This window comes from Mercenaria mercenaria, chromosome 12 (assembly GCF_021730395.1).
Source record: "Mercenaria mercenaria strain notata chromosome 12, MADL_Memer_1, whole genome shotgun sequence".
Taxonomy (NCBI): domain Eukaryota; kingdom Metazoa; phylum Mollusca; class Bivalvia; order Venerida; family Veneridae; genus Mercenaria; species Mercenaria mercenaria.
The window spans coordinates 21,317,332-21,389,420 of NC_069372.1; the positions used below are offsets into that span (position 1 = coordinate 21,317,332).

A 72,089-nucleotide genomic window follows, 5' to 3' on the forward strand; every position below is an offset into this window, starting at 1 on the left:
GGCTCCGTCCATGCTTAAAATAGTGCATGGATAGGCACTTTAAACTCTTTTTTTGAAACCCAACAAAAGCCAGTGACATCATTTTATTAAGCATTAAACTGACCGTGTGGTAACCTCCAGCTGTATAAACCACAGACAGATTTAATACCTTAGTATAAAAAGTAACAAAGGTGCAGTTACTGCGTTTAGGGAAGACGGTGTGATTTTTTTCATGTTTTCCTTTATTTGTTTTTCTACTACATTGTACTCTATAATATTCTCTTCTTATTTAATTCGTGTTTCATTACTGTCATGTTATTATTATTTATTATTGTTATTATTATTATTGTTGTTGTTGTTGTTGTTGTTGTTATTATTATTGTTTTGTTATATTTTATTTTTAATGCCAGTAGTTCGCTACACTAATACGTGGTTGTTGTTTTTTTAATTCATAAAAGCCATTCGTCTCTGGCTACCGACAAGATAATCTTTTTTTTTAGAAAAAAAAATTCTGTTATATATTCTGACTTCATCACAAATGCATCAGTCTTTTCTCTGAAAATTTGAATAGCCTCAGGAGTTGTCTCCTGTGGACAAAACACAGGGCCGTGGCTGGCAAACTGAATTAAACTACTATTCAAACGATGGCGCGGTGTGTTGTCTGTATTTAAAATATGTGTGTGAATTAAGCGTCGCATTGTCCTGTTATATCATTTCAATTCTGAAACTATTTTTATTTAAAATAAGAAGTAACATTTAATATCATCCTTGATTGGTGCCTATTTGGTGCCAAAGATTATGTCGATGTGACGTCAATATTGCCATATGTTAAGGCCTGAAAAAAATCTTTGTTTCCGGTAATATGCTTAAAAAATTAGGGTAGGTAGGTCGGATTTTTTTTGTGAATGTTTTTTTTTATTAACAGTAACAGTTAAGATTATCCAATATTGAAAGCCTTCGAGTGGTTTGTCGCCTGATACATACGCTAGGCAAAGCAATGTTATTCTTGACAGTTCCTGTTTTCCTGGTTCTTTGCTTCTAGTCTAGGAGTCAACGGTCCCGGGTAAATTTGAAACCGGCTTCGAGGTTTCGAAACCTATCAATAGAACTTTGTGTTTTGAATTTCCCTAACCGACGCCTTGTCTAGCTATTTCATATGTAGAATGGAAAAAGTAACGAGCTAGTCGAAACCATCGTGTCTGTACCGCGTATTCTAAGAAACTGTGCGGACATGCCGTAGTAAGCTTGTCATGCGGGCAGTCCACTGTGGGCTTGCGTTACGGACACGCCATAGTGATCTTGCCTTGCGGGCAGCCCATTGCGGACACGCCATAGTGAGCTTGCCTTGCGGGCAGTCCACTATGGGCTTGCCTTGTGGACACGCCATAGTAAGCTTGCCTTGCGGACAGTCCACTGTGGGTTTGCCTTGCGGACACGCCATAGTGAGCTTGCCTTGTTGGCAGTCCACTGTGGGTTTAGCTTACGGACACGCCATATATAGTGAGTTTGCCTTGCGAGCAGTCCACTATGGGCTTGGCTTACGGACACGCCAAAGTGAGCTTGCCTTGCGGGCAGTCCACTGTTGGCTTGCCTTTAGGACACGCCAAAGTGAGCTTGCCTTGCGGACACAATACTGTGAACTCGTCTCGCGGACTCGCCATTGTGAGTTTGCCGTGCAGACTCGATTTTGTGAGCTTGCCCATAAGGATTCACAATGTGAATGTCACATTTGATTTTACACATAAATACATAAATCTTACTTTCATATGCCAGGTTGTTTATATATAGTGTATTTTGGGTTTTTTATTGCTGAATATATCTCACAGAGAAGTGGGACAATTTCTGTATTTTCACAAGCACGTCGCGGGAGTGATCACTTCGAAAAATGCCGTTTTCAAGGGCAGATAACTTTTTTCAGTACTGGTAACCTAAGACTTTTATTGCATATCTTTGTTTCTTAGATGATTGTCCTTCAATATCCAAAGTTTGAAGAAATTCTATTTTTGGGAAAATTTCCCCCATCTCATATACAGAGACTCTAGCGTACGCCTTTTAAATTAATTTAGTGGGTACATTCTATTTATAAAATACCTTTCTCAAATGAACTTTGGATCTGCTTCCAAAAAGGTGTGGTAAGTTAATAACTATAATCGGCAAGAACAGTAAACTTTTCAACTGTACCATGTGTTAAAGACAAAAGAGGGTAAGATAGTCACCGCTGGATGTTGCCTTTTACCTCACTTCATGTAATCTTACTTAAAACTGATTAGTGAAATATGAAATAACCAGGCTTCGGACAATGACCGTTCAGTATCACACTGGGTTAAACTTCCGACCTTTAGGATCCCAAAATAGAGAGAAACGAAGTAAACCTATTCTGCAGGCTGACGATAGATTTTCAGTTTAAATGGGAATCACCGGTAGCTGCTATACACACAATTTGTAGGTCCGGGTTATCTATAGCGAACGATAAAATTCCAACAGGTATCTGATTATGTTTGTCTCAAGTTATGACTTATGTTCACAGCAAGTCTTTCATATATTTCACAAATAATGTGTATTACTTATTAAGTTAAAATGTAAAGATTATATAAATCATTTTCAATCAACAATTATAGCAAAGAACAGTGCTGTTATTCATAAACTTAAATCATAGCACATAATTGTAAAATCTGTATAAAAAATTGCATTATTACTTTTTAAACAGTAATCGTGAATAAAATTAGAGGACTTGATTATAAACAATAATAATGAGTCATATTTATCAAATATTTGTATACTCGTCGCTTGACGGTTTCTTGTTTTAAAGTGCCACACAGTGTTATAAATATTAATTGGCTATATAAATGTTATCTGTGATTCGCACCAAGTCGAAACTGTTGTTTCATGCAGTATTTCAAGTATTGTAATAATTATATCGTACCGCTAGCTAGCACACAATGTACGCATGCAGTAGTGATCAAGGTTGACTTGTGGAATACTAATTTTACTCTGAATGTTATGCAAAATGTTTTGAAGAAAGTAGAAACTCGGACACGGAAGTACCTTCAATTTCAATAGCATATCTAAATCATAAAAGTACTAAGATAGTGAAGTCAAAAGCAGGATTATCTCCCTTTTTAAGAGGGCTTTAGGTGACAGCCTCGCTGAAATGCTAGTAGTTTTTAGATGCTCTACTTTAAAGAAATGTACTATGTTTAACGTGATTAATCCGACTTTGGTCAGCAAAAAGATTTGTTAGAAACTTTAACAACTGAACATTTACACTTATTTGTGTTCACTGTGTTCTTATTTTCAGTGGAATTATTTTTAAAATTCGATTTCCCTATCCTGGTTGCGCAGCAAGATAGCGTTATTTTAGCATAGCATAAATTTAATAAACATTTTTTTGCATTTATATAAGGAATGATATGAAAATAAGAACTGATGTATTAAATTTTGTCAAACATAAATATTTGCGAAATTCATTAGAAATGCAAGTAGGTAAAATTATTATTACCATCGCTTGCTTATCTTAATTGCGCAACCAAGATAGAATGAAAATAGTTTTCTGGAGCTACACGCTGTTTTAAAACTTGCCTTTTCTTTCAGATATTTGAAGTATCGCAATATCTATCAAGTGCAAATGTAAAACTAGAAGTAATAGTAAAATATATATATATATATATATATATATATATATATATATATATATATATATATATATATATATATATATATATATAGTCCACTTTTCTATTAAACGGAGGTAATTACAAGTTTTCATGAAAACAACGAATTATTAATTTTTAATAATGATCTAACTCAGTTTATTTTATGGGTCTTTTTTTAATCCATCTCAAAAGGAATATATGAACATCAAATGCTGCTTAAATTTGACAGACCGCCTTTAATGAAATCAATTGACTGCAACATATGAGCGCTCTATGGTATATTTTATAGTCAGAAGTTTTAGCGAGTATATGAATCGATAAGGTTTTGTGATAGTGTCCGTTGTTGAACTTGGGTTGATCCTATACAGCGCTATCGATTTGTTCACAGAAAGTTCACTAGTCTTCTTGTATATATGAACTGACCGCTCGCTAGTGTTTTATTTATAAAGAGGTGAACATACATATTGGAGGTTGTTATGTAGATTTTAATGAAAACTATTTTTATTGCCGAATGTTATTTGACGGATATTTTTGCATCACAACACATCTGTGATAGCTTCAAACACTTAAGGTATGACTTTATTAAAATGTTTGTGATTTTAGCGCATTTGTCGTTATGAGAAAAATGTTTGGTTCACGTCACAGACTTGTATTACGAAGCGGATTTTTAAATAGTATTTATACTACATAATCATATTGTTTTAAATTACGCCAAAATAATTTTTTCGTATGAAGTCCTCAAATATTTTTGATCATTTAACATAACTTTTTTCTGGAATATAACTTATTAACCTTTTAGATAAATCTTATTAGTCAGGAAATCAAATGAAAGATCTTACAGTTTTAAGAAATGTCGCACTAGTCTGCTAGGTGTGTCCAAAACAAGTTATTGTTGTCTAATTTGGGGCTGCCACAGTACTAAAAGTTTCACGCAAAGAGATAGGTGGTATAGGGGGCGCAGTTACACAAGTAACACTGTATTCTATGTATCGAGAAATAACAAAATTTATTACACATTTTTCAGTTAGTGATCGAAATATTAGAATGAAATATTATCTGGTATTTTCACAGTGAAAAATCAAATGTATTTTTCACTGGTAAGAAATTATAAAATGGGTATAATAGTCAAAACAGGAAATAAAAAGACAATTTTTGTTTTATATTTAAGATCAAAATATCTTTCACTCATGAACACCATATCTTACATTTTCACTCGTGGCTATTCCACTCATGAAAGTATTGCATCTGGTGTTCACTCGTGAAAGATATTTCAATCCTACACTGAAACAAACAAAATTTCCTCTCTATCAACAACAACATAGCAATTATTTTTCACGTAGTGTGTGTGTGTGTGTGCGTGCGTGCGTGCGTGTGTGTGTTTAACGTCTTTTTCAACAATTTTTCAGTCATATAAAGGACGGTGTCTACTTGTATTTTCTGGTGTTGGGTTATCGCACAAACTGTTTAAAAAGTAAAGGTTTAACAAAAAAATTTATTTAACAAACATGACAAAGAAAATGTTATATGAAGCGCTAAGGTCAAATTTTGGCCACTTTTTTGTGCTCATGTTCCCATTTGTTTACGAACATTTAAAAAAAAGAAATAGTATTAACGATGAGTATATATACAGTGTGTTAACATAAAGTCAAACGTAATTGTTTAGAATAAACGGTATTGTGTGTTAGATTAAATCCTGAAAGTAAAGTCATCAGTGAACACTGTATAAATATGTAATGTCGCTAAAAATCTGGAATCTTTTTAACAAAAATAAGATGTAATAATTACAGCTCCATGAGAAGTGAAACCTGAGCATAATCCATCTTTAAAGTTCATTGTTCATTATCGGTTTTTCTTCATGTTTTTCAGGAGAGTGAAATCAAAAATACACGCATTGAAATTCTAGAGAGAGGAAGCTTCACGCTGGAGGTAAATTAATACTTTTTTAACAGCAAATAAAAATAGCGCTTCCATTATCTTCCGTAACAGCAAGTTTCTCACATCGATGCGAAGTGCATGGAGCAAATGTATAATGTTTATTAGATTTAACGATGTTCTTCACCGGAGAGTGCAATGACTATAGGTAATATGCCGTGTTTCGGGATCGAACACTTTGTAAGATACTCGGCGTAGCTGAAAAATTTAGTTTATTCTTACATTTTGTTCATTGTAATTAATGTTTTTGGTTGCGTTGCTTTCAGTGATTCTTGGCTTACTTCTTATCTTATTCATTTTTTTTTTACTTTTTTAGTTCACTTGAAGTGCCTAAGCTGATTTGTGCTCAAAATGAGCTTTTGTGATCACCCAGTGCCCGTTGTCCGGGTGGCGTGCGGCGTCCGTCGTCAACAATTTGACAGGTCACAATTGTAGCCCAATCTTGATAAAACTTGGTCAGAATATTTTTACCTCAATAAAATCTCGGACGAGTTCGTTACTGTGTCACCTGGGATCAAAAATTAGACCACTAGGTCAATTAATAGAAAAACATTGTTAACACGTTGGAGACCATATTTCTGACTCATGTTTATGAAACTTTGTCAGAATGTTTGTCTCTATGAAATCTAGGTCAAGTTTGAAACTTGATTACTTAACAGTTCAAGTTTCAAACTGGATTACCTAAGGTCTAAAACTAGGTCACTATGTCAAGTTATAGAAAAAAACTTGTTAAAACTCTACAGGCCACATTTTATGCTTGATTTTCTTAAAACTTCCTGATACTGTTTGTGTTTTTAAAATCGAGGTCAAATTTAAAATTTGGTTACCCAAGGCTTTAAATTAGGTAAAAAAAACATGTCACAGGTCAAATCATTGAAAAACTCTTCATTTGTAAAAAAATGGTTAAATAGTTTGTCTATGAAATCTGGTCCAAATTAGATACTAGGTCATCTTGGGGTGAGAACTAGGTCAGTTGAGCGATATAGGGCCTTCAGGGCTATCTTGTTATGCATGAAGAAAAGGGAATTGTGTTTTTTGTGAATCGGCGCCTCTTTTACAAGAATAAAAATACATTTGTTTACACATATCTTGCAGAGGTTAGTCTAAACATGAAACGGCATTAAAGTATTCGAGTGCTATGAAGTGAAATATCTCCAGATAGATCTACGATACATATATCTTAATATTTTGTTGAACACATTTTCCGTTTGTATTTGCAGGAAGTAGTCTATTCAAAGGAAGTCAATCGTGAGAAATGTCCAGTAATCGTCTTCTTCATATGTTTACGAATTCGTCTGCAGAATCTCCTCTCGATTTGACAGTAAAACGCGCAGATATGGATCCCAGTGGCCCAACAGATTACCTCCAGAAGTCATTTACTACAACCATAGCCACGCTGAACAACCCAATGACGGATTATTCATCATACCAACAAAGTAGTTCCGGTGGTTATTATGAAACTGATGAACAATATTCACCAATGTATAGCGACAGTGTTACCTCACCCATGTACACCACACCAGAAGATTCTCCTTCTTCATCCCAGAATCTCAATATTCCGACGCCGCCGTCACTTTCAGCGCCATCGTCACCAGTATACGACGGCAATCAAAAACAGTATGATCAGAGTTCTACAACAAGTTCTATATTACCAAAAAAGCGAAAGAATCTGTGGCGTCCATACGACAGGGCAGCCCTAGGTGTCCCTGTTTCCGGTGAAAGAGAAGGGGACAGCGGGTCTGATTCTGGGTCAAACTCGTCTTCAGACCAAGAATTTAAAACCCCACACACTCCTATGGACCCCATGAAAAGGCGTAAACGCAACATGTTACAGTATGCCGAGGAACATTTGAATGATCATCAAAATAAATTCAGCGTTACACAATCAAATACCTCATCTAGTCAGATAAAATCAACATCCGCGGCGGAATATAATGACGTCATTGTGCCATTACCAAATAATAGTATTGACACGTTTGTGTCCTCCCGTAACGTCAATGAAAATCCTGATGTTCGGGAACAAGTGATCTCAGGGATGAAAAAACGCGACATTTTTGGATGGTCCCTTAAACTGTCGAAACCACCAGAAGATGTTAATACTGCCGTTCCCGGCAAACCCACTGTTTGTCAGGATGGTGATAAAACGTATTTTGAGTTGCAAACAGTCAAGAAAAATAGTCCTGAAGGATGTGTACAAAACACAAACAGTGATATCCCGGTGAAACATGGAATCTCAAAAGTATCCCCTTCAAAGCACCAGCAATCAAAAAACGCGGGTAACGGCGGCAGAAGGAATAGCGCGATTAAGAAGCAAACGAAAGAAGTGGGAAAAGAAAATAATAAAAATGCTTCATGCAATCGCGTATATATACAAACGAAAGACAACGTTATTGAAAGCTTTGATGAAACACAAAATATACCTCCCAAAGAGGAAACTAAAGAGAAACTGTCTCTCATTGATCTCATTGAGGAAATCGAAGCCGACGCTTTAAAACAAGATAAAGACGAAGTTGAGAAAACCCATAGAAGGAACATGGGTATAGTGAAACTGCTTGAACAGTGCAATCATGTCAAATTACAGGCGCTGGACTACCTCATGTCCAATGTAATTATACAAGAAAAGGGGCCATCGTTCAAGAACCAGAATGAGACGGTTCAGAAAATGTTGAAGGGAGATAAGATAGGTTCAGTGAATATGCTTGATGTAGTCGAGCTACAAGTTGAAATGGGGCTAAACTGACCTGTTTATAAGCCTGATATTGTAGGATTTTAAATGGAGATTGACTTATGTATGATCTCCAATGGAAAAGAAGTTGTTTTAAAAAAAAAGTAATAATTAAGTATGTGTTGTGACATGCTATTCTGACAGAAGAGGAGCTTTTTTAGAATTTGCGAAGGTGGGATGAATTTACAGTGAATACTTTATGTTTGCATCTGGGGAAACTTGAAAGAATAAATATTTGATGTCGTGGCTGTGTCAAAGATGGAAGTGTTAAGGCGTGAATCAATCTTACTGACGAAGGTTTTATAATTAGATATGTTTTTATTTGTGAAATAGCTTCTTATCATGACCTTTATACTACTTTGGTAGATGAAGTCGAGCTATCGTTATAATCAAAGTGACAAGATGTCACTGTGGTATCACATGGCATTACTTTGAAAAGTGAAAGTGAGTATCTTGACTTCGGACGATTATCCCATTTAGGGAGGGAGATATTTATGAACTGCGCAGTGGGTATCGGGACAGTATCAAGATTTCTAAGTCAAGAGGTTTTGGTGACATTGTTTGTCAAGTGGAAATAATTTATTTTATTTATGTAATATTTTCGTTACTAATGTACTTAAGGTTACTAGATTAAATCGTGCTTTTAAAACACTTTGACATGTAATATTTGGGCTTGGTCCAAAGTTGTTAAATAAAACGGTTTTAGATTTTAATTAGAAAATTTCATTTACTCTTAAATTCGCCAGAAACCGGTTCCTGTCGAGTTATTGGGAGTTTCAAAATTTTCCACTGGAATTTATTAACGATTTTAATAACTAAGTGCAAGACTAGACATGCTAGATGCACAATTTCTCCAATCTTTGCTTTTCCCATTGGCTTTTCTGGTAAGATTTCGTTGGGTACGAAGAAACCCGTGTGAAAGAAATTGTTTGGTCCGCCTAATCACAGGTAAAAACAAATATTCATTGGTAATCATTTCCCCCTCTAACTGAACTTCCGTGTTTTATGACAAATAGTTAACTGGAATATGAGAGAGGGGTGGATGGGCGGAAATGAAGGGTCAGCCAAAAAGTAAAAGAGACAGTAGTTTTGATGTATTCGACTGAGTGGATTTTCAGCTGTTCACGGCGTAACAATTTACATTTTAATAGAGATTGCAATAATTGTTATGTTTGAGAATTTTATTAAATTTGATGTAAATATGTTGTTATGATATAAATTGTGATGTAATGTAGTTCGATTATGGGGTTGAAAGATTAGTGATTCGTGTTGTAGATGTGTATGAATGTAATTCTGATAGGTATCCGACCAGAACCGGTTAATTGAGGAACTATTTTTTTTACCCAGTAACAATTAGGTTATTGAACAGTAATCTGGTAAGATGCTCTGACTCAGACCATAGTTTACTCCTTAATAACAGTTACCAAAGTTATAAATTATATGTTGGCATTACAAAATCTTATTACTCTGCTACTGTTTGATAACACCAACATCCTGCCCCCAGCTCAGTTAGAAGAGCAAAGATGTACGGGTCGCGGAGTCGTGAGTTCGATTCCTGGCCGAGGTGTTATGTTCCCTGTGACAATTTGATAAAAGAAGTCTGAAATCATTTGTCCTCCACCGCTGATCCATGTGGAGAAATTGGCAGTTACTTGTGGAGAACAGGTGAATACTGGTACAGAATCTAGGAACACTGGTTAGGTGAACTGTCCACATTTACATAACTGAAATACTGTTTAAAAACGGCGGTAAACCCAAAACAAACAAACAAACACTAGATTACTTATCCTTACAAGTCATATAAGATGTTACAAAGAGTCATTCCAGGGAGCTCTTTGATACTAATATTAATTGTTTATACGAAGGGGAAAATGTAAGGTTTGAATGGAAACATATTGTTGTGTATAACATTTTATTAAGCATTATACTCCCACAGTCTGCTGTGAAAGAAAGAGAGCGGAGAGTTACACTCATTATACGATCATACACTGATTACCGGTGCGATGGCAGTCTTTCAACTTAAATATGAAGAGAAGTGGAACTGATGGCCACTCTCCACCGGCCTGTATTCACCAGCGTTTTAAATCTGAAATTGAGACTTGGACAATATCTCCAAATGAGATTGCCATGAATTTTGATTATGATTTGAAATGCAACAACGTGTTTGGTATTTGTAAATGTATCAGAGTGTACATTTGTAACCAAACTGAAGTAGATTTGAAATGAAAGTCTCACAACTAGACTCGGAACGCGAATGAATACGGGCCCAGTTCAAACATGTCGAAACGTCCTTAAGAGTGCAGGTATTTAGGTGATCTCAAAGTTAGAAAAGGTTACTGACCATTGTTTAAAACTAAGTCCGCGCGACAATGCAATGTCATGACCATTGAGAATAAAGGTCCAAATGTTGTTTTGTAAGTATTGCAAATTCTTGTGGAAAATTGCGTATATTACCTGCTAAACACATATCTTCAGACAGGCGCAATTTTTTTTCAGGTTAGTGCAATACTTTCGCTTGTAACCTTGCTATCTCTTCTTGTACATAATTATAAAATGGTCTTTTCGCGTATTTTTTTCTAGTCTGTTAAAGAAAAATCATCAGCGGTGCTATGTAATTGCTTACAGCATATAAGATAATTAATATCTGATTCGTCTATAGTTTTCTTAAATAACAAAGCCTGTTTTAACATACTGCGTAACGTTGCTTAAGTGGTTAACTTTAAATGAATTGTTACTAGCGCAGTCGTACGCTGTCTGTTTAGCTCACGATAATAAGCAGTAATGACATTCGGTAATTTTCGTTCGTTTCCATAGTCTCCTAATGCTGTTTCGGCATTCTCCGCTTATAATGTAATTCATACGTGCAACCAGCCGGAGAATGCCGAACTCGCAATACGGAGAAAAACGAAATAGTACGGAGATTGTCGATGTTATTACGGGCCCACTACCTTAAATATATACATATATCATGAATTATGGAAATACAGCTGAAACTCTGTATCTCGAATTCCAATGGATTGAGCGTTAATTAAAACTTTTACTTCCATATAACCGAATTCGACTTAAAACGATATTTTGTGAACGTGTTTTCCGGACGGTTCGTGATAGCCGGAATTATGTCGATTTTAACTGTATACTAATGGATATAAAGACGCGCGATGGTCCATTCGTGGTTTTAAGTAGGTAGCTCAATTACTCGACGTCTATATAATTAGATCTAGTTTTAGACTCAAATTACACATGCTGGATAGACAAAAAGTTAAAGTTCGAATATAGTAGAGGTTTGACAGTAATAATGCGAGTTCTCGAGATTCCCATATATTATTCCTGTTAACTTCTTTAGTTTCTATTTGTTTTCAAGCAGAAAATATTAAGTATTACATTATGTGTGTATTATTTGTTTCTATATGTATTAAATTAAAGAGAGGATACTTTTAGACTTAATATATGGAATTAAGATTTCATTGTTTGAATAAAGTATTGATACATTAATGATTGTTTTCTTTCTTTTCAAGGTTTGGTTAAATACCCTTAACTTGCATTCCCATGAACGAAGTTGTCTCCATACCGCACCGATTGTATTTTAGCTCACCTGAGCCAAAGGCTCATGGTGAGCTTTTGTGACCGCTCTATGTCCGTCGTGCGACGTGCGTCGTGCGTCATGTGTCCGTTAACATTTTCTAAAAAAATCTCCTTGAAAACCACTGGGCAGAATTACACCAAACTTCACAAGGATGGTCCTTGGGTGGCCCCCTTTCAAAATTGTTCAAAGAATTGAATTCCCTGCAGAACTCTGGTTGCCATGGCAACCAAAAGGAAAATCTTCTTGTCCAAAACTGCAAGACGTAGAGCCTTGATATTTGGTATGTGACATTATCAAATGGTCCTCTATGAAAATTGTTCAAATTGTGCCCCTGGGGTGAATAGAGGCCCCGCCACGTGGGTCCCAAGTTTTACATAGACTTGTATAGGAAAAAACTGTTAAAATCTTCTTGTCTGAAACCGCAAGACCTAGGCCTTTGATATTTTGTATGAAGCATTGCCTTGTGGTCCTCTACCAAGATTGTTAAAATTATGCCCCTGGGGTGAAAAGAGGCCCTGCCCCGGGGGTCCCAAGTTTTACATAGACATATAGGAAAAAATTTAAAAATCTTCTTGTCTGAAAGTTCAAGTCCTAGGCCTTTGATGTTTGGTATGTAGCATTGCCTAGTGGATCTCTTACAAGATTGTTCAAATTATGACCCTGGGGTGAAAAGAGGCCCGCCCTGCGGTTCATTTGTTATATGAGTTATATAGGAATAAATACTTAAAAAATTATCAGATCATATTTCCTAGACTGTTTGATTACAATTACCTGTTGACCCCAAGCAATTAGGAGTCACATGACTGTGACCTTGACCTACTGACCTACTTTCTTGTATTTTAAGATACAGCCATGAAATTTGGATGACATGTACAGTTTTGCACACCAGTCTTAAAACTGACTTTCAGTGACCATGAATGTGACCTACTGACCTACTTTATATTTTAGCGTCAGTTTACCATTTGAAACGTGTGGCTCATATTACTCAGGTGAGCGATTCAGTGTCATCACGACCCTCTTGTTTTCTAAATCAGCTGTAATATAGTTCATGTAGGTTGTACAGTCATCTCGCCCCTAACCAGCTAATACTAACATACCCAATACCTATTGTTGGTAGCTTTTATTAGCTCACCTGTGCTAAAGGCTCAGGGTGAGCTATTGTGATCGCTCACCGTCCGGCGTCCGTCTGTCCACACTTTCCTTTAAAGAACCTCTCCTCCTAAACCACCAGGCCAATTTTGATAAAACTTCACAGGGCTGTTGCTTGGATGGTCTTCTTAAAAATTGCTCAAAGAATTGAATTCCATACAGAACTCTGGTTGCCATGGCAACCGAAAGGAAAAACTTTACCAAGAGGGTCATGATGACCCTGGATCGCTCACCAGAGTAATATGAGCTACATGTTTCAAATGTCAATTTGATGATTTTTAGAAATTTTTTGGAAAATTTTCCGATGTACAATCAAGTAACCCCTGGGGCGGGGCCAATTTTACCCCGGGGGTCATGATTTGAACAAAGTTTGTAGAAGTCTAATAGGCAATGTTACATATCGAATATCTAAGATCTATGCCTTCTGGTTTATTTTAAGCAAATTTATGAAGATTTCCCTATGTACAATCAAGTAACCCCTGGGGCTGGGTCAATTTGACCGTGGGTGGGGGGTCAAGATTTGAACAAATTTTGTAGAGGTCCACTAGGCAATGCTACATGTCAAATATCTAAGCTCTAGGCCTTCTGGTTTATTTTTAGAAAATTTTGAAGATTTTTCTATGCACAATCAAGTAACCCCATGGGGCGGGGTCAATTTGACCCCGGGGTCATGATTTGAAGAAATTTTGTAGAAGTCTACTAGGCAATGCTACATGTCAAATATCTAAGATCTAGGCCTTTTGGTTTATTTTTAGAAAAGTTTTGAAGATTTTCCTATGTAAAATCAAGTGACCCCTGGGGCGGGGTCAATTTTGACCCTGGGGGTCATGATTTGAACAAATGTTGTAGAGGTCCACTAGGCAATGCTACAAGTGAAATATCTAAGCTCTATGCCTTCTGGTTTATTTTAAGAAAATTTTTGAAGATTTTCATATGTAAAATCAAGTGACCCCCAGGGCGGGGTCAATTTTGACCCCGGGGTCATGATTTGAATAATTTTAGTAGAAATCCACTAGGCAATGCTACATTTCAAATATCTAAGCTCTAGGGCTTCAGCTTTTTGAGAAGAAGATTTTATAAGATTTTCCTATGTAAAATCAAGTGACCTCTGGGGCGAGGTCAATTTTGATCCCGGGGGTCATGATTTGAATAAATTTTGTAGAGGTCCACTAGGCAATGCTACATGTGAAATATCTAAGCTCTAGACCTTCTGGTTTATTTTTAGAAATTTTTTGAAGATTTTCATATGTAAAATCAAGTTACCCCTGGGGCGGGGTCAATTTTGACCCCGGGGTCATGATTTTAACAATTTTAGTAGAGGTCCGCTAGGCAATGCTACATGTCAAATATCTAAGGTCTAGGGTTTCTGGTTTTCGAGAAGAAGATTTTTTAAGATTTTTCTATGTAAAATTAATTGACCCCTGAGGCGGGGTCAATTTTGACCCCGGGGTCATGATTTGAACAAAATTGGTAGAGGTCCACTAGGCAATGCTTCACACCAAATATCTAAGCTCTAGGGCTCCTGGTTTTTGAGAAGAAGATTTTTAAAAATTTTCCTTTCGGTTGCCATGGCAACCAGAGTTCTGCATAGAATTCAATTCTTTGAACAGTTTTTAAAGAAGACCATCCAAGGAACATTCCTGTGAAGTTTCATCAAAATTGGCCTGTTGATTTAGGAGGAGATGTTGTTTAAAGGAAAGTGTGGACGGACGGGCGATGGACGGACGGACGGACGAACGGACGACGGACGGACGGACGCCAGACGGTGAGCGATCACAATACCTCACCCTGAGCACTTTGTGCTCAGGTGAGCTAAAAATCTTCTTGTCCAAAACCACAGGTCATAGGGCTTTAATATTTGGCATGTAGCATCATCTAGTGGTTCTCTACCAAGATTGTTCAAATTATTACCCTGGGGTGAAAAGAGGCCCTGCCCCGGGGGTCCCAAGTTTTACATAGACTTGAATAGGAAAAAACTTTAAAATCTTCTTGTCTGAAACTGCAAGGCCTAGGCTTTTGATATTTGGTATGTTGCATTGCCTAGTGGTCCTCTACCAAGATTATTCAAATTATGACCCAGGGGGTCCCAAGTTTTACATAGACGTATATAGAAAAAAACTTAAAAAATCTTCTCGTCTGAAACCACAAGACATAGGCCTTTGATATTTGGTATGTAGCATTGCCTTGTGGTCCTCTACCAAGATTGTTCAAATTATTACCCTAGGATAAAAAGAGGCCCTGCCCTGGGGGTCCCAAGTTTTACATAGACTTATATAGGGGAAAAAATCTTCTTGTCTGAAAGTTCAAGGCTTAAGCCTTGGATATTTGGTATGTAGCATTACCTAGTGGTTCTCTATCAAGATTGTTCAAATTATGCCCCTGGGGTGAAAAGAGGCCCCGCCCCGTGGGTCACTTGTATGAGTTATATATGAAAAAATACTTTAAAAATTATCTGATCTACTGTTTTTAGCTCACCTGAGCCAAAGGCTCATGGTAGGCTTTTGTGACCGCTCAATATCCGTCGTGTGTCGTGCGTCGTCCGTCCGTCAACATTTTCTAAAAAAATCTTCTTCTTGAAAACCACAAGACAGAATTACATCAAACTTCACAGGAATGATCCTTGCGTGGTCCCCTTTCGAAATTATTCAAAGAATTGAATTCCATGCAGAACTTTGGTTGCAATGGCAACCGAAAGGAAAAACTTTAAAAATCTTCTTGTCCAAAACCGCAAGGTGTAGAGCCTTGATATTTGGCATGTGACATCATCTAATGGTCCTCTATGAAGATTATTCAAATTATGCCCCTGGGGTGAAAAGAGGCCCGCCCCGTGGGTCCAAAGTTTTACATAGACTTATATAGGAAAAAAAATTAAAAATCTTCTTGTCTAAAACCAAAAGACCTAGGCCTTTGATATTTGGTATGTAGCATTGCCTTGAGGTCCTCTACCAAAATTGTTCAAATTATAACCCTGAGGTGAAAAGAGGCCCTGCCCTGGGGGGTCTCAAATTTTACATAGACTGATATAGGAAAAAACTTTAAAAATCTTCTTGCCTGAAACTGAAAGGCCTATGCTTTTGATATTTGGTATGTTGCATTGCCTTGTGGTCCTCTACCAAAATTGTTCAAATTATGCCCCTGGGGTGAAAAGAGGCCCTGCCCTGGGGGTCCCAAATTTAACATAGACTTATATAGGGAAAAATCTTCTTGTTTGAAAGTTCAAGGCCTAGGCCATTGATATTTGGTATGATGCATTGCCTAGTGGATGTCTAACAAGATTGTTCAAATTATTCCCCTGGGGTGAAAAGAGGCCCCGCCCTGGGGTCACTTGTATGAGTCATATAGGAATAAATACTTAAAAAAATATCAGATCATATTTCCTAGACTGTTTGATTATAATTACCTGATAACCCCAAGTGATTAGGGGTCACCTGACTGTAACCTTGACCTACTGACCTACTTTCTTGTACAGCCTAGAAATATGGATGACATGTACAGTTTTGCACACCGATCTTAAAACTGACTTTCAGTGACCATGAATATGACCTACTGACCTACTTTCTAATATTTTAGCATCAGTTTGCCATTGTACATATTACTCAGGTGAGCGATTCAGGGCCATCATGACCCTCTTGTTTATACATGTAGCTAAGTCCGTCATCATGTATCAACATCATCGCCTGTGAAACTACTAGTCCGGCACTGGAGACAGCAACATTAACCACGATGTTTCTTCAGTCCCGTTCTTAGCCTATCATATATGATATGTCTCCGATCTGTTAGATCCATATACTGTAAAATCATTTAATTTTGTGGGCATGAAATTTCGTGGTTTTGGTCAAAACGACAATTTTGTGGGGATATGAATTCGTGGATTTCAACTTTTGAACATAAAATAAATGGGAATTTTACTTGATCGTTGGGATTATATTTCGTGGATTGACTCAACCACAAAATCCACGAAATTTAGTCCCCCACGAATATTAATGATTTCACAGTATAAGAGTGTCCAAAAGTATCACATTCTCGCATACCAGAGGTTTACTATGGTTCGTCTCGGATTTTTGACGAACCTCTGATGGATGAGAATGCATGTATTAATGAAAACTATTTTTGCACTTTAACGCAGCTTTACATTTAAAGAAAAAATATTACTAAAAAGCTGATGCGCATTGCCGAAAAACACTACGTTGGGTGGACACATTGTTTCTGTGGTTGATCACCTGATAGTTGTCGTTTATTTAGCATATTCAGAATTACTTGTGTGGGAATTCGGTTAAATACAACTAAAAGTTTGCAATACAGTATGACGTAAGTTATAAAAAATGGAAAGAAGGGCGCCGAACTGTCACCATGTACGCCCGTCACTGCAAATTACCAGTGACTTTTAAAATGCATTACTTATTTAGCAGACCAGTTGTTTGTTTTATTCAACGGTCATAACTCAGAAAAAAAAACACAAAGAATTTAGCCAAGAAAATATGCTAATAAACAAGTGGACACTATTAATTTTCGCAATTTAAGCAAATTCAGGGCCATAACTCAAGAGTGACTGGAATAATCTGGCATGTTATAGAAATATTCGAGATATCATGCCCATACACATTATGGCCATGTTTGGTGAAAATTGGATAACAACTGCTGAAGTCAGAGAGAGGACACTGTCAACTTCCGCATATCAATTTGAATAATTCAAGGCACATAACTCCAGAAGTACAGCTGGTTATCAAACATGCTTGAGATAATATGCCTAAAATATTGTGACCAAGTTTGGTGAGTATTAGATCTATATCAGAACTACTCAAGTAAGAGAGCTGAAAACTTTACTTTAATAAACGCCGCCCGCACGCTAGCGCAGATGATCACATAATACGAGACTGGTCCCCTGCGAACTTCGAACCATTATAGGACAGGGAACCAGATTACCCAGAAAAAAATGTCCACACATCATGACTTTATGGATATCAATGTGTATGAAGTTCCATTCAAGTTTTTTTTTTAAATTGCGGATGCCGATCGTTGCACAAGCACTCATGTACTCAGTACTACCGGTGTACACGTTTAGTCTAAGAGAGCATGAACTATGCTGATACCTTTTTTAAAATCGCTCTACAATGTCCGTTATTTGGATTACAATTAGAATAACAACATTTCTCTTAATGTTTATCGATTCTGCGTGACGGAAACGCTGTACGCAGAGCGTTTTCCTTTAATATCAGATAAATATATGAGAAGGTCCTTTCAATGTATTGATCAAAGTACTAGCAGGCGGTTTTGGCTGAGTCGGTTCGTGAGAGGTAATGAAATTTGTAACAGTTCATTACTACTCGGATAAATGAATTTCAAATTTCTATCTTATTTAAATGAGAATTAAAAAGGCCTGCGTGTAACAGAACTGTGTTTTACCTGAGTCAAAAAGCTCAAACTTTGGCAGTTGTACGTCTTAAGTTTTTAGATTTTGCATTTTTCACACTGCTGTCAATAACGGTCGTGGTGTCAATTAAGCACCTCCAAACAGGTTTGTTACTATTTTCCGCTTCTACTTCGAACAACTGAAAAAAGTCTGCTGCAGAAGTGCATGGCGTGTACATAATAATATATTTAAAGTATAGGGTCTAGCGCAAAGAAATATATATATACCACTTACGGGTTTTCAACTCTATAGTGAGCGCATTAAGTCCAATTTGGACCTCTTGTTTCATATCATAACGAACTTTTAGTAACATCATCCTAACGGAAATTCGATAATATGTCTATATAAACAAAACTTAAATAGAAAAGGGCCTATTTAGATATTTACAAAACCGGTACCCCACAAATTGAAATTTATTTTTTTTCCGGATCTTATAAATATTTTTAGAAAAATTATTTTAATGTTTGGTTACCAGGTCCTTTTTGTCTTTACATAGACCGACCTCAGTTCATATAGTCTGTAGGAAGCTGGACAAAAATGACTTCTTCCAATATAACAGATAAAATGAGATATTTTGTGCAAATAATAAAAAAAAACGGTACCCCTAAAGATGTAGATAAAGTCTTCAATTTTTGTTATGGTTATGTGTTATTTGTTTTAAAGTTTATAATGGTTTTCTATGTTATTATTGCCAGGCACGTGCTCCTGTTTCAGACAATCGATCAGAGAAGAAGCTTCAAGCTTATAATTATATCTATTAGAAAAATAGAAAAGTCTCCAAGTTCCATTACCTTCCATATAACAACAGGTTCTTTTATAGAATTTCTCGCATAGATGCAAAGTGCATGGAGCGAATGTATGATGAAAATATAATGCGTATTGAATTTAACGACGCTTTTCAACGCACTGGCTAATTGCCGCTCGCCTTGGAGAACAATTGCCGTGCTCCGGAATAAGCATCCTCAGTTATCATAAAAATAAAATAAACGGATAAATATCCAATGGAAAAGATCCCTCTCAGTCCGTGACCCGATTATGGATACACACAAAAATACAGAGACAAAGAAAAAGTAGACAAAAAATACAGGAATACAGTGGGGCACCTCCTTTGAATGGTCGGTGGCAAAAACAGCACTGGGAATTTCAAACCAGTTAGGTGTGCACAAATTCTTACTTTATCCTCACAATGTTCACAGTATAACCTAACCAGACTTCCTGGATTCTGTACCAGTACAAACCTGTTCTCTGCAAGTAACTGCCAACTTCCCCACATGAATTAGAGGTGAAGGACGAATGATTTTGCGATCCGTAGATCGGCGCTCTTCCTGCTGAGATAAGCGGGCGGGTTGATTATGTGAAAGAGAAACATGTTCGTGTAAATAAAAAACCTAATAAATCATATACGCACGTATTTGTTGACTTTGCAAGAATCAGAACTGCATGAAAAAGAATATTAAGTGTTCGAAAACATGTATCCCAAGCGGGCTTTAAACTACAAAAAATGGAGTCCCCCAACCTCTAGTTCCGTCAGACACAATCAAAGAGGAAAGTCTGGAGTTCAGCTACGGTTTAAAAATTTAGGTTTTTTTATGTATATTTTGCCCGAGCATTTCTGTTGTTTGAATTATTTTCAAGGGTGTCTTTCGTTTCCATTGCATATCCTCATAGCTATTTTTGAGAGCGGCTCTGCAAATATGACTCGGCGATCCATGTTATTTCTAGGTTTATACTTAAACTTTATGTTTATTTACAAGCTTATCATAGTCAACGGTATCAAAAGCTTTAGAGAAATCGATAACTACCACGTTACTCTGTTGTACTTGTTCTAGCTTATCGAATACCTTATGTGAGAAGTTTACTGGCCTGGAGTTGCAGCTGTGTTTTGACGTAAACTCATATTGGAAACGATAATTAACTAATTCTTATCAAATCTTGTCAAAATCTTTGAGAATATTGCATGAACCATTTGGTTTGATGAAGTGCAAGGGAGAGACATTGATCGTCAATTGTTATGTTTAGCTTTAGAACATTTCTTATATACACGCCATTTTCCAATCAATAAGGACAGCACCTATGTGAAGTGTTATTTAGTGACGATTCAACACAAGATTAGATCACATCAGCTTATTCCTTGAGGACTCGATCCCAGTTTAAATGCTATATCAAAAGCGCATAGATCCATGACCTACGAGGCCCTTATCAGACCACAGCTCCGGGGATATTGCTCTTAAGTCTGGTCCCCATTCACACAAAATCAAAAAGACGTTCATCGCGTTGGCGTAGGGTTATCTCCGAATTTGACCGCACATTTAGTCACGGTGACCGAAATGCTACAAAGCCTAAATGGCCTGGGTTTGATTTATAGCGCATAGAAGACTCTCTACTATCTCTTATGTATAAAGTTACAAATCATCTGGTAACAATACCTATTGAATGTTACATCTCATCCCACTAACTAGGAAATACCGCAACGATCATCTACTGTCCTTAATCTCTGCAACCACTCGTTCTTCCCAAGGTCTAGTCTTACCGTCCTCCGAACCGTTGAGTTAAGTTCATTGTTGCTGTTACATCCACGATTTTAATTTTAAACTCCTTGTTATTTTGGCCTAAATTCTTTCTCATTATGATTTATACTAACAGTATTTGTGGCTTAGCGTGCACAAAAATGTCCAGGTCCCTGAAAAAGGTTTCTCAATATAGACATATAGTTAGATAAAACTGATCATGGGGCTAGGAAATCAGAAAAAGAGTAGCCTTCAATTGGAGGGTTAGATTGTTACAAGAAAGCTAATAACTTCATTCTATAGTACATATACTATTGTTTATGGGAATATAAAAACTGAAAATCTGTTGTTATTTCAGTCTGATTTAGTTGTTTTCAACCTATATGTTCACTACATTTTTATTAAAAAGTAAGTTTTACTGAATCACCGACAAATTTGCGCAAGCGCAATATCTACTTCCTGTTTACATTCGTTACAAAAAACTTTTGATTCTTTTTCTTTTTTTACCGCAATCATCGGTTCATTGATATTCCCGTTAAAGTGAGTTGTTTTTTTATAACATCTTTTCAGTATCATTTCATTCACTTACTTCTGTTTTTGTTTCTTTTCGACAACGGCAAAATTAATTGTAATTTTGGACATGTGGATGCTTGTTTCAAGTAGATCTTCGGATATGGGTTGAAAATATTGTGATCAGGTTGATAAAAACACATGTTTTCATCCAAGGTCAAGCCAAAATGAAAGATAAATAGTGAAGCATGTGCCCCTTTCAAATGATATACCATTAACCGCCTCATTTAGCTCAAATTATACAGCTCAGTCGGTATGACTGAATAGCGAAATCTAGTAGATTTCGCGAAATCTAATCAAATTAGCGAAATCTAGACATAAAATTTAAACTAATGAATATTTTTAAAAATCGTTTAAAGCTTTTATTAAAGATATAAATTTACGTGTGTATGCCAATTTTCAAGAAAAAATATTTATATTTAAGGTGTTTTTGAAGCGAAAAACTTATACGGGTCTAGATTTCGTCCGATTCAATTCTACATGCGCGGAAATCTCAAGTGTCAGGCAAAATCAAGATATAAAATCTAAAGTGATGAATTTTCTTTCTAAATCTTTTTAGGTTTTTATTAAGAATATATTTATAAGTTTGCATGTCAATTTTCAAGAAAAAATATTTATATTTAAGGTGGTTTTGAAACGAAAAACGTATACGGGTGATGATTTCGCCAGAGTTTATATGGGCAGAAATTTCAAGTGACAAGTAAAATCAAGACATAAAATTTAAAGTGATGATTTTTAAAAAAATCCTTTAAAGGTTTTATTCAGAATATATTTCTACGTGTGCATGTTAATTTTCAAGAAAAAATATTTATATAAAGTTTGGTTTTAAAACGAAAACGTATACGGATGTTGATTTCGCCAGATTTTATATGCGAAGAAATCTCAAGTGACAGGCAAAATCAAGACATAAAATCTAAAGTGATAAATACTTTTTAAAATCCTTTTAAGCTTTTATTAAGAATACATTTCTACGTGTGCATGTCAGTTTTCAAGAAAAAATATTTATATTTAGCAAGGTTCTGAAAAGAATATCCTATGCGAGTGTTGATTTCGTCCTATTCTGCGCGAAAAAAAAATCAACTCGAAAAATTAAAAGTTTGTATTATTTATTAAAATCGTGTTGAGCCGTTATTGAGAATATAATTATGTTTGCACGTGTCATATTTATCAATCATCATCTAAACTTTTTAATACCTGAAAGAGATTGTATTCAACAATGACTGGAGAAAGAATGCATATATGAATGACATTAAGAAAATGGGCCATATCCTAAACATTTAACTCCAATTTAATTCTTAGAAAGACGTTTACATATGGAAAATGTGTTAATGAAAAATAAATTGCAAATCTAAATAATTACTGTTTGTCACATAATAAACTAATAATTGTCGGATGATATAAATCGGCACAATTTTGACCGAATGATTACCTGCTGCATTTCGCACCTCTTTACACGTGTGAGAAAACCACCTTTAATTAAATTATCGTTTACCCCCGCTTAACTAATTGGATTAAATTTAATTTGATTAACTAATCAACTGTATGTGCCGACCAGTGTGACGACCGTTGTATCTTCTGTGAGGTAAGATTAGAAATATTTAACTTACAGAAATCAAATTTTTGTAGAAAATTATAATCTCTGTATATCAACGGATTGCAGTTCCGTGAAAATTGTTGGAACGAGCGTAAAACACAATCGCATTATTTAGATACATCTGGGATTATTTTCGTCATGTTGAAATCTTAATTTCAAATCCAAGTGATATTTAAATATTAGTGTACTGATTATACACTCATAGACTTTTAAAATCGGTCACGACTATAACTGCGATATTTTTAATAATATTTAAATTACACGACTGAAATTTCATTCCTTAAAACTTAAAAGAGTTGATTTTGCCTCTCAGTTGAGATTTTAGCGCATATAAATTCTGGCGAAATCAACATCCGTATAAGTTTTTCGTTTATTAATCATACTAAATATAAATATTTTTTCCTGAAAATGGACATGCACACGTAGAAATTTATTCTGAATAAAACCTTTAAAGGATTTTCAAGAAATATCCATCATTTTCAATTTTATGTCTTGATTTTGCCTGCCAATTGAAATTTCTGCGCATATAAACTCTGGCGAAATCATCACCCGTATACGTTTTTCGTTTCAAAACCACCTTATATATAAATATTTTTTCTTGAAAATTGACATGCAAACTTATAAATATATTCTTAATAAAAACCTAAAAAGATTTAGAAAGAAAATTCATCACTTTAGATTTTATATCTTGATTTTGCCCGACACTTGAGATTTCCGCACATGTAGAATCGGGCGAAATCTAGACCAGTATACGTTTTCGCTTCAAAAAATGCTAAATATAAATATTTTTTCTTGAAAATTGACATGCACACGTAAATTTATATTTTTAATAAAAGCTTAAAATGATTTTTAAAAATATTCATTAGTTTAAATTTTATGTCAAGATTTTGCCTGCCAATTGAAATTTCTGTCCATATAAACTCTGGCGAAATCGACATCACCCGTATACGTTTTTCGTTTCAAAACCACCTTAAATATAAATATTTTTTCTTGAAAATTGACATGCAAACTTATAAATATATTCTTAATAAAAACCTAAAAAGATTTAGAAAGAAAATTCATCATTTTAGATTTTATATCTTGATTTTGCCTGACGCTTGAGATTTCCGCGCATGTAGAATCGGGCGAAATCTGGACCCGTATACGTTTTTCGCTTCAAAACCACCCTAAATATAAATATTTTTTCTTGAAAATTGGCATGCAAACGTAGATTTACACTTTTAACAAAAGCTTAAAAGGATTTTTAAAAATATTCATTAGTTTACATTTTATGGTTAGATTTCGCTAATTTGATTAGATTTCGCGAAATCTACTAGATTTCGCTATTCAGTCATACCCCAGCTCAGTGGTCAAGTGTTCACTTTAAGTGCGGGAGGTCTGGGGTTAGATTCCCGGCCGTGTCATACCAAAGACGTGAAAAATGGTACTGGTAGCTCCCTTGCTTGGCATTCGGCATTTATAGGGTAGTACTAGGAGGTAAAATAAGCACAGGTAAGTATCTGTTACTGGATACCTAGTTTGTCGCTCAAGTCTTCAAGAGCTTTGTAGCTTGTGTTATAGGTTGATTGTATGCGATGTTGATTTACCATATCAAATTGAGAAGGATGGTTGATTAGTATCCTTTATCCTTATCTGCATAACATGTGTGTTGATTGCATTTCTGTGTGTGTGTGTGTGTTTTTGGAATAAGGTAAATTGCAGTTTAAAGACAATTTGAATTATGATATGAAATTAGCCACTGCCTATTTGATGGGTAAACCTGATTTAATATCTATCTATCTTCCGTAACTGTTGAACCCCTTGCGGGGACGTAGATGTTTTGCTCGTCAAAATCATAAGAGAAAGAATATAGTGATAAAAATTTAGAGTGGAAGAAACTAAAAAATAACTTTGATGAAATAAAAAGGTTAAAACTTGAGTTAGCAGGATAACTAGGGCGAGACATGTTCAAGGCTGCAAACTGCGGCACTGACCTGCTCTATGGTGGGGAAGTGGGCGACACTGGGGGGTAGTTGGTTCCAATGGTACACAGTTCTCGGAAAATAACTTTGGTGAAATAAAAAGGTTAAAACTTGAGTTAGCAGGATAACTAGGGCGAGACATGTTCAAGGCTGCAAACTGCGGCACTGACCTGCTCTATGGTGGGGAAGTGGGCGACACTGAGAGGTAGTTGGTTCCAATGGTACACAGTTCTCGGAAAATAAGAGAACTTGTAATAGTAACACTAATAGTCAGTGGTTGCAGTAATTAACCTATAATTTAGGGAATGGCCATAGCGAACACATCGGGTCATTGGGGTAAGGAAATCTACGATTGGGATAGCAACCAGATCATGATGGATTTTATAGAAGAGTGATAACCTAGAATCTATACGCCTTAAATCCAGTCGACAAAGGTTTAGGGAGTGTAGCATATCTGTTACACTGGAAGTACGGCTGTAGTCAGTCTTGATCCAATGGGCGGCTCTCCTTTGGACGCTTTCAGTTTGGTCTATCTGGGTTTGGGTGTAGGGCGACCATACCTCGGAGGCATATTCAAGCTGGGGTCGGACTATAGTATGGTAAGCAATGGTCTTAATGGGTTGGGATTTGACCTTAATATTTCTTCTTAAGAACCCTAGGGTTTGGTAAGCCTTTTTGGTTGACCTATTTATGTGATTGTCCCATGATAGGTCATTTGAGATATCCACGCCTAGGTATTGAGCTGAGCTGACCGATTCAAGTTGGACTCCATGTAGGTAATACTGGGTAGGGATAGGATGTTTCCTTCTAGTGGCGTGGATCACTTGACACTTGGAGGGGTTGAACTCCATATCCCACTCCAACTCCCACTTTTCTAGAAGTTTTAGGTCATTTTGGAGAGTGACAGATTGGTCTGCAGATGACAATGTTAGATATATTGCCGTGTCATCTGCAAACAGACAGACTTTGGAACTAATGTTTTGTGGGAGGTCATTTATGTAAGCTAGGAAGAGCAGGGGACCAAGTACAGACCCCTGCTGGACACCTGATGATACTGGGATGGCATCAGAGGTAGTGCCATTTAGTACTACTCATTGGATCCTACTATCTAAAAAGCCTTTGACCCATCTTAGTGTGTTACCTCTGACTCCATATTCATGCATTTTTAGTAGGACTTTCTCATGGCTAACCTTGTCGAACGCCTTACTAAAATCTAGAAGTATAAGATCTACTTGTTTCTTATTGTAGACTGAGGTGACCAGATCATTTACTAACATAACTAACTGAGTAACGCATGACCTTTTTTCCCTAAAACCATGCTGTAGGTCATACAGAATACCATGGTTGGTGAAGTGCTTAACAATTGATGATGAAACAATGTGTTCAAGAACTTTGCATAGGACACATGTTAATGAAATTGGCCTATGATTTACTGGATTTGACCTATCACCTTTTTTAAAAATGGGGGCAACATATGCAGATTTCCACTGGGATGGAAGTGAACCTTCCTCCAGGGATTTCTGGAATATGAACTCAAGGATGGGAGATAGTTCTACAGAGAGTGTTTTAAGTATTATAGGCTTGATTTTGTCAGGACCACTGGCCTTATGGGGGTTCAGGTTGCTGAGAAGTTTCTCAATACCATTTGTACCTATCCTAATATCTGGCATAGTAGGGACTGAATTTCCATCTGGGGTTAGTTTCATTTTACTGAGCGAGTAAAATATGTAAACTCTCAAAGCTCAGCTTTAACTCTGTACAGCACTTGCCCATAAGGCAACTTCAGCAATATTTATACTTGCCCAAACCCAAGTTTTGGTTGCCGAAATGTAACATGCTGATGTGATGAGATATTGCAATGCAGTATAGCAAAGAAGTATAAAATACACAGAATTGCAACAGGAGATAATCTCGCGTAGTTTCGTATAATCGCGTTAACCGGCGTTATCTTATTAAAGCGTTTGCTGACTTGGATCACTCGTGATCAAATCAACAGACGCTTATTAAAGTATTACACTGGCGGCATGTAAAAATAAACAGAATCGGTCCAATTTTCAAATGATCACTGTTGATTTCTCAGACTTCCAATCATAAATTTATTCCTTCCCTATGTAGAAGATACTAACAACATTAAAAAAACACCATTAACATTATAAACAAATGATCTCATAGAAAGTTTTTCACAACACAAATTTTTATCATTCTGCTTTCTGTTTCATACACTGGTAAAACAACATCTCATTCAGTTCCCACGTGATGTTGGCGAATTCGCTTTATATGCCTTCAACTTGCGGGAAGTGGGGAGGGGCTTTTCAACTGATTGGAAATACAGAATTTTTTTTTAGGACCTGTGTAACATAATAATGTCATGATATCATTCGATACGCTCAATTTGATTCCAGCCTCGAGGCATAGGGGCAGTTTTGTTCCATTTCCTTTAAAAAAAAATGTATATATAAAATACATCTATCATTTTATCAATTAAATGGAAGCCAGCCTCAAAGGGTTTATGTCTAATAGATATAATAAAGATTATTGATCCATCGAATGATGCTTGCTCTTCATTGCAAAGCAGTATCTGTGACAGTAGTGACATCACGAACAACAACAACAAAATCGTAACATCAACAACAGAATTTCGTTTTAAGTAGAAAATGTTTTCATTTCCAACAGTGTATAGGCTTTACTTTGATATATTCACATATATTATTCATAGACCAAATTCCTAGAGTCTGCAATTTGAAGAAAAAAGGAAATCGTACAAATAAAGGAGTTGCTGGGTATTGGGCAAATGTCATATATTTGTTTGTGAAGTACAAACGTATTATATGCATATAATGAATTGCCTGATTAATGGTTGGTATATATACAGTACATTTATTGACCTTTTGCAGTCAAGCTTACCTTTGTGGAAAACATGGCACTTCCTACCATGCCCCACTACTGGACTACCAGAAAAAATTTGTATGAACAGAATATTGTACGCCGTAGGAACCAGGACACAGACTTCAGAGAGAAATGGTCAAATACAGCAAATTATTTCCTGAAAAATGATGTAGAAATGACCAAACAGAGGGCGTGGGAGTCAGAAGATAGTATGCAAGACAGGTATGGTTACAGATATTCTCTTATTGGTTAACGCTTACACTGCTAAATTTCTATAATGAACTTGTCCATCTTTCAATATGAACAGTACCATTAACTGTTAGAAGGGATGCCTACCAAAAAGATACTGACTGAATGGCGAACAATGCAGATCATGATCAGACTGCATGGATGTGCAGGCTGGTCATGATCTACACTGGTCACAAAGGCAGAAGCAATTGTGTCCAGTATGATAAGGGTAAAACAAACAAATTCAAGAATTTTATACATCTTACATTATACAGATAAGCTTTTAGTGTCAGTTAGGTATCACTCCCATCATTTTGATTCTAATTGAATGTTAGCTATAAACCAAATCGTAATACTCCATGTCTTTTGCTTCAGTCGTCAAATTGCATTTATAAACAAATTCAATGTCTTAATTTGTATTCTTGTATACAATGTTGTCTGCCGAACATGTTTTATTATTCCGTCTGCTTAAAATATTTGTTTTAGTGTTGTATTTTTGAAGCAGCATAACATCTTAATAAGTGTGCTAGAGAAAGACAGCGATAGTCGGACGTAGATATAGTTTATGTCTAAAATGTTTAGAGGATACAAGAGTCACATGCATTAGCCACAGATGTCCATGTTTTAAAAAAACATTGTTTGGCTTACACTATATTGTTAGATCACTGAAGTCTGGTGTCAATTTGGTTAATCAGTCAGTCATCATAATCTTTCAGTTTTATATTTCACACCATTTGAAGAATATCAAACATGTGTCCTATTCCTAAATTACATCAAAATTTACTCTTAATGTAAATGTATACATGTATTTTCACTCAGAGAATTGTTTATGCCTGATCAAAATTTCCTCTTAATGTATATATTTGAATTTAAACCCTATTTAAGTCAGCTTGGACATGCTATGACTTCTGTTGTGTGGAAGTGAATTTGAAGTCCCATCTGTCAAATTTCAATGAATTTACATCTTGAGGTGTTGAATTAAAAAAATGTTAACCTACACAGGGCCTCCACTGGGCCTCAGAAAGTTGTAGCCACTTTTTGAGAGAAATTGCCAAAGTGAAGCTGACATGCTGAAATTTGGTCAGATTTTAATAAAATTCTTGCAGCCACTTTCAAAAATCTGTAGCCAATTCTTTGAACTTGTAGCATTAGGCTACATTGGTGAATGGCAGAGGAGGCCCTGCCTACATAAAATCATGATCATGAGCTGCAATTTAAGATGAATAAAATATTTTAGAAAATGCTTTTCAAGTCACTTAGTTCTCTTGGAATATTAAATGTATATGTCGTTGAAATATTTGCTTGTATATGAGCTACAGTAACACATTTAGTGAAAAAACATATACATCTAGTACCATTATTAAGTTGATTTTCAGTTGTGCTATGGAATTCCAGTTACTGAGTTTCAGCTGTATTGTTAATAAAGAATTATTATAATAGATAAATTGTGTTACTGTAAAAAATGTTTTATTAGTAAAGCAACAACACATACATCTAAATAAAATGGTGTTAAGTTGGTCTATGCTAGAGATCAGCTGATTAGTGAATACTGAGTAAAGACGATAAACGAATAGCGTACTGTAACTAAATGTGACTTATTGCATATCAAATCTGTTGTTTTAGTATACATGCATACAGAAAAGGAAAGAAAGAAGAAGAAAAGAAAAAGAATCTTCAAAGACGAAGAATGAAACTGGCACAAATGCTCAAAGAGGAAAGGGATCAGTATGAGGTATAACAAAGATTTTATTTGAAGTCTGTCTGTACTTAAACTTGGATATTGTTGCTGTCCAAGTCTGTAGTGTTCTAATATCAAGAATGCCTTATTTGATTTTACAGTCGACATTTTATTAAGAGACCGCCCAAGGGACTGCTAAAAAGTGGTCTTTTAAGGGAATGGTCTCTTAATGAATTTCAGTCAGGTGACGAGAAAAGCTATTTTTAACTATTATTGTACTTTGCGTTTAGCCTGTGTGGATGTCATGATGGCAAAAAACTTCATGTATGATTTCAAAATCTGTTTTAAAATCGTGAACAAAGTTAATTGCATTCGGTCAGGTGCAAAAGGTACTCGCCAAGTATACTACACAGGTGAAGAAATGCCCGGCGGGAATTTGGTACCTGGTTGCTTAATAGATACTTTTGTCGAATATTTTACCTGTCAGGACTACATTAATGTGGTCGCTAGTCGTTTAATAAAAAAGTCGTTTAATGGAATGAACTTTTGTACTGAAAACATTTGGGAGGGATTTTGACCAGTCGTTTAATGAAAAAATGCTTAATAGAGGTGGTCGCAAGTACGATGTCGACTGTATATCCATATCGTAAAACATTGATATATAAGTTATCAAGAGAGAGAGAGAAATATCCACAGACTTGTAGAATGTACACACTTGTATAGGACTCCTAGGCTTGTTTAGATTACACTTAGTAAATTGGTTTTTGTGTGGAAAAGAATGATTTTTATTAATGGATGCAAGTAGAAATTGCAGTGATTTTTTTTGCTATTTTTCACAGCCGAATACAGGCTGTTTCCCCTAGCCAAAAATTGCTATTTTTCCCCTGAAAACTGTTATATTTTCCCTTAAAGAAGGTCAGTCTTTCTTCTTGGAAATTAAAGAAATGTTCCATAATATCCATAGTAAATAATTTTTCAGAAGTTGGCGCTTGTATATTTTTCAACCCCTGTTACCCCTGTCTTGCTCCAAATTTTTATTTGCACAGCTGTTATGGACTGATAAAATGTCTTGCATCATGTTCCTAAGGCATTAGGTCTTGCAAATCATGAAAATCAAATGATTTGGATTTTCCCCTTTTTGGGGTTTATTGCGCTGGATTTTCCCCTTCAGAAAGCCACAGGTTGTTTTAAAAAGCAAGAAAAAAAACTGGGTAGCCAGACAGTAGGGTTGCTGAATGTCAGTAACTTGGCGTTCTCCTGAAATAATGCTACAAAGAGTTCCTGGTGTTTGTAGAAAGATACTGAAACCTGATAATTAAATGCTAGACTGGACTTTTTATTTGCTAGTTAGTTTTGTTTGTTTGTTTGTTTTGGGTTTAATGCCATTTTTCAACAGTATTTCAGTTATGTAACGGTGGGCAGTTAGCCTAACCAGTGTTCCTGGATACTGTACCAGTACAAACCTGTTCTCTACAAGTAACTGCCAACTTTCCCACACGAATTAGAGGTGGAGGATGAATTATTTCAGACACAATATCTTTTATCAAATTGTCACGGAGAACATACGGCCCGTCTGAGGATCGAACTCACGACCCTGCGATCCGTAGATTGGCTCTGTCACTATTCAGCTATGCTGATGGGTTTGGCTAGTCAGTTATAATACCTGTGTGAATAAAAGACTGTGGACAGGGTTGATAAATAATTTTTACATGATTGATGAGTCTAGCACTTTAATTATCACTAGCAGTCTTGAGTATGATAAATACAATCTCTATTTGAAATGCATAAATTCTTTTTAAATCTTTTTCAGCATTAAATAGGAAAAAATACCAGCTGTTCATTCATTAAATTAAAAAAAAGCTTATGAAAATGAAAACTTCAGATTTCTAGTAGACTTGAATGAAAATTGCCAGTCTTTGGGTTCAAAACCTCCCCTTGGGTTTAGAGTTCTTTCTTGTGAGGAAATTAGGTGGGCTCAATTGAGTATTCCGATTTTGCCTGGTACACTGATATCTCCTGATTTCCACTTGGTTGTACATGCATCAATTTGGTATACATACGGGACATGCCAAATAGCCCAGTCGAAACATCCTGGCACATTTATGTGTACCTATCATGTGATCCGGTTAACCTGGTGTTGAATGAATCAAGTCCACCTACTGTCCAGCTGGCTTTTGGAAGGCCATTTATTCTATCCAGGTACCTGGCTTTGGATAAAAATCTAGAAAGTAGGCATGTAACCTGAAAGTGTGTTAGTGTAAAAAAAGTCATTTTAGAAACAAGAATCTTACCAAAATTTCAGCCAGTAATATTTAAGCACAACAAATGTAATGATAGAAAAACACAATCTATATAATATAACATATTTCATATGCAAGAAAACAAAGTAATGTATCATCATCTAATATTGTTACAATGAAAGTAGTTGTATCAAAGTTCTCTGGTCAAATATCAAAATATTTCACAAACTTGACCCGTGCTATCTACTGCTCAGGAAGTTACTGCATGTGGCTAATATTTCCTTCTTCATGGCAGTAAATGAGACCCAGATTTTTATATTTTCCATGTGTAATGTCGTGTATTTTATATTCAGGCTGAACTGAAAGGATATTCCAGGGACAACTATTCAAGACTTGGCGAGATGAAGGAGCGGGCAGAAACACTCAGAAGTGCACGAGAGGAGAAACGGAAAAATGTAAGATATATCTGTAGGGACAAAACAAAATTGAGCTGAGCCATGAGAAAACCAACATAGTGGCTTTGTGACCAGCATGGATCCAGACCAGCCTGCGCATCCGCCAGTCTGGTCAGGATCCATACTGTTTGCTAACAGTTTCTCTAATTTAAATAGGCTTTGAAAGTGAACGGCATGGATCCTGACCAGACTGCGCAGATGCACAGGCTGGTCTGGATCTATGCTGGTCTCAAAGCCACTATGTTGGTTTTCTCACGGCATGGCTCAATTGTTGAGTAATTAGAAGACTCAGAATGCTCAAAATTCAGAAAAAAATGGAAAGGGAATGGTGGGCACTTTCTTTTCGCTTTTGAGGCCCCATAAGGGTGCTGTCTTTAAATGCTTATGAATGAGGCTATTTTAAATTTTGATAAACTCACTTTTCAAAGGTGGCAGGTTCAGGCATTTACATGTAATTTATTTTAAACTTCAGACTGAGGTATAAAAATGTTTGGAGTTGATTGGGGGAAAAATAAAGAGTTTAATCTGAAATAGATAATAGTTAAATTGGTTGAAACATTCAGATACAGTTAACCTTTAGCCTGCTTTAGCCTTTGCGACCAGTGCAGACCAAGATTAGCATGCACATCCCTGTGGGCTGATCATGGTCTGCACTGTTTGCTATTCAGTCAGTTAATTTTCAGTGAACACCCCTTCAAATAATAAATGGTACTGCCTAGATTGAATCAAAAGACCAGTCCATTTTAGAAATTTGGCAAGGTAAAGGTTAAACTATGATGAAGGAGTACAGTTTGCAGTTTTATATATGTCTACATTCTCTTGTATTTGCAGATTGCACAGGAAAAACTGTATGAACACTGGAGACAGAATAATCCAGACATAAGGAAGGTGAGTTTGATATTGCTTAGTCAACATTTATTACCTTCAGTAGTGAAAGGACTTTGTATCATGGAGAGTTGGGTGAACTGAGTGCAGAACTGTTTAGTCGTTGTATGAGCCGTGCCATGAGAAAACCAACATAATGGCTTTGCGACCAGCATGGATTCAGACCAGCCTGCGCATCTGCGCAGGCTGGTCAGGATCCATGCTGTTTGCTTACGGTTTCTCTAGTTGCAATGGGCTTTGAAAGCAAACAGCATGAATCCTGGCCAGACAGCGTGGATGGGCAGGCTGGTCTGGATCCATGCTGGTCGCAAAGCCACTATGTTGTTTTTCTCATGGCGCGGCTCATATATTTCCTGGGGATTGTCTCATTTCCTTGATTTGAAAGAGTTGCTGAACAATTTTGTCTATTCAGCAGTTTCTCTCATTGAGTAAACAATTAGTGCATTAATTTGCACCTCTATGTGCTAGACTGGGTTTAGAGGAGTCAGCACTATCTTCCATTTTCATTTGAAAGGATTGTTCTTGCGGGCATTTTCACAGGAGACAACATGTCTTATGATTTCCATATCTTTTTGTTTTACAGAAAATACTCTAAGAATATCCTGCTGTCCCTATGTGTGGGGTAGAGGAAATATACCCCACCACCCTGTAAACTTGCCTGACTTATTTTTTCATCCATTTAGAAATCATATACCAGTACATGTGAGAGTGTAAGAGGCATCATTCTTTAATTAGTCAAAGTTGCTAGAAGTATCAGTGTCTACCCAGCTGCTTGAACATTTCTTGTCCAATGTTTGCCAAACTTGGTTGGAATGTTTAAGGGTATAATATCTCGCCGAAGGATGAAAACTAGGGGAATCATTCCAGAGGCCATGGAGTAATGACCTTTTATATACATGTACTCGAAATTACGAAAATGGTCACAAAATTAGGTCAGGGTATTTTATGGGCATAATATCTCTGTCAGGTTTGATAACCAGCTGGTTCATCCCAGTATCTCTGGAGTTAGGGTTGTTATTCTGGTGGTATTGATATTTGTGTAAAAATGCTATAAATGGAATATAATGTTTATGAGTCATCCTTAAAACTGGTTCTGTACTGGACCTTTGGAACATAATGTTGCTTCAGTTACTGTATGATGCTATCAGTGTGTTATTTAAGTGGCTTATTACTGATTTTATAAAATGAATGAATAAATAAATGAATGAATGAGTGAGTGAGTGAGTGAGTGAGTGAGTGAGTGAGTGAGTGAGAGTGAATGAGTAAGTGAGTGAGAATATTTCATCTTGCGTTTGAACAGAATCTAGGCCCCCCAAGTCTGTTATTTAGACTTTAAAATGCTAAGTACTTGTATTCTTTCTCCTCTGTTGTCATTGGTAAATTAGCATAGCTCATGATGGTAACTTCAGGAACTGTCCCTCCACAGCTACAGACAGCTTAAGTAGCAAAGTTTCAGCATTCTATATAGAAAAGTTCTGGCAAACTAAAAGATTTGTTCCTAATTTTAAGTTTAAATTTCTAATTTTAAACATGGATGAATACAGATTCTGGCAGAAATACATGGACAGCTGAAATATTGTTGAAAAGTTACTGATGTGGTATATATTGCTTGAAAGATATATTTTCATTTTGTATTTTAAGGGCTTCTTATGTAAAAGGCATTCCAGATAAATAGAACTTGTTTAGCTGGGAAGTCAAAACATTCAGCAGTACCATTAGTGCTTATTCTCTCTTTTAATTTTATAGATAGAGTCAGAGCAGCTGAAAGATTATGTAGTGGGAAACTGGCCAGCTCAAAAACAAGAAAAGGAAGAAGTAAGTAATCTACAAAAATCAGATTGTCTCTTGCACTATTGAAGTGTATACATTTAGTTCTGTTTATTGTGGCAGGACTCCTTAATTGAGACACAGATTGACATCATGTCGGAAGTACAACTTTCTTGCTGTTTATACAGTCTCGTATATTTACAGAAACAAATTTAGTTGGAAAACTGTAGAACCTAAAAACTGTAGAACCTACAGAGTTAACAGAAAATATATACGATCAAACTTCGCTTGCTCAAACTCAGATAATTCAAACACCACTCGTACCTCATTGTCAAGTCCTGGAAAAATCGCTTTATGTATATTGTTCGATGGCTTGAACTGCTGATAACTCGGACAAAAGTTGCAAGTCCCGTCAAGTTCAAGCATGAGAAGTTGAACTGTTACTGCTATTTCTGCTTTTCACACAGTGTAAAGGATAACATGTTTCTACGAAAGAAGTTCTTGTGGCATAAGACTGATATACACAATAATGTAAATTGGCCAAGGGAATGACTTAAGATCGTTTTTTCTTTCTAAGTACTAAAGTAATCAATCTTGATTGCATTACTGTTTATGAAAGAGTTTTGAAATATCTGTCAAAAGCTGTTGCTAGAACTACTTTACACATTTTTCATGTAAGGCCTTCTTTTAGCTGTTGATTTTATATACCGGTACCTGGCTTTATTTTGCAGAGATTAGAATCGGCGAGGAAAGAAAAGGAAGAATATGAACAACAGATGGAAGAAGAAAGGTTGGCAGGTATTGCAAGAGACAGGCAAAAGATGGAAGAAAAAATAGAGGAAGAAAGAAAACTGAAAGAAAAGTTAAAAGAACAGATGTTAGAAATCAGAGCTAGAGATACTGAGGTATATAGACTTATTTGTAGATTTATGTTTTTTAGAAATGTAATGAACATTAAACAACAGTGTAAGAATAAGACATAATGTCTTAACAATATAAAACGTTACATATAAATATTGAGCCAGGTCATGAAATTTGATGTGTGACATCACAGTCTGTTTTTGGAAGTGCTTAGTTTATCAGTGGCAATAAGCATATACTGTGCTATATCAAACCTGCTGCATAATACTATTAATACACATAAACTTGTTTGTTAACTTCATGTTTACGTAAAATATAAAGCACATTGTTCAAATTTTCAGATATGAAATTTAGGTCGAAAAATGTAGTTGTGGTAGCAGATACAGGGTTTGATTCAGATAACCAGAAAGTGCTCAGCTAAAATAACGTTAACATGGTTCTCTGCTAAAAAATTAAAGGTAGTTGAGCATTACATTCAAATATGATACTGACAAAAGTCAAGAAGAAAAGTTGTATGGTTTGTGAATAAAATTCAGTGTTTGAGAAATATTTTGTTATATTTCAGGCCGAGATGTTAAAAAAAGAAGAAGAAGAGTTAGAGAAACAACAGTGGGAGCTAGAAAACTTGGAGGAGGAGAGAAAACAAATGGAAGAAAGAAGAAAAAAACAAGATTTTGGGTAAATTTGTCTCTGAAATTACATTTTACCTGGAAAAGGATAGTTAATCTTGTCTTTTCAATTAAAAATGCCTGTGTTGCTATGATATGATAAATAATGTTGGTGTCACGCATTTATACTTTCTTTTATCTGTTCTACTATCTTCTGCAATGTCTTTGCTTTTACCATGTTTTGCTATGTCTTTGCTTTTACCATGTTCTACTATGTTTTGCTATGTCTTTGCTTTTACCATGTTCTGTTATGTCTTTGCTTTTTCCATGTTCTACTGTGTTCTACTATGTCCTTGCTTTTACCATGTTCTACTATGTTTTGCTATGTCTTTGCTTTTACCATGTTCTACTATGTTTTGCTATGTCTTTGCTTTTACCATGCTCTGCTGTGTTCTGCTATGTCTTTGCTTTTACCATGTTCTACTATGTCCTTGCTTTTACCATGTTCTACTATGTTTTGCTATGTCTTTGCTTTTACCATGTTCTACTGTGTTCTGCTATGTCTTCGCTTTTGCCATGTTCAGCTATTTCTATGCCTTTAGCAGCATGTGAACTACACATGCAATATTTTAAATCAAATAGTAAATATATCAGCTGTTCTTTTTTTTTTTCAGGAGGGTATTGTTACGCCAACATATTGCACAAATGAGACGTCATTCAAAACAAGTACAAGAAGAACTGGTCAGTTTAATTTTCTACAACAATTAATAATTTTTTGAAAAACTGAGTTTTGGCAGCCATCTTTGTTATCAAAATAAGATTTGAGTGAATAAAAGTTGTTTTACAAAAAGCCAAGGATTGTTATAATGGTTAATATAAAAATGCTGTCACTAAATTGACACTTACCATGATTGTTCTTTCAGTGTGTGATGTTCCCGAGTTAATGTACCACATAAACTCTGCTCTGGTGCTTAATGTTCAAAAATGTCTCAAACAGGGGATTTATTTCTCAGGGATCCACTACTAATGTTAATATATACTACTGTATTTAGAATAAAAATCAGTTTCTAGATATTTGCTTTACAGGTCTTCATGATAGGTCTTTGCAAATTATGTACAAGAATTAAAATTTGTTAATGAATGTTTTGCTACTCAGGAGTTAGACAGAAAGATTTTAGAAGCCCTGGCTGAGAAAGAAGCAGAATTACAAGAAGTGCAGACAGCAAGGAAAGAAAAGGCAAAGGCTGATGCTTCTTGGATGAAAAAGGTGAGTTCTCAACAGAAATTTATGTATATTTTTTTTTCTTTTGTTTTCTCTTTAAGTATCACCATGCATTATCTGAAGTATCTCAAGTCAGTTTTTAGCTTGACTATCTATTCTACTCACCCTGGCGTTGGCGTCACACCTTGGTTAAAGTTTTGCATGCAAGTTCGTATAGCTATCATTTATAGCTTTGAAAGTTAAATTTTCTTTTTCTAGGTCAATTATCAACCTCACTGGGTCAAGTCCCATAACTCTGACATGTATTTTGGCCAAACTATGCCCCCTCCTCGGACTTAAAAATTCCTGGTTAAAGTTTTGCCTGCAAGATACTATCTCCAAACCTAATGCAGATATTGAATTGAAACTTCACATGTGTCTTAAGGGTTATAAAACTAGGTGATAGCATCGAGTCCCATAACATTTTGGCCAAATTATGGCCCCCACTTTTGAACTTAGAAAATCCTGGTTAAAATTTTGCATGCAAATACATACAGCTATTACTTACAAGCATATTGCTTTGAAACTTTTTTTTCAACGTTTTATCTTGGATTTTCACCCATACCTCCCTCAAAAAGACGTTCTTTTTACTCTTTCGATCTCTTTTATTTTTTTGTTTCTTGATAATGTTTTGTAGTATTCATAGTATCACTTCTTCCCTGTTGACAGCTTGCACCTCGCCTTACATTGGCAACAAGTAACAAATGGCCTTAAAGTGAGACAAGTCCCATCCATACTCTTCTTTACTGTGTTATTGTGTGTACTGGTAGATACCGGTACACCGGCATGTCTATCTCAAAATACTGAAAATACTTATTGTCCTGGAAATTCCAAGAATAATTTTAAAAAATTAGGAGTGATATTGTAAATTGAAAACAACAATGAGTTGATACACATGCTTTTGATAGCTCAGTGTAAAATGTCTGCAGACTTTCTTGTATGAGTGAAATATGATGTAAACAGCACTAAAACAGTGTTTGCTTGGCTCATAAACCAGTCAGTGAACAGTATTGTACCTTTTTAGCTCACCTGAGCACAAAGTGCTCAAAGGTGAGCTTTTGTGATTGCCCTGTGTCCGTCGTCATCCATCAGTCCGTCGTCAACAATTTGACTGTTAACACTCTAGAGGTCACATTTTTGGCCCAATCTTAATGAAACTTGGTCAGAATGTTACCCTCAATAAAATCTTGGACGAGTTCGATATTGGGTCATCTGGGGTCAAAAACTAGGTCACCAGGTCAAATCAAAGGAAAAGCTTGTTAACAATCTAGAGGTCACAATTTTGGCCCAATCTTAATGAAACTTGGTCAGAATGTTACCCTTAATAAAATCTTGGACAAGTTTGATATTGGGTCATCTGGGGTCTAAAACTAGGTCACCAGGTCAAATCAAAGGAAAAGCTTGTTAACACACTAGAGGTCACAATTTTGGTCCAATCTTAATGAAACTTGGTCAGAGTGTTATCCTCAATAAAGTCTTGGATGAATTCGATTTTGGGTCATCTGGGTCAAAAACTAGGTCAGCAGGTCAAATCAAAAGAAAAGCTTGTTAACACTGTAGAGGCGGCATTTATGACTGTATCTTCATGAAACTTGGTCAGAATGTTAATCTTGATGATCGTAAGGTCCAGTTTGAATCTGGGTCATGTCGCGTCAAAAACTAGGTCACCCGGTCAAATAAAAGGAAAAGCTAGTTTACACTGTAGAGGCCACATTTTTGACCATATCTTAATGAAGCTTTAGTCAAAATGTTAATCTTGATGATCTATAGGTCAAGTTCAAATCTGAGTCAGGTTGGGTCAAAAACTAGGTCACCAGGTCAAATCAAAGGAAAAGCTTGTTAACACTCTAGAGGCCACATTTATGACTGTATCTTCATGAAACTTTATCAGAATGTTAAACTTGATGATCTTTAGGTCAGGTTCAAATCTAGGTCATGTCGGGTCAAAAACAAGGTCACCGGGTCAAATCAAAGGAAAAGCTAGTTAACACTTTAGAGGCCACATGTATGACCATATCTTAATGAAACTTGGTCCGAATGTTAATCTTGATGATCTTTAGGTCAGGTTTAAATCTAGGTCAGGTGGGGTCAAAAACTAGGTCACTAGGTCAAATCAAAGGAAAAGCTTGTTTACACTCTAGAAGCCACATTTTTGACTGTATCTTCATGAAACTTAGTCAGAATGTTAAACTTGATGATCTTTAGGTCAAGTTCGAATCTGGGTCATGTCTGGTCAAAAACTAGGTCACGGGGTGAAATCAAAGGAATAGCTAGTTAACACTTTAGAGGCCACATTTATGACCATATCCTATCAGAATGTTAATCGTGATGATCTTTAGGTCAATAGGTCAGGTGAGCGATACAGGGCCTTCATGGCCCTCTTGTTTGCGATTATTTAACAAGTGCCACAAAGATTTATAGTGATATCCAATCTTAGGTATTTTTTTGTATATATTTCATAGTTTTACTTTCAGAATATCATTAGTTGTAACCTATTCAATTATTCAGGTAATAGAGGATCAGATTCGTGTGGAGAAAGCACGAGAGGCTGAGTTAGATCTTCTCTACCAGTAAGTTACATTCAATATTGTGTCTTATACATCTTCATTTTGTGATTGAAATAACACTTTTATGTAAACATACCATATATTCCATAATAAACACCCTCCTATCAAATGCAGTCCCCATAATTTAAGTAGTAAGTGATTTAGATGACTGTGGATTCTTGTTTGTGAAGTACAAGTTGAATGTTTTGCAGAATATTTATAGGTTATTTGGGAAATATGCACAAGTTCTGCAGCGAAAGTATTGAGCAACTTCAGGAGCACAATATCCTTTCACTAAAGGACGGGTGTATATTTCCCCGATTCAAAGATAATAATCTTTTTTATTACATACTTATCTACATGTATATATGTAATGTAAACATCATAAATTTGTTCAATAGCCAGAATAAGATTGACAATACTGAAATAAATAAAAGAATTAATGCAACAACACACATTAAATTATGTCACGCACCCGATATGGAATTCAGGCATCAGTGTATGGAAAATATTGACGTTCCCAGTTCCATTGTAACTTAACTGGGAATAGAAACGAGTATGTAATAAATACAGGTACATGATAAATAAACACATAGTTGTTCCTTATAGAGATGAAGCAGCACGTATGTGGCAGAAGAGAGAAGCAGAGTGGGAGAAAGAGCGACGGGCAAGAGAAAGGTTGATGAAAGAGGTAAGCTTGTATTTGGTGTGTATCACAGATCAGAAACAGTTTCACTTCCCTATATATAGACAATAGTTTTATATCCTGTCACTTTCAGAGATTTACTGTAGGTAGGACATTGTGAGTTCTAGAAAAACATCAAAGTAAAAAGCTCTGGTTGATTTCTGGTACTTTTTCCAGTCTAGCTGTAATATTATCATTTTTTTTAAGGAACAAGAAGACCCATAACATAACCTCAAATGTGTTTAAAAGTGGACTTTCTTTTAGTTTCAATATAATCTAATTTTACATTGTCATTTGATAGAGACTGATATTCTTTGACAACTTTAACCCTAAGGGAAGTTTGAAAATTTCTGTCAGATGGTTGCACAACCAATATAGGCAAAGGGAGGTAATGAAAATTTAACCTTCAGCCTGCTGGGGGCAAGTGATTCTTCCTTTGTGACTAGTGCATACCAAGATCAGGCTTATCATGGTCTGCACTGTTCACTATTCAGTCAGTAAATTTTCAGTGTACACCACTTTGAATAATAATTGGTACTGCCCAAATTGAAAGATGGACCAGTCCATTTTAGAAATGTAGCAGGTTAAAGTTTAAAGACTTCCATTTATAGTGAATTTTGGTTAGATACTATAATTAATGAAATCTTTGACAAATGGAATAGTTCTAATATTTGTTTCATTTCTTTAGGAAAATATGCTTATCAGTGTTTACATATGCTAGAATAACTCTTTCTTGGACAGGATAAGTAAATCAAATTTTAAAAACACCTCCATTAAGAATCCAACATGTATTAGACAGTGAACACAAATAAATGTAAGTGATCAGTTGTTAAAGTTTAGAGCAAATGCATCATTTGGTCAAAATCTGACTAAGCACCATTAAGTTAACATGAGAAAAAACATTTCAGGTTCTGGAATCAAGAACAGAACAGATAGAGGAGAGAATGGAGGCAGTGAGGTTCCGTCACGAGGAATCAATTAAACAGCGGGAACAGTTGTTGAGGGAACTAGAGATAGCCAATCAGCTGACACGTAGGGATCAGGAGAAAATTGAGGCAGACAGAGAACAGCTCAAACATGATCTCAAACAACAGGTCAGTCAGGTGTTTCTTTTTTTCTGTTGTGCCTGTTCAAAAGTATTACCGCAATGTTCAAATGCTCAGATTGATGAAATTCCTTGCTCTAATCTTGTTGCACTGAATAAGTTGGAAATATGAGCGTGGATGCTCAGGCTGGTCTGGATCCATGCTGTTCGCTAATGGTTTCTCTAATTGCAGTAGGCATTGAAAGCGAACAGCGGATGCGCAGGCTGGTCTGGATTTATGCTGGTCGCAAACCCACTATGTTGGTTTTCTCATGGCGCAGCTCATATATGAATTGAAAGACACAAGGAAATGAGGGAAACTTAAGCAGAAAAGTAGTAGGATTAGAAATATTCCTTTTTTACTGAAGCTGGTTTAATATATGAAATTGCCTAATGCTGGCAGAGCAACAAGAAATTGCAACAGTTTACTACTAACATCCCTTGCCTGGGGAAATTTTTAACAAAACACATTGCCAGAAAATGCCAAGTCCTTTACAGCAAAAGGGAACAAATCATAAAAATGACTATTTCAACAATCATACACACACCCATATATATATGTGATTTTTGTGGCCCCCCATGAGTGGTGAGGTCATATAGATTTGGTCTTGTCTGTGCGTACGTCTGAAGTTCCTGACACGCCTACCTCAAAAAGTATTTGATATGAATTGATGACACCTTGCACGAGTCTTTATCATGATATGAACTTGCGCACCTCCTATTTTTCATCTGGCTCTACCCCCTATTTCCAGAGTTATGGCCCCTGAAATAGTAAAGAATGCATATTTTCACCTTGTGACATGCCTACCTCAAAAAGTATTTAATATAGATTCATGAAACCTTGCATGAGTCTTAATCATGATATGAAATTGCGCACCTCCTATTTTTCATTTGGGTCTGCCCCCAATTCCCAGAGTTATGGCCCCTGAAATAGTCAAAAATACACATTTTCACCTTGTGACTCGCCTAACTCAAAAAGTATTTAATATAAATTGATTAAACCTGGCATGAGTCTTTATCATGACATGAAATTGTGCACCTCCTATTTTTCATCTGGATCTGGCCCCTATTTCCAGAGTTATGGCCCCAGAAATAGTCAAAAATGCACATTTTCACCTTGTGACTCGCCTAACTCAAAAAGTATTTCATATAAATTGATTAAACCTTGCATGAGTCTTTATCATGATATGAACTTGTGCACCTCCTACTTTTTGACTGCCTCTGCCCCCTATTTCTAGAGTTATTGCCCCTGAAATTGTCAAAAATGCACATTTTCGCCTTGTGATGCACCTAGCTCAAAAAGTATATGATATAAAGGATGAAAACTTGCACGAGTCTTTATCATGATATGAACTTTCGCACCTATTATTTTTTGGCTGGTGCCACCCCCTATTTTTAAAGTAATGGCCCTTGAATTAGTCAAAAATGCACGTTTTCACCTAATAATGTGCCTAGCTCAAAAAGTATTTGATGTAAATTCATGAAACCTTGCTTGAGTCTTTATCATGATGTGACCTTGCACACTTGGCATTCTTCTTGGGAATCTTAGCGCTTATTACAGAGTTATGGCCCTTGAAAAAGCCAAAATAGTGGATTTTTTGTTTGTGATGCACATAGCTCAAAATGTATAATTATGGCCTAGAATAATGAATCATTTTATATAAAATGTTTGTTGAGGCTATACCCCCTTAAGACTGTAAACATTTGAATTACTGCCCTTTATTTGTGACAGATGTACCAGTGGGGGCACACCCTGTGTCCTACAGACACATTCTAGTTGCAGTCTGGTTTTATAAGCTTACATTGTACTTCAAGTAGCAATGTAATGCTGGGAACCAGGAAATAGCACTTTGGATCTTTCTCTGTCTTTAATGCTGACAAGTTAACCTTAGCAGAAATTGGTGTCTAGAATTTTCATCCCATATAATGATGTAATCTTGATAAAATATCTTCAGTTGACAGCACGGAAAGTGGAGGAGGAAGACATGAAGTTGCGGTTACAGTTGGAAGAAGATGAGGAGGAGAAAGCTGACAAAGAATATGAGGAATTTTTACGCCAAGAAACAGAAAGATTAAAATTACGTGGTTTTACTCCCCGAGTGAGTATCCCTACTTCAAAAGAATAAATCTTTTTCTGTTTGCATATCTTGCTTTAACTTGAATGATTGACTGAGTAAGAGTATTTCAGAAGCTGCTTTTGTTAATATATGTCAGGTTTAGACATATATACACACTCAAAATTTTAAGCTTCTTTAAGATTTATTTCTACAGGTTTGCAGTTTGACTCAGTTTTAGACAGATTTGATTTACCCTGAATAAGGTTGTGTTAAAAAATATTTGAGTTGTATCAAACAAAAATTATGTATATGCTACTCATGCCTGGAAACTTTCGTTTGAGAACATCAGTCCAAATAGATCTGGGATTAAAAAGCCTTCAAAAGAAAAAAGCATCCTTAGTTTATATTTCTTTGCAAAATAGTTCCTTTATTATGCCCCCCTTCAAAGAAGTGCGATTATATTGCTTTGCATGTCAGTCAGTATGTCGGTTGGTCGGTCCGTAGAGCGAATGGTTTCTGCCCAATAACTTGAGAACCACTTGACCCAGAACCTTCAAACCTTGTAGCATGATTCGGCTTATGAAGCAGATGACCCCTATTATGTTTGGGGTCAGTAGGACAAAGGACAAGGTCACCTTGAACCTTGAAAACAATAACATAAAACCATTTGACCTTGAACCTTCAAACATGACTGAGCATATGAAAAAGACGATGCCTGTTGTTTCGAGGGTCAGTAGGTCAAGGTTACAGTTACATGAACATAGAAAACAGTTTCCCCTCAATAACTTGAGAACCACTTTACCCAGAACCTTCTAACTTGATAGTGTGATCAGGATTATGAAGTAGATGACCACTATTGTTTTTAGGGTGAAAGGGACCTGAACATTGAAAACTACTTCTGCCTGGTCACTTTGAGAATCACTTAACCAAGAACCTTCAATCTTGATAGCAAGATAAGGCTTAATGAAGTATTGTTTTTGGGGTCAGTAGGTTAAACGTCAAGGTCACAGAGGCCTGGACCTTGAAAACAGTTTTCATTCAATAACTTGAGAACCACCTGACCCAGTATCTTCAGACTTGATATCATGATTGGGCTTCTGAAGTTTAATGACCCCTATTTGGGAGTTTTAGGTCAAAGGTCAAGGTCATAGTGATCATGGGACAAGCCATCTTTGGGGGCATACATGTTTTACAAACAGCTCTTGTTTCCTAAATGTTTTAAAATGGAGAGTGCTTGTTAAATGTGCTTCTCAAACATTTCCTTTATGTTGAATTGGGCCTCCACCGTCAGATGGTCATGGTTGCTGACATTAAATCACTGGCCCCTCACAGGTGTTGGTTCGAGCCCCACTTGAGGCGTAGAAATCTTCCTGTGAGTTACCATCCAGGTGGCTTACAGAAGATTGGTGGTTCTACCCAGGAGCCGGCCTGTTATGAAATAATGACTGGAGGGACACCTGTATTCTTTATCCACCACAAAAAGCTGAAGTCACCATATGACCTATAATTGTGTCTATGTGCGACATTAAACCCAACAAAACAAAACAAAAAGGAATAACAAATTCATGTTGAAGTGTGGCTATCTCGAGGTAAACAGCTTAGTGCCTTGGAATTTGAGATGCTAAGGGTTTTTTTGTTGTTTTTTTTTTTTTTCATATAAACATTAAGCTCTTCATTTCTTTACTAGTCAGATTCTGAGAACATTTATGAAATTATGGTGTCGATTTTACATTCACTCTTCATTTTTGAAAGTGAAATTAAATGTTAATGAGTTGGAATGAACTGTGTATGTGCAGCAGTCAAAAACTGTGTATCAGATATAGATAACTGCGGATCCTTTACTCCACAGCCGAGTGGTTAAGGTAGCAGGCGTCAAATCACTTACCCCTCAGCGATGAGGGTTCGAGTCTCACTCTGGGTGTTGAATTCTTCATGTGAGGAAGCCATCCAGCTGGCTTATGGAAGGTCAGTGGTTCTACCCAGGTGCCCACTCATGATGAAATAATGTACGAAGGGGCACCTGGTGTCTTTCTCCACCATCAAAGCTGGAAAGTCGCCATATGACCTATTATTGTGTCGGTGCGATGTTAAACCCAACAAAATAAATAAATAAACCCACAAGTATTATTTTTTTCTTCTTTTTTAGCACCACGGGAAGCAAGCATGGATGTGACGAAACAGGATTTATTCAGATTCTTTTAGATACAAAATGGACTGGCTGACCTTCTGATGACCTCCTTTCTACAGGTGTTAGATATTTAAGCAGCACAGTACAGTATGCTAGATGCTGTTGTACCTGTGACCTGTCACATTGCCATTGACGTAAAGGTGTTTTCAGTGACAGGTTGATCTGCTTTATCCTGGACCGGCAAAGTGGAATGAGCAACATACATAAGTTTGATCCTAGCATAACCATTTGTCTCAAACATTAGCACCGAAAAAATAATGAAAGTGTAAAGTTTTGAGCTAATATTACTGTGTACCGGCATATTGACTTGTTTTCCAATTTTACAAAGGTCATTTACCGGTCAGATGATCTTGTACTAGTTGGGAATCTTTTCAGAAGAGACTGTACGAATATTAAGCAGGAAAAGCTATAGAGCTGAGACTCTAAGGTGGTCCTGTGAATAAAAAATATAAATATAATATTTATTTTCCTGGGTGTCAAGACTGATCTTTTCTATGATATGTTTGAAGAAATCAGTGATTTCTGTTCGACATGCACAGTTACCACAAATTCAAATCATCTCAACTTTGAATGAATTGTCATATGTATACACTGGATTTTAGCAATCAGTTGCTTACATTGGTCAGCCTTAGCTGACATTTATATGGCACCATGATATTAATTTTTCTATATATTTAGTAGAACATCGACTCCTGTAAAATCAGCATTTTTGTGCAAGTATATATTATGCTATATTACATACATATAGGCTTGCCAGTCAATTGTCAAAACCACTGCATGAAGTCCGAGGGCAATAGTTCTGACTATTGACAGGTTAGCCATTAAATGTCATCAGAAATTAATTTTCACAGTTTCATCTTTAAATTTTTGACTTAATAACCCGGTAAAAGTATGTTGAATATAAACTGGTCATACAGCACAAACTGGTGACTGGCTGTTTGTTAAAGGAGTCGTGTAATAATCACATACGATTTACTTGAAAACAAGTATTCGCAAAAGTGTTATTACTGCTATAAGTAGACCTCAAGTTGGACATATATATATTATACCAGATTTATATAGCGCCCTTTTTCATGATAAAACTCGTTCAAAGGTGCTTTAAGTAGTGCTATTGCAAAATATTCCGCCACATTAGCTTATCAGTTTTGATTACGGTATAGCAAACTTTAAGCCTCATAAAATTCTAATTTTACAAGAAATTCTGTCATCTTGATGGAAACATAGGGTAATTGTAATTGACACAATGAGTAATACATGGTGTAGAGCCAATTGCCATTTTAATTGTTGCTAGGAGAATATATATGTTGTAGATATTAATATTTTTTGCACAGTTAATGTTGATGTATTCATTTTTCCATGTTGAATCTTCAGTTTCTAGATATGTGATATGCACAGCTGAAGATTTATGCCAGCAAAGTTTATTTATTTTAATTTTATTTCATTATTTTTATTGAAAAATTTGAAAATATATTATGTGAAACAATTATTTTTCTATCTTTTTTGTTACCCTCTAGTTGTTTGTTCGTTTGTTTTGGGTTTAATGCCATTTTTTCAACAGTATTTCAGTTATGTAACTGCGGGCAGTTAACCTAACCAGTGTTCCTTGATTCTGTACCAGTACAAACCTGTTCTCGAGTAACTGCCAACTTTCCCACATGAATCAGAAGTGGAGGACAAACGACTTCAGGCATGATGTCTTTTATCAAATCGCAGAGAACATATACCTTGCCTGGGGATCAAACTCCTGACTCCAGCAATCCACAGATCTGCGCTCTCCCTATTGAGCTACGACATATATTTAAACCATAAATTTAAATGGAAGAGAGGACCTTAAAAGGATGCTAAAGACTAACTTCGGTGATGATAAACCATGTGGTTAATGAGAAGAAAATCGTGTTAAGGTGAATCGCTAACGCCAGACGACGGTCACAGCCCCATCACTATAGCTCATGCTGAATCTTTGATTCAGGGAAGCTAACAAAGCCACAACATATACAGTATAGATATTGGTCTTGCAAGAAACATAATGAACCTTCAGTAGTGTCCATTCACAGCAAAGAGAGTCAGTATTATCTCCACATTATTTTACCACGATACAATTATGTCTCCCCCAGGAGACATATTGTTTTTGCCCTGTCCGTGTCCGTCCGTACGTCACACTTCAATTCCGAGCAATAACTGGACAACCATTTTACCTAGAACCTTCAAACTTCATAGGGTTGTAGGGCTGCTGGAGTAGATGACCCCTATTGTTTTTGGGGTCACTCCGTCAAAGGTCAAGGTCACAGGGGCCTTAACATTGAAAACCATTTCCGATCAATAACTAGAGAACCACTTGACCCAGAATGTTGAAACTTCATAGGATGATTGGCCATGAAGAGTACATGACCCCTATTGATTTTGGGGTCACTCCGTCAAAGGTCAAGGTCACAGGGGCCTGAACATGGAAAACCGTTTCCGATCAATAACTAGAGAACCACTTGACCCAGAATGTTGAAACTTCATAGGATGATTAGTCATGAAGAGTAGATGACCCCTATCGATTTTGGGGTCACTCCATCAAAGGTCAAGGTCACAGGGGCCTGAACATGGAAAACCATTTCCGATCAATAACTAGAGAACCACTTGACCCAGAATGTTGAAACTTAATAGGATGATTGTACATGCATAGTAGATGACCCCTATCGATTTTGGGGTCACTCTGTGAAAGGTCAAGGTCACAGGGGCCTGAACATTGAAAACCATTTCCGGTCAGTAACTTGAGAACCACTTGACCCAGAATGATGAAACTTCATAGGATGATTGGTCATGCAGAGTAGATGACCCCTAATGATTTTAGGGTCACTCTGTTTAAGGTCAAGGCCACAGGGGCCTGAACATGGAAAACCATTTCCAATCAATAACTTGAGAACCTCTCGACCCAGAATGTTGAAACTAAATAGGATGATTGTTCATGCAGAGTAAATGACCCCTATTGTTTTTGGGGTCACTCCGTTAAAGGTCAAGGTCACAGAGGCCTGAACATTGATAACCAGTTCCGATCAATAACTTGAGAACCACTTGACCCAGAATGTTGAAACTTCATAGGATGATTGAACATGCAGAGTAGATGACCCCTATTGATTTTGGGGTCAGTCTATTAAAGGTCAAGGTCACAGTGGCCTGTTCATGTAAAATCATTTTTTGGAAATAACTTGAGAACCACTTGACCTACAATGTTGAAACTTAATAGGATGATTGGACATGCAGAGTAGATGACCCCTATTTATTTTGAGGTCACTTGATCAAAGTTTAAGGTCACAGGAGCCTGAACAGTGACTTGAGAACCACTAGGCCAAGAGTATTGAAATTTAGCAGGATGACTGGACATGCCAAGTAGACGATCCCTATTGCAGCCAACCATCAGTGTCTCTTTGACTTTCGCTCCTGACCCCTATTGACTTCTTGCCTATAGGACTTTGCATTGGGGGAGACATGCTCTTTTTTACAAAAGCATTTTCTAGTTCTTATCAGCTTGTAACAAAATAACATTTTTTAATAACAGATGTTAGGGTGAACAACAAGAGCTGTCGGAGGACAGCAACACTTGACAATTCAACAGCCTTGTCAACTGAATGAATACTTAAGTTGAAAAAGGGGCATAATTTTGTAAAAATGCAAAACTGGGTTATGGAATCTGCACAGTGCTTATCAGCTCATGACAGTAAACAAGTGTGTGAAGTTTCAATCCATTGCAATTAGCGGATACTGAGATACCAGCTTACATATAAAAACTTAACTAAAAACCGCTAAGTCGAAAAAGGGGCATGATTTGAAAAAATGCAAAGTAGAGTTATAGGACCTGCACAGTGCATGTCAGATCATGACAGTGAACGAGTGTGTGAAATTTCAATCCATTCCCACGAGTGGGTACTGAGATACCAGCTTACATACAAAACCTTAACCAAAAATTTCTAAGTCGAAAACGGGATATAATTTTGTACAAAAGCAAAACAGAGTTATGGAACCTGTGCAATGTAAGTCAGTTTATCACAGTGAATAAGTGTGTGAAGTTTCAATCCATTCCCACAAGTGGTTACTGAGATACCAGCTTACATACAAAAACTTAACCAAATCGGGATGCCGACACACGGGCGAGACCAATAGCTCTACCTATTCTTTGAATAGTCGAGCTAAAAATTAACCAAATCGGGACACGGACGCTGACGCACGGAGTCCAATAGATCTACCTGTTCCTAAAAATCTTGTTTGGTGCAATCTTTGGTTTGGGAAATTAAAAAAATCCTTTTGCATAGAGTAAATGTCACTTACAGTACTCTAACAAAGAAGATAAATTTCAGTAATTTTAAGAAGTTATCTTCACAATCTTTTATTTACTTCACATACCATTAGACTGATTAAGCATATACAGAGAGGGTACTTTATATCAATTTTGATAAGAGGGATTATATGTTTAGTCTAGAAATTTCCATAAAAAAAATCTTACTTATGCCAGCACTAAAATCCATGCTTCTTTTAATTATACTTATTGCTAAGGTTGTAAATATTTTAGTAATCTTATATTTAAACGTATTTAAAAGTATATATTCAAGAAACAGATTCATGATTAACTTATTTTATTTTATTAAATTAATTAAAGGAATCAGAAAGAGGTTGTATTGTCAAATTAAATCTTCCTTCCATTATCACTGTTTGACAAAATGTTAAGTCGCGAAAACATATGACAAATTATCCAGTAAAAAATCTAACCATCAATCTCTAATTATCTTATCTTTTTGTTTTTGGATTTAACACCGTTTTTCAACAGTATTTCAGTTATGTAACAGGCGGGTATTATCTTATCTTGTTACATGTTATATCAAAAATAAACAGCGCAATATGATATTTTATAGCAAATTCTGAGTGTTATCCTAACCTGGCACAATGTGGGTCAGTTTAGCAAAAGCATGAAAATTGCGCACCCACATTGTCAAAGTAAGAAATCGTGTTATCTATTTAAACTTTGCATGTCAGTAAAATGTGAGAAATGTTGTTTCTTTAACCCTTACCCTGCAAAATTTCTATAATGAACTCGTCCATCTTTCAGTTTGGACAGTGCCATTAACTGTTAAATGAGGTGCTTACTAAAAAGAAACTGACTGAATGGCGAACAGTGCAGACCATGATCAGACTGCATGGATGTGTAGGCTGATCTTGGTCTGCACTGGTTGCAAAGGCAGAAGCACTTGCCTTCAGCAGGCTAAAGGTTAAGTGATTTTCATCCACAATGTTACATCACCTGTGTGTCACTTTAAGGACAGAACGATATGTACTGAATTCAATAAGATGAAAACCGAGAAAAGAAGCATATGGTGCTATTACATAAGACAAACATGATAGAAAGTGACTACTAAGCTTTAAAGCTTCAAAATATTTATAACAAAGATGATACATGACATAGTGGGTCTCCCCCAACAAACTCGATAGTTCTTGAACACATACTTGGCTTTTGTACACATCACCACCACAGGTATTAAAAAGATTTAAAAAAAAGATCCTTTTTTTAATAAATTATTATATGCTGCAATGTCGTAACTGTACATGGTCTAAAAAGCAGATATAAAAGTTTTTGGGAGGCATCAAAAGCTATCTGCGTCACTTATTGGTATTCAAAACTCCTCTGTTAGATTCAAAACTGTTTTATTTGATTTAAAACTCTTGTTTGATTCACTGTTTTCAATAATGAAGACTGCTTTTCCATAGGAATTTTTTCCATTCCTTCAGTTTTCTATCCTCTCCTCTGGTATTGTCAAAGCTCTGAATAATCCGTACACAAGAACACAAAGTAACAACACGATCATATAACCTACTGGTCCAAATCCAAAACTGAATCTCAAGAAAGCATACATTAAACCTAGATATAGCAATGTTTGATAACTGGCAAGATATCGTAGGCTTAATCTTGGTGTACGAAGTGTCTGAATTGTTTCTCGGCTCATTGGAGAACTGGGAATCTTTGACGGAGACAGTGGAGCAGCAAAATACACTTGTGACATTTTGCCAATAATGTCATCTCTCTGGTATAGATTCAGAATTTCATTCTGAAACTGAAATGAAAAGAAAACACGTGTTACTACAGTAAAATTGGTGGAGTCCAGGACAATTTCCAAATTTCTATAAAAAAAAATTGGTGGACGATTTTCCAAATGTTGCTACAAAAAAAGTGGCGGACAATTTCCACACAGAATATCTATTGGGTAGCAATTAACAATGAAAACAACAGCTGTCACTAATGGTGACAAATGCCCCCGCAGTGCCTTGACCTTTGACCTGATGATCCCAAAGTCAGTAGGGGTCGTGTACACAATAAGTACTATCAGCATGTGAAGTTTGAAGGTCCTGGGTGCAGTGGTTCGCGAGTAAAGTGTCTTCATGCAAAAAAGTTAACCTTGTGACGAACTAACGAACGGACGGCGGGACAGTTGAAAACTAATATGCCCCCCATCGGGGGCATAAAAAGTTAAATTTCACTCTGCCTCAGATAAGGTTTTAGTTGACCAACTAAAAGTATAACAATGATGGACAAGATCACTTGCAATCTGGGTAATCTTTTTAATATTCTTGTCCGAGTATGCTTAAATTGAAACAACTGTGTAATTTTGCTAGTTTCAAACAGGTTCAAAGCCAGTGAACAACAAGTTTCCAAAATGCAACAGAGATGGACGGAGAATTGCTTTGGATGCAATGTCATTGCTCAGGTCTTCAACAATAATGACTTTTGTCTAGACAGTAGGCTTAAAGTGAAAACCTCTGGTTTCAAGGTTTTGAAATCAGTTTTTTGATACCAGTCTCAGAATGCAGCTCTACCATTAGTCAATTTTCAAATTGTGCTCAGAAACAACCAATCAGATGTTGGGAATTCACAGACTGGTACCAATCAGATGTTGGGGAATTCACAGACTGGTGTCAAAACAGATTTATAACCTTGGACTGTAGATATGCAGTACTTCTCTCACACTGCTAAGCTAAGCTAAGCAGAGCATACAGGAAGAACTGTGACATGCTGTTTTAAAGAATTTAATTATTTTTTTTACTTATAAGTCTGCTTAGTATTTGTGATGACTGGCTTCTAGATGTGATAATTTAACTGGCCTGCTATGTGCAAAATTATTAAATGAATGACATTTCCAGTATTTGTCCACACTTAATGAAAAAAAAAGTTAAGAGCAAAAATATTTTACCATTTTGTTAATGCAGGCTGACAGACGGTACAATACTCTAACCAGTGTACTATTTTCAAAGCTTCTGATTGGCTGAAGATCTGGATCTCCGTTATAGCCTATTTCAAACTTCCGCAAACCATTCATTAGCTACAAAAAAAGAAAACTATCATATACAAACAAGCATATCTTTGATATCCAACTTGTTATTAGGTCTATATCTGAGATAATTTAGAAAACTCATCAAGCAATTCATGAGAATTAGTTTTTGATATCATACCAGATTTATATCAGACTTTGAAAAGTTTTTTTATTTTAAGCAGTTTTGTTTGTTTTGGGTTTAACACCATTTTTCAACAGTATTTCAGCTATGTAACAGCAGTTAACCTAACAAGTGTTCCTGGATTCTGTACCAGTACAAACCTGTTCTCCACAAGTAACTGCCAACTTCCCCACATGAATCAGAGGTGGAGGACGAACGATATCAGACACAATGTCTTTTAGCAAATCGTCAAGGAGAACATACACCCACTCAGGGCTCAAACTCATGACCCCGCAATCAGTAGATCTGCGCTCTCCCTATTGAGCTAAGCGGGCGGGCATTTTAAGCAGTGGTCTTCTAAGTCAATGCAATCAAACAAAACTATTCTGGACCTTGTGTCCCGAGTTGCTTGCTTTGCACATCATCTTGGTCAGGTAAATAATTGATGTAAGTTTCATGAAAATCATCCAAGTGGTTTAGACAATATGGAGCAGACAAGAAGTTAAGCTATTTGATTTTTTACCTCCCAAGTATGATCTTTACCTTTGAATTTTTTACCTTGGTTATGCCCTATGCAAGTCATCTTCATGAGTTAAAAATTGATATTAGTTTTAAGAAAATCTTCTAAGCCCTTTAGATAGTATGGCAGGGACACCAAGTTAACCTTTTTGACCTTTGACCTCAAAGTGTGACCTTGACCTTGGAGCTACTGACCATATCCAAGTTGGATATGCTTGTTTTCTTCATGAAATTAACAATCAATGCTACATAGTATAATATGAACATCTTTCCAGTGGTTAAGAAGATATGGAAAAGACAAGATGGAATGATGTGGAAACATCAGTTCAAGGATGATACAGACCAAGTTTGGTGATGATAAATCAAGCCATTCATATGATGGATAATTTTTAAAAGAAATCTATTTTCAGCTCTGGTGAAGTGGAGTAGAATCATTTTAACAAAACTGGGATATTTCCTTCCAAAGATGCTAAAGACCTAGTTTGTTCATGGTGCCATTTAATAGACTGAGTCCAAGGGACTTTTTCGCTAGAATCATAACTGTGACTTCTGAAACACACACAAAGTCACACAAAGTCAGTAACATGCGGTCATGTATATATGTATATCAAAGCCTGAATAATTCAACAAGCTTGTATATATTAAGACATAGAAAGGAAAACATAAGCAGAAATCACCTTTTGCAACAGGAAAGACCAAAACACTAAATGCCCTAAAAAGTTTTTGGGGTCAGTACCATTTTGATGGGTCAATCAGGGCACAACAAACAAACACTTTTTTAAATTGTTCCTAATCAGAATCCATTATTTATTGCTTATAATGTAAAAAGAAATCCTACACATATGCCTATAAAATATTTAATCCTAAGCTACCCAATATCTATATTTAACAAACCTGAAATCTGCCCATTGGTGTCAGTTGTGGTCCATTTCTAGTAAATTCACAATCCGGGGTTCTAGGCACTGAAGTCGATAGTGTTGTGTTAAGAAATGACGACTGGTCCCCAGCATGTAGAGTATGACCATGACCCATGCCGGGAGAATGTGGCATTGTCATATCAGTAGGTTTCAACTGCAAAACAGTTTGTTCAATAAGAAATGTACCCTATACTAACTTTTCATAGATTTTCACATCATTATATAACAAGAGCACCACCTGCTGGTGCCATTGCTCGTCTGCAAGTGCTGGACAATATGTAAGAAAAGAGTTATAGTTCAGATTTTCTAAGAACAAAAAAGGGCCGTAATTCTGATAAAATGCAGGTTAGAGTTATGGTTCTTTGCCTACATAGTCATCTAATGATGATAAAGAAGTGTGCAAAGTTTCAAAGCTGTAGCTCATCGTTTTTGAGAAAAGGTGTACCTTAACAAAAATTTTAACCAAAAAACTCAAATTTTCTAAGTACAAAAAGGACCATGATAATCCTGACAAAATACATATTAGAGTTATAGTTCTTGGCCTACAAAGTCACCTAATAATGATTATAGTTTTTGAGAAAAGGTGGATCTAAACAAAATATTAAAGTGACGACAATACCTCGTAGATTTTTTTTTAAAAATCAGACAAACTAACAATTACAATACTGTAACATTTCGAGCTGTGTGTAAGCAGTTACACTGAGACGACTATGTTCCATGCTGTGTGAAGCAGCAATAAGAGTTCAGATGCAATTTTATTTACACGCAACTGCTGCACAATATGAAACTCTTTTTTACAAATCCTAAACAAATATAAACATTATCTGTTTTCTGATATATTTCATTGCATCTTTCAAATCCATTGTATCGCTCGTATCACTGTAAATAGAAATTTACTCACTGAGAATAGATGGTATAAATTGCTAGCTGCCTGGTCAAGGTGTAACACCAACTTCTTCACCTCTGTAATGCTCATATCACCATAGGCTTTTGTCGTGTCCTCAAAAAGCGAGGAGAAATCCAACCAGGACGCAAGACCAGACTTCTCCGCCTTCTTCTCCGGTTGCTGGGCACTTAAAACGGTCTTTGCTGTGTGTATTTGTTGTAATAACTGTTGAACCTGGAAGCAGAAATAATGAAACAGAACTGTTACGAAGAATAAGATAAGACAAAGTTCCGTAGTGAAACTCATCAAAAGGCAATAACCTTTTGCAAGGCAATGATACTGAAAACTACACTGTCTGTTCAAGAAGGCTGACCAAAACCATCAAAGGGCAGTAACTACATGAAAAATCATTACATCATGTTCAAACACACATAACAGTTATTACTGATTTGAAGTTTCATCAAAATTTACTTGTTTAACCTTTACCTTGCCAAATTTCTAAAATGGACTAGTCTATCATTTAGTTTGGGCAATACCATTTATTATATGAGGGGTGTTCACTGAAAATTTACTGACTGGATAGCCAAAAGTGAAGACCATGATCAGCCTACACAGATGTGCAGGCTGATCATGGTCTGCACTGGTCGCAAAGGTAAAATCACTTGCCGTCAGCAATAACTCTATGGAAAAGCATCTAACTAGAACAAGGCCAAGACATGTGCAAATGCAAGTTTTTCAAAATTCAACAATTTAGGGTAAGTGATAACATGACTTTTGTAACCAAAATCTTCAAAATTAGTATCATTATTCAAAATTGTCTGATGCGAAAATAAGACAATATGCTGTTACTGCTATGAAGTTTCAATTTAGTGAGCTGCAGCAGCTTCATAATGTAGAAGCAATGACTAGACTCCTTGATGGACAGATGGAAAGATACACATATAGATGGATAACAAAACAAGAGGGTCACTGACCCTAGAGCACTCATCTGTGTACATGGCTTCCAGTGTGTTTGTATGATGTAATGGTACAAGTACAGAGTTAGGTTTCTTCTATGTCAGCCTATATTATATATATGTCACATACATTTTTGAACCTAGGGCAATAATTTGAACAACTACGGTAGACAGTACAACTCTGACATCACACGCTAAATACCAAGGCTCTAGCTATTATTGATTCAGAGAAGAAGATTTTCAAATTTCTTATATATAAACCCACAGTAAGTACATGTTGCACACGGGTGTGGCCATTTTTGACCTTAGGGCAATAATTTGGACAATAATGGTAGAGAGTCAAACCCTTATATAACAGGCCAAATATCAAAGCTCTAGGTTAAAATATTTTTAAAGTCTGATAGCTGAAAACCTATTTTTAACCAAAAGGACCCGTATGTTCAATGAACCATAACCATTTGAACAACTCTGAAAGCAGACTACCCAGAGATCATTTGTGTAAAGTTTCATCAAAATCCATTCAGTGGTTTTGGAGATGTTGTTTAAAGAAACTGTTGATGAAAAGTGACCACCCTCTGGCGGCCATGTTTTTTGACGAATCAGGAAAATTTGAACAATATTTGTAGGTCACACAATGACAATTTGTGTAAAATTATTTTAAAATCGGGCCAGCAGTTTCACACAAGAAGATTTTCGAAGTTTCTACTATATCCCCAATTCCTGTATCTTCGTGCCTTCCTATATCTTCGTGCCTCTGTCATTTACATGCGCTGCTAGTTCGTGCAAAGTTCTGACGTCACTAAATTGTGTTAACATAATAATCACATGGTATTTCGTAAACAAAGAAGGGAAAATGCATAAAAAACATGTAGTTTGCCTTTAATCCACATTAATTAAATATCTATCATTGAAAATGTGTAGCTGCTTACAAGAAAACCATGTACAATGCAATTATTTTTAAAATATCCAAATTTTCATTTCCAAAACTTCTGACAGTTTTATTCCAAGGTCATTGCCAATTCTCCTAACCTAATTTCATCGAAGGGGGAAATTTCCATGCTTGAATGACATAAGCGACCCAAATAACACAAGTGGCACGATGATATAGGAAAATGGCAGCCATGACTTAGGTTACACACATGGTTGAAACATCATGAGATTTCACAATGACTGTTTAGGATATCCAAACAAAAAAGTTTGCATGATAAAGATAAAAGGTTTATCTTCAATATCATATATACAGTTTTGAATGTATTTTGCCTAATTTTGGGATTTAAATGGGGGAATAAGTAGGGGGCACGAAGATACAAGAGAAGGGCATATACATATAGGGAAAAGTGACCACACCCTGGTGGCCATGTTTTTTGATAAAATTTGGTAGAAAGTGACATAAGGACTATTTGTGTGAAATTATTTCAAAATCGGACCATAGGTTTAGGAGGATATGTCGTATGAAGATTTTTCTATTTTTAGCTCTGGCGGCCCATATGTGCAACCAAGCAGAATGGTTTGAACAACTTTGGTAGAGGACCACCCAAGGAACAACAAAGTTTAATCAAAATTCATTCAGTGGTTTTGGAGATGTCGTTTAAACACAACTGTTGACAACGGAGAGACGGTTGCACAACAGACACAGCGTGATCACAATAGTTCACCATGAGCACTTTATGCTCAGGTGATCTAAACACATAACACATGTTGTATTCACTAGTAGTTATCTTGTTGAACAGAAAGTTTTAATCAACTGTTGAGCTAATATTCACCATCCATTAAAAACAAAGGAGCTAATTCTCTGACTGCTTCATGAATATTGGCCGACTTTGGATATTGATATTACATGTACAACCATATTCAATTATATTTCTATACTTGAAATCGTTGTGTTCTGATAACAAATTTTAAGAAACAATATTATTAATCTGTAATTACAAACCTCTGTCTCAGTTTCTCTGCCAAACATGTTAATATAGTGAAATTCTGGTCTCTCAAGTTCAGAAATCTGGAAGCGTAACAGAGTGCTCAGTTCCGGAGCTATATAACTCCCGCCTAGGTCCTGCAGCTGCTTGTATGCCAAGGGATACATCATCTTCTCCGCTATTGGTATAAAGTGTAAGCATTTTCAAATAAATGGTTGCTCTGGATAATTTATTAATAAATCTGTTTAAGGAAGTGGACCGATAATGACACTTGGCAATATCAGTATGATTACGTCATCTCCTTATGCTATTCAGCATTCTTGAGAAATGAATTTTTTTTTTTCGGTGTTCATGCGAAATGAGCGACAGAATAGGATCGGCAAATCCATGAATTGCGCTAGTGATTCATATTTAATTTGCCGATCCTATTCTGTCGTTCATTTCGCATGAACACTGAAAAAAAAGTTTTATTTCTTATATTTACATTATATTTCCTTTCCATTTTTAAACATGATAATATTATAAATTGCACACATTTTGTTGCATTTAACATTAAAATCAGCTTCCCAGCCATTCTGTTCACCAGACGGAACAACTGCGATGTCATCTAAGGAACGTTCTTCCTGACTATATGCGGATGTCGTCAAAACAGTGGTACATTATTATCAAGTAGCACTGAAACATTCGCGCCTTTCTTTTTGCTGTTCATACGAAATAAATGTCATAATTTTCAATGGAAAAAGAGTAGGGCGAATGTAATTATTCTGATGTACATGTAGGTGAACGTGCATAATATTTTATGACTTTCCATAAAAAATGGAGAATGCTGACATCGTAAACAGAGGGTACATAATCTGACGATTGTCATTTCAGGTCCACTACCTTAAATAGAATCCAAGTCAAGGACTTCTGATGTTGTATACAAACTTCATAATTCATACGAGTAAGATCAATACATTTTATGTAACAACAGAAATTGTCATATTTACAAGCATTCGCAGAGGACTTATATAAACTTGTTTCCTTCCGAGTTCAGGAACTCAATAAATTCCGCTTACATAAATGAATATTAAGGAACGTACAATTTATGTCAACAATTTCTTTACTTACCAGTCAAGATAATAAAGAATTTTAACGTAAACTTTTATACACATAAAGTGCTTACCTTCACGTAACAACTGTGGCAGATTGGTTAAATTCAGAACCTGCAAGTATTTTGAGATACTGTAAAACCGTTGAAATTTGTAGAGGACCATTTTTTTTCATTTCTGATCTTTTTTGAGGTTGATTCAATCCATAAAATTAAAGCCTCAAACAAAAGTAACATTTCCATTTATCATATGTTTAAAATTTGAAAATCAATGTCATGTTCAACTTGGCTAAAGTCAAAAATTGTTTACCAACAAAACTACCGGTATGCTTTGTCCATTTACCAGAACTTTTGATAGAAAGTAACAATAAACACAAGAAACAAGGAAATTCCCCGAAAACAAGGTTTTTCAAACATTTTCTATTTTTAGAAACATTGACTTAACAGTCACCTTGACCTTAGTGGCAATTTAATAATGACTAAGCTTTACAATATAAGTTTAAACTTGTTTTGTTTTCCCGTGTTTTAGGATTCTCCACAAGTAACTATCAACCTTTCAACATCAGTCAAAGGTGGAGAATGAATGATTTCTGACATATGTCTTCTCTCAAATCATCACCTGAGGATCAAATCCACAAGCCCACAATCCATAGATTTGAGCATGCATATATCCTTAAAGGAAATCTACAACCAGTAAAATACTTCAAATGTCTAAAGCTTCACAACATGATACATTTCTACAAAGAATACATGATTATGATGCCTTTACTGGCAGCTATAGATCCATAGCATAAACTGTATACACTTTTTGCATAGCATAAACTGTATACACTTTTTGCATAGCATAAACTATACACTTTTGCATAGCATAAACTGTATACACTTTTTATATAACATAAACTATACACTTTTGCATAGCATAAACTGTATACACTTTTTGCATAGCATAAACTGTATACACTTTTGCATAGCATAAACTGTATACACTTTCTAACCTTTTCTAGCATAGCATAAACTGTATACACTTTTGCATAGCATAAACTGTATACACTTTTTGCATAGCATAAACTGTATACACTTTTGCATAGCATAAACTGTATACACTTTTGCATAGCATAAACTGTATACACTTTTTGCATAGCATAAACTGTATACACTTTTTGCATAGCATAAACTGTATATACTTTTGCATAGCATAAACTGTATACACTTTTGCATAGCATAAACTGTATACACTTTCTAACCTTTTCTAGCATCTATAACAGTTTTAGAAAAGTTTTAGAGTTCATTAGGAGTATCTGAATGGTAAATAATTTCATTTTATCAAGTATTTTTTGGTAATACATGTACTCCTTTTATAGTACAGGCTCTAATAAGTTTCCTGTTTATGCATACATCAAACAATCACATACAACATTTTCATTGAAATTATTTTGAAAATGGACCAGCTAGCAACCAAAATTCTGCACAACTATATGCATTGAAAGAACATTATCAAATCTGAATACAAATTTCAAACACACTGGGACTAAATTTACCTTGGCTACTCTGAAGACAATATAAGCATTTGTTATAGATGTTAGATGCATTCTCTTTGCTCTCTGTAGAAACTCCTGGAACAATGCTGTATAAAACAGGAAATTGTCTCGTATAAACGGAAACCTGCAAATACAAAATAGGAGTCACTCAACAAATGTAGTGAACTATAGTGATGAGTCATGTAGGTATGACTCATCCCTCATTCTCAATTTGTACAATCTTAAAAGCATTAAGGATGTTGTCGATAGTTCAGAGATACTACATTTGGTCCTTGGCCTTGTACAATACTTAAGATGCAGGGTTAGATCTAGGTCAGGTTGCATGTGTCCGCTGATATGTTTGTATGGTATATCTCTCGGTATGATATGGCATTTTGTATTAAACAATAAAATATTAGTTTGTTGCTATGTTTGTTGTGACGTATATTTACCAAAATGTCATATTGTTGTAAGAATTCAGACTTGCCATTCAAAACAGGATATTGTCACAGATAAATGGAATTCTGCAAATACGAATGTCCTATTAGAGGATATCAGACTTTTGAAATAACATGTCTTTGATGACTTTCAGAAATAACAAGAATATGACCGAAGACTCAAGTCCCTTTCAGGAAGGTCCATTTGTCATATTTGCTAACATACGAACCAAGATTTTACACTGAAACTTAACCAAAGTTTTCCTTTAATGTAAAATATCACTTACCACAAATCATTCACTTTGTCTGAGTCTTTGGTTTGATGAACAGGCCCTGGTTCTATGTAGCGCCATGGTTGGATGTAAGTTAACCATGTTTCTAGCATCTAACAAGAAATTAATTCATTACTTCAGTTCTGTTTGGTTTATCAGTTTAAATTATAAATGCTGTTTTTCAGCAGCATGCAGCGGCATAGCTAAGACTTATTTGAATTAAACACACAAGAAAGTCATGAGGAGTTGGAAAATATCTGAAATTCAAGAGGTACTGTAAGATCATTAATATTCATAAGGGACTCATCTTTTCTGAATTTCATGGTTACATCCATAAAATAAAATCCACATGAACAAATAAAAATGCCAGTTATTTTATCTTCAAAGTTGAATTCCATGAATTTGTATCCCAACGAAATAGCAGTTCTGGACAAAACCATAAAATATCCTCTGCACAAAATTAAATAATTTGTTAGTATTTGTTTAAGCAGGTCTCTATATTAATCTTTAAATAACTACAACATGTCGACACATATGAAGACTATGTTTGAGCTAGTTACCAGTCTAAAGGACGAGTCAAGTGGCCATCTTTCAAACCCATGTTTCAGAAATCCATACACCTTCTTCTGTAACACTGTTGGCAGCAGTGATCTGTAATAGTACTATTACTTATAATTTACATATATATTTAGAAATCTACTATTACTTATAAATTACAAGTATATTTACTATAACTTACAATTTTTATTGGTATATAGAACTAACATTCATTTTCAATTATCAAGGGAAAATAACGATGTCACTATCATATGACACATGCCCCCTTGACAATACTTCACAGAATAATAAAAAAATAATAATAACTAGAAGATGCTTTTGTAAACAAGAGCTGTCTGTTGACAGCGTGCGCGACTATTCGAAGCACTGATAGAAGTATAGGGTCAAAATATTACCTGAGATTTTCAGACAAAAGAAAAGGAACAGATAAGACAATTTAAACAATGTACCTGCATTTATGAATTTGGATAAGTTTTGCACTATAATGCAATGTGTGACCATGTTGGTAAGCAAGTGTTCAAAGTGTCAAAGCCATATATCAAACAGCTGATAGACAAAACATCGAATGGTATGCGAAACCTAACTAATTTCTATGTCCAGAAAAGGGCCATAACCAAGCTCAAGTCCTTGTCCTAGGGAAGTAGACTATGAAGGTAAACAAGTGGTCAAAGTTTCAAAGCCATATGACAAACAGGTTAGGCATGATATAGATATGTACGAAAAGCTTCACTGATTTACAAGTCCAAAAAAGTGTCATAATTTAGCCAAAACAGTTGACAGAGTTCTGTACTCTTGCCTACAGATGGGAATCATGGTGATAAACAAGTGTTAAAAGTTTCAAAGTCACATGTCAAATAGCTTTGAAAAAACGTTGACTTGTATGAAAACTAAACCAATTTCCAAGTCCAAAAAGCGTCATAATTCAGCCAAAATAGTTGACAGAATTATGTACTCTTGCCTACAGATAGAGACTGTTAAAGTGATAAAAGTTTTAAAGCCATATGTCAAACACTTTACACAAAATGTGAACTGGTATGAAAAACTTAACCAAGATTTCCAAGTTAAAAGGGGCCATAATTCAGCCAAAATCCTTGATAGAGTTATGTACTATTGCCTACAGATTGAAATCATGACGATAAAGAAGAGTTCAAAGTTTGAAAACCACATGTCAAATAGTTTTGACAAAACATGGACTTGTACGAAACTGAACCAATTTCCAAGTCAAAAAAGGGTCATAATTCAACCAAAATAGTTGACAGAGTTATGTACTCTTGCCTACAGATATAAATCATGATGATGAACAATTGTTCAAACTTTCAAAGCCACATGTAGAATAGTTCTGACAAAACATGGACTTGTACACAAATTGTACCAATTTCCAAGTGGAAAAAGGGCCATAATTCAGTCAAAATAGTTGACAATGTTATGTACACATGCCTACAGATAGAGACTGTTATAATAAACAAGTGATAAAAGTTTCAAAGCCATATGTTAAACACATTACACAAAATGTGAACTAGTACGAAAAACTTAACCATGATTTCTAAGTTAAAAGGGGCCATAATTCAGCCAAAATCCTTGATAGATGTATGTACTCTTGCCTACAAGTGGACATGGTGATGGTAAACAAGTGTTGAAAGTTTCAAAGCTTTATCTCAAAAGACTTTGTCAAAAAGTGGACTGGTATGAAAAACTTAACCAAGGTGTGACGCCGACGCCGTGGTGAGTAGGATGGTTCTACTTATTTTTCGAATAGTCTAGCTAAAAGCGCATGTCTCCCCAAGTGCATAGTCATATAGGCAAGAAGTCAATAGGGGACAGGAGCGAAAGTCAAAGAGACACTGATGGTTGGCTGCAATAGGGATCATCTACTTGGCATGTCCAATCATACCACTAAGTTTCAACATTTTGGGCCTGGTGGTTTTCAAGTTATGAATTTGAAATAGTTTGATTGAGTGACCCCAAAATCAGTAGTGGTCATCTACCCTGCATGTCCAATCATCCTAATAAGTTTCAACATTCTGGGTCAAGTGGTTCCTAAGTTATTGATTGGAAAGAGTTTTCTACGTTCAGCCCTCTGTGGCCTTGACCTTTGATGGAGTGACCCCAAAGACATTCAGGGTCATCTATTCTGTAAGTCCTATCACCCTATGAAGTTTGAAGGTTCTAGAACAAATAGTTCTCAAGCTGTTGACCGAAAATGGATTTCCATGTTCTGTCTGCTGTGACCTTGACTCTTCTCAAAGTGACCCCAAAATCATTAGGAGTCATCTACTCTGCATGTCCAATCATCCTATGAAGTTTCAACACTCTGGGTCAAGTGGTTCTCAAGTTATTGATCGGAAATGGTTTTCCATGTTCAAGCCCCTGTGACCTTGGCCTTTAACAGAGAGACCCCAAAAATAATAGGGGTCATCTACCCTGCATGTCCAATCATCCTATGAAGTTTCAACATTCTGGGTCAAGTGGTTCTCAAGTTATTGATCAGAAATGACTTTCCATGTTCAAGTCCCTGTGACCTTGACCTTTAATAGAGTGATCCCAAAATCAATAGGGGTCATCTACTCTGTAAGTCCTATCACCCTATGAAGTTTGAAGGTTCTAGGTCAAATAGTTCTCAAATTATTGACCGAAAATGGATTTCCATGTTCTGTCCGCTGTGACCTTGACCTTTAATAGAGTGACCACAAAATCATAAGGGGTCATCGACTCTGCATGTCCAATCATCCTATGAAGTTTCAACATTCTGGGTCAAGTGGTTCTCATGTTATTGATCGGAAATAGTTTTCCATGTTCCGGCCCCTGTGACCTTGGCCTTTAACAAAGTGACCCCAAAAACAATAGGGGTCATCTACTCTGCATGACCATTGAATCATCCTATGAAGTTTCAACATTCTGGGTCAAGTGGTTCTCAAGTTATTGATCGGAAATGGTTTTCCATGTTCAGGCCCCTGTGACCTTGACCTTCGATTGAGTGACCCCAAAAATAATAGCGACCGTCTGCTCCATAAGCCCTACCATCCTATGAAGTTTGAAGGTTCTAGGTCAAACGGCTCTCCACTTATTGCCCGGAAATGAAGTGTGACTACTGGGGGAGACTTAATAAGTGAATGAAGTATTGCTATGCAATACAAAATCCCCTACTTGAAGGTGACTAATTATCTCAGCTGCAATATAACTTAATGATTTAACATGAAACTGTAGGAGGGATGGAGGGAATGATGGATGGAAAAGTGCAATCCTATATTACCTGAAACTGGTTTTCAACCTGTAGAGGACTAATAATTAAATCCAAAAGTTCTGACATTATGTGCATGTCTGCTTCAATCATGTTGATGATGTATATAAAGTTTCATTTCAATTTGATAGGAAGAGTTCAGTTCACAGTTTCAAAGATAGTCCATTGTTATACATGTACATGTATTTCAATAAAACAGTAAAAATATGAAAATATTCAACGTTTTCCTTCAAGTACTTTGCCAAATATGAGTAATCATGGTGTGCCACTAAATATATCACAGCGTACCTTTTAAATTCATCTAAGGGAGATGACTCAGCAGTTTGGTAAGGGGAGCTAACTGGCTCTGGTTCTGCACTGTTGACAAAGTAATGAATGTGCTTCAGAAACAAGCGTACAAGTCTGACATGGTTGTTGCTGGGCATGTAACTTTCCTGAAAAAGAAACAGATATACCAAGTTAAACCACACAAAATCAAGCAAACACTCCTATTGACAAGGCATTTACATAAGTAACTCAACCTGGAAACAATTAGCAGCAGAGAATTGTGCTCAGAAATCTAATTAAATGGGCAAGTAACTCTTCAGATATAAACTTGAACAGTAACTAGTACAAATCTAAATGTATACAAGGGTAAGTAACTCTAAATAGATAAAACAATCATCTGAAGAAATGTGTACATGTAATCGCAGCAGCTACTTGTAATATGAATAAGTTAGGATGCAAATCAGGTCAAATGGCCAGAAATGATGGTAAAAACATTTCCATGCAGCAAATATAGGCAGAATACACACATGCATAACAAAATAGATGTATAAAGGGAGAGAGTTTCTAAACAAGAGATGACCCTGAATCGCTCACCTGAGTATATTGAACCACATGTTTCAAATGGCAAACTGATGCTAAAATATTAGAAAGTAGATCATAGATCAGTAGGTCTCATTTATGGTCACTGAAAGACAGTTTAAAGATTGGTGTGCAAAACTGTACATGTCATCCAAATTTCAAGGCTGGATCTTAAACTAGAGTTGTCACAAGCAAAAGTTTACGCACAGACACAAAGACGACATATACCTACTGACCTAGTTTTTGACTGCAGTTGACCCAGTTTCGAACTTGACCTAGATATCATCAAGATGAATATTCAGACCAACTTTCATACAGATCCCATGAAAAATATCGCCTCTAGAGAGGTCACAAGGTTTTTCTATTATTTGACCCACTGACCTAGTTTTTGATGGCATGTGACCCAGTTTCGAACTTGTACTAGATGTCATCAAAGTGAACATTCTGACCAATTTTCATGAAGATCCATTGAAAAGTATGGACTCTAGAGAGGTCACAAGGTTTTTTATTTTTCTATTTTTAGATCTACTGACCTAGTTTTTGACCGCACGTGACCAAGTTTGGAACTTAACCTAGATATCATCAAGATGAACATTCTGATCAATTTTCATGAAGATCCAAGACAAATATGGCCTCTAGGGAGGTCACAAGGTTTTTCTATTTTTAGACCTACTGACCTAGTTTTTGACAGCAGTTGACCCAGTTTCGAACTTGACCTAGATATCATCAAGGTGAACATTCTGACCAATTTTCATGAAGATACATTGAAAAATATGGCCTCTAGGGAGGTCACAAGGATTTTGTATTTTTAGACATACTGACCTAGTTTTTGGCCGCAACTGACCCAGTTTCATACTTCACCTAGATATCATCAAGCTGAACTTTCTGACCAATTTTCATGAAGATCCCATGAAAAATATGGCCTCTAGGGAGGTCACAAGAATTTACTATTTTTAGACCTACTGACCTAGTTTTGGACCGCATGTGACCCAGTTTCGAACTTGACCTAGATATCAACAAGATGAACATTCTGACCAACTTTCATAAAGATCCCATGAAAAATGTGACCTCTAGAGTGGTCACAAGCAAAAGTTTACGGACGCACGAACGCATGGACGGACGACAGACGCTGCGCAATCACAAAAGCTCACCTTGTCACTTTGTGACAGGTGAGCTAAAAAGCTTATAGCTTCTGACTCAATCCTCTAATTTGTATATTTGTAAAACTGTAGCAATTGTAACTATATCAATAAATACCAAAATAAATGTATCTGAATATTGCAAATACAGTCAACAATAATTTGAACACTACTCACTCAAACTACTAATAACCTGATCAAATTTTGCCAGTTCCGTTGAGTTCAAGTGAACCAAGTTTGACTGTAGCATAAGATGGGTGTTGTTTTTTTTTAAATGCATGTCTCCCTGTAAGGGGTATAACTTTTTCAGATTTCAGAGAAATCCAAAACAAAAACCCAGGTGCATAGCTTCATATGCTGAATAAAAAGTCTTATAATGTTTCATGATCCTAGATCAAATACTTTTTGAGACATGCACAATAAAATTTCGGACTAACAGATGGACTGACATCTGTACAGTCAAGGGCAAATCTAAGTGCCGCCCCCCCCCCCACCCCTAAAACATAGGGGGGAAGGAATCCATAAAATCTGAACAAATAGGCTTACTACTGATTATTCCTATTCCTACAAAGTTTCATTTATATGCCATCAACAGTACAAAGTCAGCAAAAATGACCTTTAAAACACACTCAGTGAATAATCATGCAACTTAAAACTCGTAGCATATGTACAACTAAGCTTGCTGCTGATCCTTCTTATAAATTTTCATTCAAATTTACCAGTAGTATTGAAAAAGTACCAAGTAGTCTTGAAAATGATCTTCACAGGGAAATAACAAAGGTTATGCAAAAGAGATCACACCACATCTTGGCTTCATGCCAAACACTCCTGTGAAGTTTCACTGAAATCCATCCAAGGGTTTTTTGAGAAGATGTGTTGACAAGCAAAATGTGGACAGACAGATGGATGGACAGACAAACAGACAGCAAAGGCAAAAATAATATGAGCCACGCCATGGGAAAACCAACACAGTGGCTTTGCGACCAGCATGGATCCAGACCAGCCTGCGCATCCACGCAGTCTGGTCAGGCTCCATGCTGTTCACTTTCAAAGCCTATTGGAATTAGAGAAACTGTTAGCGAACAGCATGGATCCTGACCAGACTGCGCGGATGCGCAGGCTGGTCTGGATCCATGCTGGTCGCAAAGCCACTATGTTGGTTTTCTCATGGCGCGGCTCATATTATTCTTATTCCAATACATAAAATATAACAGCATGCAATTATTTGTGAAGCAACAAATTATTTTACTGTTTTAACAGAAATATAGCAACAGCTGTATTTAGAGTTACATGCATTCTCTAACATTAAATTCTCCAAGACTGAGTCAATAACCACAACTGGCAATGTCCATGTGATTAACCTTTAGCTTGCTGATGTCTAGTGATTTTGCCTTTGTGATCAAAGCTATTGGTATTGGCTATTCAGTCAGTAAATTCAGGGTTTTTTTTTTATTCTATAGCAGAGGCCGAATATCGGCCTCGTCCCCCAGCTGAGGATTTCCCCCACAGCCAAGGATTTCCCCTACCGCAGTCGAAATTCCCCTACGTCCGAAATTCCCCCCTCCAAAATCGTAAACAAAGCAATGGAGATTACTCCCAGCGATTTTCCCGACTGAATATCGGACCCGTTCACAATTGCAGACGGTCTTTCACAATTTTCAATGGGTGTGAAAACCTTTAGAAATAGTAGAAAAATGTTAGAAGAGCGTTCAGTGGACCCGAGGTTCCGGTTTTGACCAGCGAAAATCGATAAAAACTCGTATCTGACCCGCACATAATATGCCGTGGGCGTCTGCTCGTCTCGCGGTAATACTCTTTGATGCGTAACGAGTTCGAAAGCTCTGCCCCTTGTCAATCAAAATCCCAGTGAACTTCATACTGTTTGTCGACACCAGCGTAAGTATGAAAGTAGGCGGAGCGTCGTATGTTAATTAGCTACTGACAGATGCCAATCACGCCACGCGCTGACTGACACGTGGTTATCAGCAGTATGTAATATAGATGATTGATAAACAATGCAGCGTCAGATTATCGTGTTTGTACCTCTTGTTAATTAGCGGTAACAGCTTATGCTGTATTGTGTAATATGTGTTGTTAATTTAAAGTAATTATTTTATGTGCTTGATTCGATTAAATAAGCCGGTCGGCCGTTACGCAAATTTATTATCTTTGCCAAGGTATTTTGCTAGAGCAAAATAAAATACAAATGTTTTAAGTAATCAGATATTATAAGTATGGAATAGTTCTGGTGAAAAGATGAAATTTTATCAAGAATTTTTAATGTCTGCTTTCGTTTTTTCATATTTGTCACACGTTTTTGCGATCGTCATTTTCGGACTTTTTTTATCCTTTCTTACAAGATTTTCTAGTACAATTGAAATAAAAAGCCAACAAAAGTATGCGTTTAATAATAATATGATGACTCTTGCAAAAGCAGCTCTTATTTTAAAGCATTTTTTGTGAATAAAATCATGTGATCTTTAAATATTCAATGATTTGAGCATTTCAACTCTCCCCACCCACCTTGTTACAATGATAAGTGAACATTAGTGCAAGTCCATCTATTGCTAAGTGACAGTGTGTATAGTTGCTAAAAGTTGCAAGAATATGTAATAAAAACATAGTTTAAAGTGTTTATTATGCATAATTGTAAATTCCCCCCTGAGTGAAAAAATCCCCCAAAACTGCTTGTCGCGCGCTATTTTCTTCCCCCAATGACAGGCTGGGGCCTCTTCCCCCAGTCATAAAAAAAAAACCTGAAATTTTCAGTGAACACCCCTTTGAATGATAAGAGGTAGTACCCAAATTGAATGATGGACCAGTCCATTCTAAAAATTTAGTAAGGTAACGGCTTGTATGTTACTCCTGAATTATTCAGCCATAAATGTATACAAGCGGTTTTCAGATGCCACAACACTACCGGTACTTTGTAATTACTCATACAAGTGTACAAAAACTATTCTAACATCAAATGATAAGAAATTCAGGAAGATCTTTTTTTCTAAGACTGACAATAAATATATACAGTCAAACCTCTATTAAGTAGCCAGTCAATGGAGTGACACTGTCAGGCTGCTTAAGTCAGGTGGTTGCTTAAGACAAGTTGAAACTAGAGCTATCACTAAAGGTGATGAATGTACCCCCCGCATGCACTGACACAGTACATTGCAATTTGACGCACATAAGATTGCATAATTATGTGGACTGTATGTATATAGACTGTATGTATACAGTATAGTAACAAAAAACAAAGTCCCATAACTCTGCAGAATATTTATCTAAAAGAATGTAACATGCACCATGCACAACTAGGGTTGGTACTGATCACTTGTGTGAAGTTTCATTAAATTGTGTGCAAGGGTTCGGAAGATTAGGCGTGCACAAGACTGCATATGCAGACTGTATGTACATAGTATGTTAACATGAAACAAAGTCCCATAACTCTGCAATTTTTGTCGTTGAAAGAACCTAACATGCCCCATGCGCAACTACTGTTGTTACTGATCACTTGTGTGAAGTTTCATTAAATTGTGTCAAGGGGATGAGGAGAGATGGTGCGCACAAGATTGTGTCTATGTATATAGTTTAGTAACAAAAAACAAAGTCCCGAAACTGTGCAAATTTTTTTTGTGAAAGAACCTAACATGCCCCATGCACAACTACTGTTGTTTCTGATCACTTGTGTGAAGTTTCATTAAATTGTGTCAAGTGGATGAGGAGAGATGGTGCGCACAAGATTGTGCCTATGTATATAGTATAGTAACAACAAGAGCTGTCTCCATAGGATGACACATGCCCCCGATGGCACTTTAAATGAATAGTTATGGCCGATGTTCGAGTTTAGG

At 36.2% G+C, this 72,089-nt stretch overlaps 3 protein-coding genes across 8 annotated transcripts in view; 2 read left to right on the forward strand and 1 right to left on the reverse strand.

The window, feature by feature from the left end:
• Positions 1-5,498: 5,498 nt before the first annotated feature.
• Positions 5,499-11,775, forward strand: LOC123534875 (uncharacterized). Its single transcript, XM_053519388.1, has 2 exons — positions 5,499-5,558; positions 6,785-11,775. The coding sequence occupies exon 2, from the start codon at positions 6,820-6,822 to the stop codon at positions 8,302-8,304; it is 1,485 nt and encodes a 494-aa protein (XP_053375363.1). The 5' UTR covers positions 5,499-5,558; positions 6,785-6,819; the 3' UTR covers positions 8,305-11,775.
• Positions 11,776-21,348: 9,573 nt separating this feature from the next.
• Positions 21,349-47,973, forward strand: LOC123534041 (trichoplein keratin filament-binding protein-like). The gene is made up of 15 exons (XM_053519390.1): positions 21,349-21,478; positions 27,958-28,171; positions 29,801-29,909; positions 32,449-32,550; positions 33,382-33,438; positions 35,182-35,250; positions 35,934-36,107; positions 36,629-36,741; positions 37,346-37,412; positions 37,828-37,938; positions 40,441-40,502; positions 41,088-41,169; positions 42,072-42,257; positions 44,203-44,346; positions 46,451-47,973. The coding sequence occupies exons 2-15, from the start codon at positions 27,981-27,983 to the stop codon at positions 46,475-46,477; spliced, it is 1,494 nt and encodes a 497-aa protein (XP_053375365.1). The 5' UTR covers positions 21,349-21,478; positions 27,958-27,980; the 3' UTR covers positions 46,478-47,973.
• Positions 47,974-50,845: 2,872 nt separating this feature from the next.
• LOC123533590 (sphingomyelin phosphodiesterase 4-like) overlaps positions 50,846-72,089 on the reverse strand; it is a 44,891-nt gene continuing 23,647 nt past the window's right edge. For all 6 annotated transcript variants that reach the window (XM_045315296.2, XM_045315294.2, XM_045315292.2 and 3 more), the window contains 10 exons: positions 66,548-66,693; positions 63,024-63,114; positions 62,479-62,576; positions 61,776-61,899; positions 60,313-60,352; positions 59,165-59,325; positions 56,291-56,509; positions 55,367-55,543; positions 53,713-53,841; positions 50,846-52,578 (listed from right to left, as the gene is read on the reverse strand). In XM_045315296.2, the coding sequence (XP_045171231.2) occupies positions 52,252-52,578; positions 53,713-53,841; positions 55,367-55,543; positions 56,291-56,509; positions 59,165-59,325; positions 60,313-60,352; positions 61,776-61,899; positions 62,479-62,576; positions 63,024-63,114; positions 66,548-66,693 (1,512 nt within the window). In that variant the 3' untranslated portion in view covers positions 50,846-52,251. The remainder of the gene's footprint in view (positions 52,579-53,712; positions 53,842-55,366; positions 55,544-56,290; positions 56,510-59,164; positions 59,326-60,312; positions 60,353-61,775; positions 61,900-62,478; positions 62,577-63,023; positions 63,115-66,547; positions 66,694-72,089) is intronic.

What these genes read in the sequence shown, in the direction of transcription:
- LOC123534041 (XM_053519390.1), top strand. Translation starts at nt 27,981, where the DNA reads ATGGCACTTCCTACCATGCCCCACTACTGGACTACCAGAAAAAATTTG. An exon ending in AGGAAAGGGATCAGTATGAG is followed by an intron (nt 29,910 to 32,448) that starts GTATAACAAAGA and finishes TTTTATATTCAG; the next exon opens with GCTGAACTGAAAGGATATTC. An exon ending in GAGAGGAGAAACGGAAAAAT is followed by an intron (nt 32,551 to 33,381) that starts GTAAGATATATC and finishes TTGTATTTGCAG; the next exon opens with ATTGCACAGGAAAAACTGTA.
- LOC123534875 (XM_053519388.1), top strand. Translation starts at nt 6,820, where the DNA reads ATGTCCAGTAATCGTCTTCTTCATATGTTTACGAATTCGTCTGCAGAA.